We start from the raw sequence: 72089 nt of genomic DNA on the forward strand, positions 1-72089 counted from the left end.
ACTGAATGGATATTTTCAGATTTCTTGTCTATGTTGCTTGAATGATTATAACATCTGAATGAATTCTTAGATAATTACTTCTCAAATACGAGCTTTTATTCAGTTTTTGAGGGAGAGTTTTCTTGTACTCTCAAACTGAAAAACTATTTTTCAATCAGTTTTTAAAATTCAGTTGCTAAGGAGGAGCTCTCTCCACTTCAACTGAAGGTACTCTCTTAACTCTGTTCTATTAAGAAGTTTTCAATTCAGTTTTTGACGGGGAGTTTTTCTTTTACCCTCAATCCTTAAATTGTTTTTCAAAACCGTCTTTAATTCAGTTCTTGAGGGAGAGCTTTTAATGATGCTTAAATGGACTAACCCTTGAACTAAATATATTGTTCTTAACTGCTCAAGTTTTGTGATCATCAAAAAGGGATATATTTTTGGAACTTTTCAAGTCCACAATCTTAATTTTGATGTTAAAAATCGCGCCTCAAGTCGTCCCAGATCGACCCTCGCATTCTCTTCGCTTCGGTATCGTCGTTTCAGAATTTTTAAAGATCAAAGGCATGTATATTCTATTGTTTCTACATTGGTCTTGTTATATTATGTGTTGTGATGTTTATTATGCGTGAAAATCCATGTATGTTGTTAAAAAGTTTGAGCAAAATCGTTTAAATTGATTTTTGGATCAAAATATTTAGATCTAAAAACGTGTCTGCTATCATTTCGATTACTGTGAAAATTCAGTTGATTTTCTGGAACGGTTTTCAACATATAAAACGTAGTAATTTTTGATACCTTCGATTTGACAGTAAATTCGTAATTTTTGTATAAGAAATGAGTGAGTTATGATCGTTTTTGTGGGACTACTCAATCTGTGATTTTAGGAAAATGTGTTCTTGATGTGTTCTTGATGTTTATTTGTTGTAGGCTTCGTTGGGGATCGTTGGGTGATTGCTGCTGCGTTTAGATATCTTGAGTATGAGGTTGGGATGATTTTTTGTGCTTCGTTTCGTGTCGATAGGCACTTGGTTGCATTAGAAGTCCTAGGAAACATTTGGTGTCAATATGTTGTGTTCACGGGTTGGGTTGCATTGTTCGTTGAGCGTTGTTGTTTTGAGGCGTCGTGCGAGTTTGAATCATCATGATAGAGTCCTAGAATGAGCCTTGTTGCATCGGTTCGAGTCGTTTGAGCGTGACTTTTAAAATTGCATCAAAATGTGTTCTTTTGGTTGGTTGTGACTTGTGGCGCCGCAGCGCTAGACCTACGACCTGGCTAGCCCCTAGGCGCTAGGCAGTGCCGCAGCGCAGCGCTGTCCAGCGCCTAGGCGCTTGTCCATGACTTTTAAATCACTATTTTACGCTCATGTCCTCTATGTTTTGGGAAATGTTCACACATCATTTTAGTATTTGTTTCGGGGGTTGATGTCAAGGGTTAGTACGATGATTAAACGAGGTAAAGTCCCAAGTGATTTAGAATGTCATAAGTAAAGTGTCACTTCGGGTGACGAGCATAACTATTACGTTTAAGTTATGAAAATTAAATGCATGAAAATTGTGTTAGTATGTACATCAGTGGCCCTAAGCGAGACCCAATGAATCCCTCAACGCCATGTAAGTATGTTTGATGTGCAAAAGAAAATATTTTATATTTTTGAAGTATGCTAAATGTCTTGTGACCAATTATGAACGGGTTTGGAAGTCGGTGAACGTGGCCGGTAAAGCATGACCGGGTTTAGATCAGGATTGGAAAGCGGTAAAGCATGGCCAGGGACCAATCCACCCAGAGCATGACCGATGATCTCATATATATGGTAGTATATTTTCCCTGTCAGTCCAGTATTGTGGTTTAGTGTGATCAGACGCATTTATATATGGGTCACTTGCTTTGAAACATATCTCTACGCAAAATGATGAAGTTTATGCATGTTCAAGTATGTATGATGCAAGCATGTTTATGAAAAGTGTTATGTTGATGGCTCGTCTATGTTTATGCAAGTACGTTCAAGTTTAAGATGTACGTTCTACTTTAACGATGCATGTGGTTTTATTACGTATTACTTGTTATCTGAGTTTATACATGTTGAGTCTTTAGACTCACTAGACTTAATCGATGCAGGTGAGGACGAGTATGAGGAGACAAGGGGTGGGGACCAATGAGCCGGCTTGGATTACGCAGGAGGCTAAACCCGAGGACAGCCCATGTTTTAAGAATTTATGAATGTTGATTCAAATACTCTGACTTTTACGAGATTGTTTACGATGTCTAAACGTTTACCTTTTTGCGAACTTCGATTGTAATTGTCTTTATTTCAAATACTTTTAGACGAGCAGATTATTTTAACACATTTTGAAAGTTTATTATTTATTTAAGAAAATTTTTATTTTTCCGCAAATTTCAAGCAGTTTAAAAAAATTATGGTACATTACAGATGTAAAGAGAAGACCGTTGGAGTTTGAAATCGGTGAGAAGGCGTTGTTAAAGTCTCTCCTATTAAAGGAGTGGTTCGGTTCAGCAAGTCCTGAAAGCTAAATCCAAGATATGTAGGACCATTCGAGATACTGGAGAAACTGGGAACCCTAGCTTACCTACTGGCTTTGCCACCAGATATGTCCAAAATCCACAACGTTTTCCACATATCACAACTAAGGAAATATATCCCAAACCCGAGTCACATCCTTAAAGTTGCACCGCTGATGATCGAAGGACATTTGAATGAAGAACTGAAATATGAAGAAGTCCCTATTCGATTAGTGGACACCAAAGAACAAGTGATGAGACACCGAACAATAACATATGTCAAAGTACAATGGTCAAATCATACTGAACGAGAAGCAACTTGGGAACTAGAAGAGAGGATGTGCACACAATATCCTCATCTCTTCAAAACATCGAGCTGATCCAAGTTTCGAGGACAAAACTTCCAAGAAGGAGGGTAGGATGTAAGGATCCGGAATTTCGAAGCAAATCATGTAAGAAATAAAACTCAGAACTAATCTCAAAACTTTAATCTTAACTATAAAACTCAAATATAAACTTAAACTTTCAGCTAACATAACTCGAGTAAGTAGCTCCAAATCTCGGGGATTAGCTCAACGGAAAGCTATGCTATCAGAAACCGCATCAATCTAAGAGTCGTTATCGGAGAAGTAAAACCCCAGCTCAAGGACTCAATCTTTTAGCTCAATGAAGCTACCATGCTTGTCCTAAAAGGATCAAAAAGGGAGCTAAAGGAGGAACTAAGAGAATGAACAAATTTATTGAGCAAGAATTGTCCATGAGCTAAAGGTTTGGACACACTTATTGTGCAAGAGATGACCATTGAGTTAACCAAGGAAGGAGCTAAAGGAGTTAAAGGTTTGGACAAACTTATTATGCAAGAGATGACCATTGAGTTAACCAAGAAAGGGAGCTAAAGGTTGAGCTAGGAGGCTTGGACAAATTTATTGTGCAGTAATGAACCCTTTAGTAAACTAAGGTGACCTTTGATGCTTGGAATAGATTTGACTACATTTATTTCCTTACTTGTACACCAAGGTGGACGTCCAAATGGGCAAGGGAAAAGCCTTTTTTTCCCTATAAATAGCACCCTAACCTCACAAAAAATTACACTTCAAAAATCCCTCAAAAGCCTCCCAAGTTTCGGTTCTCTCCCCTCCAAAAAGAAATTCTCGGCGTCGAAAGCAAGGAAGAAGAAGGAAAGCTCGTGCTGGCGATTTCGTAATGGAATCGTTAATAATATTGTTGTAAAGTTATGTCCGAGTTCGTCCATCGTCTGTTCAAGTTTCAGCGAAGTTTCGTACGTCCGAGGTTGAGCAACTCTTGAAGTATACCTTCGAATTCGGTAAGTGGGTTTTGTTACGTATCTTCTTGTAATTTTAAACTTTGCATAAAATAACATGACATGCTTGAATGTGTGTCCATATTTTCGAATATCGGTATGTTATAATTTAAAAATCTCGATCGATGTATGAAATGTTCTTATGATTTCGATATTCCTTGACTCTACTAAATTCCTTTTGAATTCTGATAAGTTCTGTTTGATAAGTTGAATTTTGTGACACACTATACAAATTGAATTGAATTGGAACGATAATTGTAATTCTGTCTGGCCCCCATCGGTGAGTATAAAACCGTGTTCTGGCCCCCATCAGTTGGTATAAAACTGTGTTCTGTCTGGCCCCATCAATGGATATAAAATTGTGTTCTGGCCTAACCCCTTAGAGTACTAACATATTGGGGACAATTTGACCATATAAATGAGATGTGTAACAGTGTTGTATTTGTTCTGATTTATTTCTGATTTTCTTCTGAATTGCTCTGAATCTTCTGATAATCTTTGTCTCGTATTTGATTCGGTTATGTTATGATAAGTCAAAGGTAATAAGTTTTGAAAGTTTGTTAAAGAAATGCTTTAAAGATTAAGTTCTATATGTATCTTTGGAAATCGATCGACCCCCAATCGCTGAGTGTTTCCCAAAACACTCACCCCTTACAAATTTTAGATAAGAACGAAGAACGACTGAATGAGGATGAACTAGAAGCTTTCTGGGGATGGTGATCGATTGACAAGATCAAGAATCAAGATTTTTACCTTCCTTTTGTTTAAATTTACGCAAACTCTGATGTAAATTTTTTTGTTCTATTGTCATTGTAAAGACAATATTTTATTTATGAAAAAGACTGATTTATTTGTCTTATCGATACGAGGCTTATTGTTTTCAATTAATTGTTAAACAATGCCAGATATCACCGATGCCTCGATTTCGGGGCATGACATGGATCGAGTCAACATATCTCATTGATATAAATCAGTGAGACCATTGCAGCAAAAGACCTACTCTAATTTAAATGGGATAGAGATTTTTAAAATTAAGTGATCATGCAGTATAGTTGATACTGTTAATAAGAAATCAAATTACAAGTATTAAATAAATCTATAATTATGTATTTTATAATAAATAAAACTTGATTAAAATCAATATAGGTAGCATTTGAATTAAATATTTCAATATTTATATTTGTCACTCGATATTTATTATTTGAACAATAGATCTATTTTTATCTTTATTAAAATGCTTTGGCTTCAACATAATTTTATTAAAAAAAAAAGCCCAATAGATATATTATATTTTAAAATTATATTTTATATAAAAATTATTATTTCAATGATTACTAGTATTATTTATCAATATATTGTTATAGAGGCATGCCGTTTTTCTTTTTTCTCACAACACATGCTTTTTTTTTTGTGCATTAGAGAAAAATAGCCCTATTTGCGAAAATATTTAAATTGTCAAGTTAAGGATTGCGAGGGTACCGCGGTACCTACTCCATACTCCTAATAGGAAAAGAAACAAAACGCAAAAGGCAAAAAAAAGGAAGAAAAATTTAAAGACCTTGAAAAAAAAAAGTTGGTACACAAATTAAATTTTATGCATTCAGTTTTCTGTAGGTCCCAAACAATCCCTCCAATTCAACACCAAACCAAACCAAACCAAACCACGGCCCTCTGATTACTGTATAAAAAGACCAACATTTTTCATGCACACAACCAATCCATTTCTCTCTACTTAACCATAACTCCAACTCTCTAGCTCTTTTAAACAAAAGAGTGACTCCTACAACCATTTCAAAACCAAATTAAGTCCTTACTTCTATATCTATATTTTCCATTTAGATACATATCCCTAGTTCTTCAATATATCGAGTGGTTTATTGATCTAGCTGATTGTTTCAAGTTCATTAATTCCCTAGGCCAAGTGATTGGAAACAAGATCGAGTATGCATTTGATATGTTTGTTTTTACTCACTTACGTACCCTGATCGTTATGATTGTGCGTCTGGTTTTAAATTTTATTTATAACTTGCCCAAATCTTGGCTCTTTGAATCCACAAAAAATGAACTACTTCATTTTCTACCATCTATTAGAAAACTTCTTAACTGATAATCTAAGACACAGGTGAGAAAGAGCAAAGCAAACATGGACGTGGACTCAACGAGTGTGAGTAGGACCATCGGGAGGAGCCTGAGCAGGGCTGCAAACTGGACCTTGGAGGAGGTTTTCGCCTCCGGCTCAACTCCGAGGCAAGCCAGTAGAGCCGAGGAAGACGAAGAAGCCTTAAGATGGGCTGCTTTGGAGAAGCTACCGACCTACGACAGGCTGAGGCGAACTGTCCTAAAATCTCTAGTGGAAACACCCAATCATGGGAACGTTAAGGTTGTGCACAGGGAAGTCGATGTGAGGAAACTTGGTCTGAATGAGAGGGTAGAATTCATCGACAGATTCTTCAAGTTTGCGGAGGAAGATAACGAGAAATTCTTGGTGAAACTCAGGAATCGTATCGATAAGTAAGCTTTATCTTTTGCTGAATTAATAACGCTCATTACAAATGTTGGTAATCACTTGCTTTCCTACTCCTCAAGTTCTAAACTAACGTGTGTGTTACATTTCTAGTTTTTTTACGATTTAATTATGACACTGATATTTTATGAAACGAATTTTCATTTTTTAAAAAAGTATTTTTATGTTTAGAAGGGCTCATTCGGTTTTCCCAGTCTGGAGCAATTGAAAAAATATTTTTTTTTGTTTTGGCTTAAAAAGCTAAAATTTATAGTTTACGATTTTTGGATTCTCAATGTTTTAAGTTTTTAATTTTAAAAATCCCAGCCAAAAAAGGTATCAGATATTAGTAATAATTTAGGAAGCAATTCAGCGTAGTTTTGAATAATTGAAATTTATATTAATTTCTATGGTTTAAGTTTCGAGACTGTCTCACAGACCTATATCCATGAGACTATACCCGTGAGACGAGTTGATCAGTCAATATTTAGATCTACAAATAATATTTTTAACATAAAAATAATATTTTTTTAAACATGGAGGTGTGTGTAAAATTCTCTCATGAACTTTTTTTTTTGTAATTTATAATATCTAAAAAATTAGAATATTTTTTTTAAAAAAAAGTATTTATTTCGTAGGACAGTGGTGTTTAGAACTTGGTGGGCCATTGTGAATCGTGTCAAAATTCAATCATGGTTGAGTTGGTTTAGCTTTAGGTATAGGTCCGCTGAATACAAGAAATATTCTACTTTACGTCATCAAATCAACTTTATCTGTGTTATATTATTAACCATAAAAATCCGTATATTAATGATATTTAATAATCTATAAAATATATCAAAGTTTGTACTTCAAAATACTTCTTGCTCATTTTTTTTTTTTTTGAAAACAACTCAAACAAAAAATGAATTTTATCAAAATTTATTTCTAAAAGTTGATAATCGATTTAGTGATATGACCAAATCAAAAAAAAAAAATTCAAATCCCTCGTAGCATGCATATCATGTAATTTAAGTCAGAATAATTTGGGAGCTAAACAAGAAAAGGAAAGTTGCAAACCAATTCAGTGACGTAAGCCAAAAAACAAATTGAGAATTTCTTGTCTAATCTAACTACTATTCATATAAATGAGATTTAAACTCAAGGCTTGTATGATTTTGGGTTTTACCTTTCCTACTAAACCAAGAAGTTACTATCCTTTTTCGTTTAACTAGTTATTCGATGAAGTGTGTGTTGAGCGTGAAACGCGGACAAACGGATTAATGTTATTTCAAATTAATTTTGTTTGTAACAGTTTATTCTTAAAATTCTTGTGTTTGGTAATTTTACTATGTTATTTAAGTTGTAATTCATGGCAGAGTTGGGATCACACTACCTACCGTAGAACTTAGGTTCGAACACTTAACAGTGGAGGCCAACTGTTTCGTGGGAGACCGGGCGCTTCCAAGCTTGCCGAATGTCGTGCGTAACATGGCCGAGACAGGGCTGAGTTGCTTTGGCATTAGGTCGGCCAAGAAGACAAAACTTACAATACTAAAAGATGCATCGGGCATCATTAAACCGTCGAGGTATATACTGAAAATGGGTCATCTAAAGATTGATTAATACCATATAAAGTAACAAGTATTTTTTGTGTGCACAGAATGACCCTTTTATTGGGACCTCCATCTTCTGGGAAAACAACTCTTTTGTTGGCTCTGGCCGGAAAATTAGATCCGACTTTAAAGGTTTGAAGACTTATAATTTACGATAAATTGAGTTATTAATAAAATAAATAATTGTGCACGCCCCTATTTTCTTAACCCTCCTATTTTCCGCCACTTTATTGTGTATATTTCTACCTGAACAACACCCTTAAATGCTAATTTTGCATGGTTTGAGCTTATGATCAAACGAATAAAAACAACCAGACCATTTAAAACTTTTTGGTGGAAAAACTCAAATAATTTATATCTTGATATGAAATTAGATTTCTGGGCATGTATTATTGCATTCTCTCAGAAGACAATTCCTGTCATTCCTAAATCACTTACACATCGATGTCCATTATTTATAACTCATCTAGCACTCTCTCGGGCTCATAACCTAACAAGTGATTCAATATTGGATTAATTTTAGTGACCACATAATCCACTCCGATTCACATATTCGTTCACCTTAATATTCACATTTTTGTTTTACTAGTACTTCGAATTTGGTATCTCAGTGCGGCATGAGCTTGCTTACCTTGGAAAATATTCTTGTTTATTGAAAATGTTGAACAGACAAGGGGTGAGATCACATACAACGGACACATGCTCCATGAATTTGTGCCGCAGAAAACATCAGCCTACATTAGCCAGAACGATGTTCATGTCGGAGAAATGACTGTCAAAGAAACACTGGATTTCTCTGCCAGATGCCAAGGGGTCGGATCACGATATGGTACTAACACAATCGCTTTGACCCTTTCTTAAAATAACATCAGCTATCTCACAATAGTTTCCAGTTACTCCGTCGTAGCACACACCTCTTCCCACATCTCAGCATTTTTTGTTTTACACAACTGTCACAATTAATACAAAACGTTTTCATATCAAACATATATAATTTCAAGCTACAAACGAATTTCGGACAAGATATATATATCAGTATAACAGTGCAACGGGGTTTATTTTTAATGATAATAAAAATTGAACAGACCTTTTGAGTGAGCTTGCCAGAAGAGAAAAGGAAGCTGGCATATTTCCTGAGGCAGAAGTTGATCTTTTCATGAAGGTAATCTAATATTCTAATTAGATTAAACAGTGTGGTTAAGCAATATATCAAATATCATTAAGTTCTGCGTTTTCTTTCTTTTTCATCAGGCAACTGCAATGCGAGGAGTCGAAAGTAGCCTCGTCACAGATTACACGCTAAAGGTAAGAAAAACCAAATATTAGGAAAACACATTATTTCCGAGATTTTTCTTCAACAATTAAAGCACATTGCGGACAGTTAACCCTGCCGTACTAAGAATTTGTTGTCAATAACTAGCATAAAAACTAATATCTAATTCGGACAATCGGACGGAGTTAGGACTCCAATGTGAGGAAGAGCAGAACTTTTATGTACTTCAAAAAAAACTCCTACTATTGTGTAATTTTTGAAAACAGATTTGTTTTATCTCTTAAACCACGTCCTACTTACGTCCAAATTCAGTAAATCCCATTTTGTTTTGCTCTGCTATGTTCATCCAACTTAACCAACGAATAAAGAAGTCTATATATTTGATAAATGATTAGTATAAGGTAAGGTTTAGGAAGACAAAACGATCAGTTTCAACGACTACATTGGGCCTTTCGTTTTCAAGTCGCAGCTTCATCATGTGTTGGGGTAAAAAGTCTCACCTCACCTACTCAGCTACTCTATGTTACGACTTTTGTTGGACTATGTTAGAGGCATAAATTGACCCTTTTAGGTGAAGTGGGCCATTGATTAAGTACAAGGGTTTTGATCGGTAAACAAACCTTAAATTAAAAAAAAAATACAAAGAAAGATGTGAAATTTTATGTATGAATTTCTGCTAATATTACCTCGGCAAATTTTGAATATAAATGCAGATATTGGGGCTAGATGTGTGCCGGGACACCATTGTGGGAGATGAATTGATAAGAGGAATTTCGGGTGGACAAAAGAAGCGTGTTACAACAGGTGATTTGCGTGTTTAATGCACATTTTTAAACCATTAAATCTAATTTAATATGGAGTATCCTAAGTTTAAATACAAAATGCATACGTATATACTAAAAGTTTACACTTCGAAAAATTAAATAAATTTTATTTAAAAAATACAACTGATTTCAAATAGATAGTACAATTGGTCAAAAAAAAGATCATTATGACCTAAATTGTAATGTTATTCTTCTTAATTCATTAAGGTGTAAAGATATGGATAATGTAGCTGCTAACTAAATCCTCTAGTGGATATTGTTAAACAATATCTACCAAAAGCATCACTGATGCGAATACTCGTACGAATGAAAAACAAACACGATTATTGAAATTGAGCCCTCAATTCAATAACGAACAAGAATCGATTATGTTTTCCCGATTTTTGAAACAAGTAACGATTTGTGATATTCACCTCTAAGCGATTAACACTTAGCAACAAACATCACCGATAAGAACAATTGAATTTCAAACGAACCTTCAAAGATCTTGTTTTGACAATCCGTACGAAAAACAATCGACAAACGCCACAAAGATGAAAATCTTTGATAAGTTTGATTTGGTTTTCTTCTTGTGAAGAACAAAGTTATAAGCTTTGAAAATTGAGAGAACCTAAAGTTTTTCTTATATCATTCAATAATTTCGTTCATGGTCCTTACAATGCAATATATAAACAATAAAATACAAGAAAAGTTGTGTGAAAAGGCTTAATAAAAGTAGATAACAATTTTGACACGGAAGGACGCGCGGCTGCGCATTATCTCGCGCGGTGGCGCGCAAGATTCGGCCATTCAAAAGCATCCGACGCGCGGCAGCGCCGGAACTCGCGCGATGGCGCGCGCCATGGCCGCGCCAAATGTGGCGCTGGTGCGCGTCACCTGCTGCCCCTTTGCGCGCGCGGTTGCGCGAGATCTTGTGCTGGGCCGCGCATGCTGCTGTCCTCATGGTCATTTAACACTTGAATAACATTCCAAACACTTCCATTGTTGTGTCCATATTCCCCAAACTCATCTAATTTAGACACCCCATTTGTTGAACTTCCTTGGTAGTTCACCATGAATCCTTGAAGTGCTTCTTTAAACTTCTTGATGCGTCCCCTCGTTATAGGTCCTTCGGTATATTCTTTGTTGAACTCCACCACTTGCTTGAATATGCTTGATTCATCATCTTTAATCACAATCAAGCTTGAAAGTCCGCGGCAACAATGCATCTTAAATCTCCTTTCAACCATTAGCACGTAACACCCGGTCAGATTCGTATCATACTCCCCTTCTTCAAAAAGATTTGTCCTCAAATCTTGTCTACCTACACAAAAACGAAGCAAGTTAGTAATAACAAGAAGTATATTATCAACATTCTTACTTTTAAGCTCAAGATTGTAGGTGCTATTGCCCACGTGCTTCTTCAATGCTTTGAGCCCTAACTCCATGGTTGCCTGCACTGTCAATATAACAACCTCAACATACACCAATTGACGAATGACACCAAATGATAAGATATCATTAACTATCACAAAGATCAGATTTCTCCCCTTCTTAGACCTAGTTAACACACAATTGAAATTCATACACGTGTACGACCATAGTCCACTAGGAATAAGATATAATTGATACAACACATAAGAATCAAACTTAAATGCCCTTTTCCCATATCCAATGCACCCTTGACTACACCACTTAACATACTTCTTCATATGCAACCAACACATATAATCATGCATTTTATCAAAGATAAATACACCACTATATGCATCACCAGCACGTAACTCATGCAATGAATTTAGAATAAACAATTTATCCTCCTTAAAATTGTAATTATTATGATCATAAAAATTCTTACGTGCAATGCATGTTTCACAATTCCACTCAATATACCTCCTCATATGCAACCATAGTAAAAATTCATGCATCATATCTATGGCTCTAGTTACTTCATGGCTACCAATTAAACACGTGTCATGTGCCTCAATATCAAGCAACAACTCATGCAATATATGTATGATGAAAATTTTATTCTCCTTAAACATGTTTTCATCATGAACAAAGAAACAGTCATGTTCATCCTTGCCCCCCTCAAAACCATCATCAAACCAACATAAATCATGCAAATAGAACACATTAAATGTACTATCCATGTAATCTTTACAATCATCACTAATCAAGTATAAATCATGGAAATAAGATACGTCACGTGTACTATCAATGCAATATCTTATCTCATCACAAAAATTTAAGTCTAATGCATATAAACCCTTGTAGCAAACAAATCCTACTAACTTAGTAACTCGTGGAAAATCAAAGTTCATAAAAAGTACATGCATTTCATCAATAGTCTCACATCCATAACAACCAAGGAATAAAGACAAACTGACACCCGGTCCTCTAACCACCAAACTTACAACCCATTCTACAAATTCTTGAAAACAAAGCAATACAACTTTAAAGTAAGGAAGAAAGTCATACCTCATAGTTGTTGTGTTGGCAATTAAACTTACCTCATCGCGATGGTACTTGTATTCTCGAGGCTCGGACCCTTGGGTTCTCCCTTTAGTAAAACTCACTTGTCTCCTTGGTATGACAACCCCAAGAACCTGCAAATAAGAAATAGCATTGCTCGGAATTGAACCGGCTATATCATCACCATAACAATAAACCACTTTGTACAAAGGTACATGAAATGTTTATGCAAGAATAAGCATCTCTCCATCTCACTCTTTTGGGCCATAAAGTTCTTTTTCTTTTTATTTTCTTTGGCCTCTTTTCTTGTTCTTTTTCTTTTATCTCATTCTTTTCTTCTCTTTTTATTTATATGGTCATCTCACTCTTTTGTTCACTCATTCTTTCGACCATATCACATTTTTTTCGACTCTTTTAAATACATTTCAATTGATCATCAATAATTTCTTTTCGTTTCAATTGAGCAAAAGAAATATATTTTTCTTCAAATGTTTTGAGCAACAAAGTTTCTTCTTGCCTATTCTCCTCCTCCTTACAAATCACACATTTCTTTACCACTCAATGATTCACTTTCCACTATACACAATTTAACATCATTAGACTCATCAACTTGTGCAATACAATCATCAACATCTTTCTCAACCACAACCTCAAATTCAGATTCTTCTACAACCTCAACTTCATGTTCAAATTCTCCAACAATCTCAACCTCCACTTGAGATTTAAGTTCAACCAACGACTCTACTACTGTCAGCTCCTTACGTTGACATTGGCTAGTATCATGCCCAAATTTTAAACATCAACAACATATAATATCAAAAGTACTAGAATTTGAGTTTTTACTTGTACCTTGATATTCATATTTGCTAGCTTCACATCTCGACTGCTCCATTGGACTAGCAATGATCTTCTCTCCTCGGTTGCCACACCCACTACTCTCCTCACATCCCCTATCATCATCACGATGTAAATACAATGATCTATTCCCTCCAAATCTTCTATGTCGCCTATCCTCATCATATTGCCTATCATGTATTTCCTCTTCTTCACTCCACCTATACCTCTCACGTAGAGGCTTAAACTCCTTCTCCCATATTATATCCAACCCTCTCAACATTGTTTGAAATTGACATTCGTCAACCATTATACCTGCAAGAAAATGTTAGTAAAATAATAAAGAATAAGTTTTCTCACCACGAATCCTCACTGGTCACTCCAATGAAAAATTCACTCGACTCTTTTTTTTCTCACTACAAAATACTCACCGGTCACTCCAAAGAAATAACGCTCGCACTCAAGTGTTTTCACTAAAATTTGATAGTTCTTTCTAAGATGTGCTCAAGCTTTGTACTTGTATATCAAACCAATCAGACTCAACTCGTGGACACTCATAACTGTCTCACTTAGACTGTGCAAAGGCAAGAAATTTGATATTTTTTTTTATTGTACTCGAAAATATATGGTGCACTCGAAAATTCCAAGGAACAAACACAGAATTTTCGAAAATTCACAGATCCACAAAAACTAAGAACGATAGGATAACGCAGATCTGAAAACAGAAACGAAAGGATAACACAGATCTGAAAACAGAACAAATGATAACACAGATCTGAAAACAGAAACGAAAAGATAACACTGATCTGAAAACACAACGAAATTTTATAAAGATCTGAAAATAGAAACGAAAGGATAACACAGATCTGATAACAGAACGGATTTTTTTTATTTTTATTCTTTTAGACAGATCTGAAATTGAAGAACAAGATACTTGCTTGAATTCAATTAGCCAAAGCTCTGATACCAAATGATAAGAATACTCGTACGAATGAAAAGCAAATACAGTTATTAAAATCGAGCCCTCAATTCAATAACGAACAAGAATCGATTATGTTTTCCCGATCTTTTGAAACAAGTAATGATTTGTGATATTCACCTCTAAGCGATAACACTTAGCAACAAACATCAACGATAAGAACAATTGAATTTCAAACGAACCTTCAAAGATCTTGTTTTGACAATCCGTACGAAAAACAATCGACAAACGCCACAAAGATGAAAATCTTTGATAAGTTTGATTTGGTTTTCTTCTTGTGAAGAACAAAGCTATAAGCTTTGAAAATTGAGAGAACCTAAAGTTTTTCTTATATCATTCAATAATTTCGTTCATGGTCCTTACAATGCATTATATAAACAATAAAATACAAGAAAAGTTGTGTGAAAAGGCTTAATAAAAGTAGATAACAATTTTGACACGGAAGGACGCGCGGTGGCGCGCGAGATTCGGCCATTCAAAAGCATCCGACGCGCGGCAGCGCCGGAACTCGCGCGATGGCGCGCGCCATGGCCGCGCCAAATGTGGCGCTGGTGCGCGTCACCTGCTGCCCCTTTGCGCGCCCGGTTGCGCGAGATCTTGTGCTGGGGCGCGCATGCTGCTGTCCTCATGGTCATTTAACACTTGAATAACATTCCAAACACTTCCATTGTTGTGTCCATATTCCCCAAACTCCTCTAATTTAGACACCCCATTTGTTGAACTTCCTTGGTAGTTCACCATGAATCCTTGAAGTGCTTCTTTAAACTTCTTGATGCGTCCCCTCGTTATAGGTCCTTCGGTATATTCTTTGTTGAACTCCACCACTTGCTTGAATATGCTTGATTCATCATCTTTAATCACAATCAAACTTGAAAGTCCGCGGCAACAACGCATCTTAAATCTCCTTTCAACCATTAGCACGTAACACCCGGTCAGATTCGTATCAATCACCATGAGAAATTAATCCAATTTAATATAATAAAATCAATATAAGAAACTAGACCTAACCCAATAGGTCCACTCACTAAAAGAACAAATCATATCATATTGCTCAAACATAGAGTTCGCATTTCCAATAATTAAACCTCACAAAACAACTCTTCTAAATCAATTTCACCTGATGTGTCGTATGAGCTACAAAATATGTCGTCGTCAACCTTTCTGATGCAATATGACGTGTTTGTGATGGGGAGAGGGTGGGAGACAGGAGCTTGATTAGAGTTCAAATAAAGCTTCAGCTTGACAGAGTTCAACTCGAGTCCCGACTCATGCTCCCCGTGTATTTATGATATTATTTAATATTTATTATTATTAGATTGAAGACTACAATTCTAAGCCAAAAATTGTAAATGCACTTAAACCTTTTATAGTTAATTTTACTGAGTAGAACGAAAATTTTAATATTTTCTAACTTCTGGAAACATTGAGCCTGTTCAGCTAAATTTGAAAAGCTAAATTCAGATGCAAACGAAGTTTTGAGCGTAAGTTGAGATCTAACAGTCAGATTCCAAACCAATCGGGACTCGGGCTGCTCATCTATAGTATTAGAACCATACTAAAACTCTAATGGGGTCACAAGCAGCCTAGACAAAACACAATTTAAAGGGATTTTTATTGGAGGGTAAACTTGCCTAAGCCACCTATAATCAAGGTTCCTTTCGAGGACTTCCTAAATCATGAAGAGACATTCATGCTCAATAAACTTTTGTACTTGAGCACAAGACACTAATGAATTATGTATTTTTTAGATTATAAGACATGACAGAGGGGGCATATGACAATTTAGTAAGTCCAACTGTCGCCAAAACTAGACATCATAGCAGAAATGAGTCTCTTTAAGCTTTCTTTGATGTTCGATGTGACAAATTTAAAAATGGACAATTTGTATAAACTAAAAATACCTGGTGTAACGGAACTGAATCTTTGAGTAAAGAAGTCAATGCTTTTGCTTTGATTCTGATGCAGGAGAGATGATCGTTGGGCCAACAAAGACGCTGTTCATGGATGAGATATCGACCGGCCTAGACAGCTCCACGACTTATCAAATTGTCAAGTGTTTGCAACAAATTGTACATCTCACAGAAGCGACAATCTTTATGTCCCTTCTTCAGCCAGCACCTGAAACATTTGACCTTTTTGATGATATCATTCTGTTATCAGAAGGCCAGATAGTTTATCAGGGACCCAGAGAACATGTAGTTGAGTTCTTTGAGAGTTGTGGTTTCAGATGTCCAGAGAGGAAAGGAACTGCCGATTTCTTGCAAGAGGTAAAGCACGACAGTAGAGATGGGTATAGGATTTTTTATAAGCAGGCGTGCTCCCCTCCTTCTGGGTCCTTCATTCACCTGCATTACCTTAATTTCGAAACTTTAAAAGTTTAATGAGCTAAATGCATGAAACTTAAAATTATTCAGTTAGATGATATGCATGATTCTGATATATAATGGCAAGACTTACAAATGTATTATCCAAACTGGTAACAGGTGACATCGAAAAAAGATCAAGAGCAATATTGGGCAGATAGAAGCCAACCATATCACCACATTTCAGTAGGTGAATTTGCAAAAAGATTCAAGCGGTTTCATGCAGGCTTACGTCTTGAAAACGAACTATCTGTCCTTTATGACAGAAATCGAAGTCACAAAGCAGCTCTTGTGTTTAAAAAGTACTCAGTCCCCAAAAGAGAGCTTCTCAAAGCCAACTTTGATAAAGAATGGCTTTTGATCAAGAGAAATTCTTTTGTTTATGTTTTCAAGACAATCCAAATATTCATTGTGGCCATTATCACATCAACTCTGTTTCTACGAACTCAGCTACAAACAAGGAATGAACAAGACGGTGCTATCTACATTGGTGCACTATTATTTAGCATGATATGCAATACGTTTAACGGTTTCTCAGAACTCGCTCTGACGATCCAAAGACTTCCAGTCTTTTACAAACACAGGGACCTTCTTTTCCACCCTCCTTGGACTTTCACTTTGCCAACGTTTTTGCTAAGGATTCCAATATCCGTGTTTGAGGCTATTGTGTGGATGGTCACAACATACTACACTATTGGATTTGCTCCTGAACCTAACAGGTAATTTATGCCAGTTTTCAATAGCTTATTTCGACTTCACTTGTTTAAGGTCACACTGAAGTAGATGTAAATCAATAATCGTGAAATCAAGTAAATTAGTAACCAGGCATCAAATATGCACCCCAAAAAAAGAAAAACTCGATAGATTTAAATGCTGAGGAGCAAGACCAGAAGGTGTTCGTACTTGGAACATTGCAAGAAATTATCTGTGGAGTGCGTATCAATTATAAAGATACACATTTTGAAAAATAAGGCCATCTGATTCAGAAGATATTTGTTCCATTATCAGGTTCTTCAAGCAATTTCTACTGATATTTGTTATCCAACAAATGGCCGCGGGGTTGTTCAGGCTGATAGCAGGAATATGCAGAACAATGATTATGGCAAACACCGGGGGTGCTCTAACTCTTCTACTCGTGTTCCTGTTGGGTGGTTTCATCCTTCCTGAAAGTTAGTGACCAGCCCTAATCTGAAGAAATATAATGGTTACATGCAACATAAATAAAAGTAAAACCGATTCCTTAGACTTATCTTACACTGCTATTTGTTTCCAACTGCAGACAAAATTCCAGACTGGTGGGGGTGGGGTTATTGGGTGTCACCCCTAACCTATGGTTACAATGCCATTGCAGTGAATGAGATGTTTTCTCCACGATGGATGAACAAAGTGGTATTGTAAAACTATATATTGCTTGCAAACTTTTTTTCAGTTGCTCAGACATAACATAATGATATTCAACGCCACATGCAGGCCTCGGACAATACCACAAGACTGGGTGTGGCCATATTGAGAAATTTCAATATTTTCCAAGAAAAGAACTGGTATTGGATAGGTGTTGCTGCCCTAGCGGGGTTCACAATACTTTTTAATGTTCTTTTTACATTTTCTCTCATGTATCTTAACCGTAAGTTCTAATGCTCTACTTAATATGTGAGATAAATAAATAAATTGTCCGTGACAATTATTCACCAATTTTGTAATCGAAAAAATAGCTCTAGGGAAGCCACAAGCTATCATACCCAAAGAGCAGGCGACGGAGATGGAAATGGGCCATGAAAAAACAGAAGATGAACCAAGACTTAGAACAACAAAGTCAAAGAAAGATTCTTTTCCCCAGTCTTTATCTGCAACTGATGGAAACAACACGAGTACTGTTTGCCAACCATACATCATCATAAAAATTCATTTGATTAGACATATATAATACAGATTTTTTTTCTCTTTGTTTCATCAGTGGAAATGGCGATCCGACGCATGAGTGGTCGTTCCACCACATATGGACTAACAAGAAACGAAGATTCAAGCCTTGAGACAGTAAGAGGTGTTGCCCCAAAGCGAGGAATGGTTCTACCGTTCACACCTCTTGCTATGTCCTTTGACAGTGTAAACTACTTTGTTGACATGCCGCCAGTAAGAACTTGTCACATTATTCTCGTCAGATGATTAACAGTCTCTATATCTCCAAAAAACTGGCCAAAAAACCATCTGACATATTAACTGATTTCTTTCTAACAAACATGTTCTTTTACCTCAGGAAATGAAGGCCCAAGGAGTCACAGAGGACAAACTCCAATTGCTTCGTGAAGTAACTGGTGCATTTAGGCCAGGAGTTTTGACTGCATTGATGGGTGTTAGTGGAGCAGGAAAAACTACACTAATGGATGTTTTAGCGGGACGAAAAACAGGTGGTTATATTGAAGGTGATATCAGAATATCTGGATTCCCAAAGAATCAAGAGACCTTTGCTAGAATTTCTGGATATTGTGAACAAACCGATATCCACTCACCTCAAGTAACTATCCGCGAATCTTTGATTTACTCTGCTTTTCTCCGGCTTCCTAAAGAAGTTAGCAGTCAACAAAAGACAGTAAGTGTTTCTGAAATCCTTAACATAGTGTATATATTTTTGGGGAAAAGCCAATTAAGTATATAACAAATTCAATCATGCATTTAATTATTTTCAGGCTTTTGTGGATGAAGTGATGGACCTAGTTGAGCTAGACAACCTCAAGAACGCCATCGTTGGGATCCCAGGTGTTACAGGATTGTCAACAGAACAGAGAAAACGATTGACAATAGCTGTTGAACTTGTGGCGAATCCCTCCATTATATTCATGGATGAACCAACATCGGGTTTAGATGCACGAGCAGCAGCTATTGTGATGAGGACAGTGAGAAACACAGTGGACACAGGGAGAACTGTGGTTTGCACAATTCATCAACCTAGTATTGATATCTTTGAAGCTTTTGATGAGGTAAATACAAGTGTTCCGTTTATTCCTTACCCCTACATTGTTTGTCCACCAATTCTCCACTACCAATCCTTTTCTCTATGTATCAATCTAAATTTTCATCCATTTTGATATCTTCTATGTTAATATGCATTAGTTACTTCTTATGAAACGAGGAGGCCAAGTAATCTATGCTGGACCATTGGGCCGACATTCACAAAAAGTCATTGAATACTTTGAGGTACATCATACATCACATCTTGAAAGCATTATCCATCAGAAAAGAATTTTTTTATAACAAAAAAATCTGCCCCGCGCACCCCATAATATTGTAGGGAATTTCTGGAATCCCGAAAATCAAAGAGAAGTATAACCCAGCAACTTGGATGCTTGAAGTAAGCTCAGTCACAACAGAAGCCCGACTTGGATTGGATTTCGCAGAACACTACAAATCAACAACCTTATATCAGTATGTGAAGAGAACTTCAGCTCTAAATATTTAATGACCCACAAGTTTTTTAACTAATCCCACACACTTTTATATCTCTCCTAGGAGAAACAATACTCTAGTAAAAGATTTGAACACACCAGATCCTGGGGCAAAAGATCTGTACTTCCAAACCCAGTATTCACAGCCTGCATGGGGTCAATTTAAGTCCTGCCTCTGGAAGCAATGGTGGACTTACTGGAGAAGTCCAGATTATAATCTTGTCAGATATTTCTTCACTTTGGCTTGTGCTCTCATGGTTGGGACAATCTTTTGGAGGGTCGGCACAAAAAAGTTTGTCTCTAATAAATGGTTATCCACAGTTATTAATAATAAAGATTAAAGGCAATTTTCTGATTCTGCCTTTCTTATCTTATACCTTCAGGAACAGCGACACTGATCTTTTGACAATCATTGGAGCCATGTATGCTTCAGTATTATTTGTTGGAATAAATAATTGCTCGACAGTACAGCCTGTAGTAGCCATAGAAAGAACAGTTTTTTACAGGGAAAGGGCTGCAGGAATGTACTCAGCATTACCTTACGCCATGTCACAGGCAAAGATTCTGTTAAACAAAATCTTACACTTTGCTTGATTTTGTTTTAGCATCCTTGAGGGGATAATTTCGGGAAAATGATCTTGTTGAAATATTTCGGGTAAATAATTTGAGGTAACGTATCATGTTTTGGGATAGAAGATAAGGTAGTAACATGAAAATTTGTGGGAAGTGATAAAGTTGAATTTAAATTAATTATTATGTTTTGAGAAGTGAATAAGAAGGGTAGGTATGTTTTCTCAAGAGAGAAATGAATGATGCATTAGATTTTATTTTGGGGATGGTTTTAGTCATTGTGGAATATTCAAAACTATGAAACGTTCTATTTTCAATACACATTATTAATATTACTAAAATCGTTCCAATTTCAATCTAATGATCGAAATAAAAGTTGCAAAGATGGAATTTCTAGTTCCCAAGACATAGTGACACATAAAAAACTAAGAGTTCTTTGTTCCCTTGTATGCAGGTCATAGTTGAAGTACCTTATGTACTTGTTCAGACGACATACTACACTCTTATAGTGTATGGCATGCTCAACTTTGAGTGGACAGCAGCAAAATTCTTCTGGTTCTACTTTGTCACCTTCTTTTCCTTTCTCTACTTCACATATTATGGAATGATGACTGTTTCCATCACACCAAACCACCAAGTAGCAGCTATTTTTGCAGCAGCATTCTACGCACTGTTCAATCTATTCTCTGGCTTCTTCGTCCCAAGACCTGTAAGTTATTGCATTAAACTTAAATCATTTAAACCAAACAAAGATCTTGTCATGAAATCTTTTTCCTATATTATTCAGAAAATTCCAAAGTGGTGGATATGGTACTACTGGATTTGCCCTGTTGCATGGACAGTATATGGACTAATCATAGGCCAATATGGAGATGTGCAGAATACCATTACAGTTGCGGGGTCGTCGGCACAACCAATGATTAAAAATTATATTCAAGACCATTTTGGATATGACCCTGACTTCAGGGCGCCAGTAGCAGTGGTTTTGGTTGGTTTTACAGTTTTCTTTGCGTTCATGTATGCTTACTGCATCAAGACACTGAACTTCCAAATGAGGTAAGAGTATATATGATATACTTGAAATAGCTTGTAAATATATTTTTGGAGTTACCTTGAGCGTGAAAAAACAACGGCGGCATTAGTTTATGCTGAGACGATATAATAGGAACATTTGATATCTTCCCCCTCGCCCAAAATTGGCAAGGTTGTCTTCATACTCTACTACAGGAAAACTACTATTATAGTACCAAATTTTGTCAAATATGTGCTACCACATATTTTAATAATCAACACCAAATCCCAAGTCTACGTGAACAAACAGTGCTAAAATCTCAACAGTTTATATGATACACCTTCTAACGACCTATCTAACTAGAATCACCCCGACGCTAAATTTAAGGCAACTATATCAGAATCATTCACGCAAACTTGAAGATTCACAAAAAAATAAAAATAAAAAAATACACCACTTCATAGCTAATGCATTGAATCGGTGCAGTAAATTCGCAATCTTACATTACTACAATCACCACTGAGCTCGCATCATCAATCCATAAAAAATGAACGAATCCGAGGTATTAAATAATAAAGATTAGTACGAGAATCTAAAGAAAATAGCTTCCAAGAATTTGATACTCACATTGAATATTCGTCTCAATTCGAGGTCATCGATCGATTTTTAAAAAAAAATTGGTGAAGCTCGTTTTCGTTTGGATTGGAAAATTAACCAAAACTCGTCGCAGTGTTTGGTACTGTCTACTTGAATTAAACTTCAGGGGTTGAAAATAAGAGATTGAAGTTTGAAAACAAGGATAGTAAATATTGAAAAATTATTGTGTGATATATGTAATGATGTATTTATTTTCAAAGAAATTAGGTCTATCAATTTGTGAAGAAAAGCACAATTGAGTAAACAAAATTTTATTAAATGTGTAATTTAATATATTTTGTAAGCTTGAAATTTTTACTTTTTATAGTAAATTTTATTTTTAACACGTTATCAATATGAAACTGGAAGGTTCGTTTCTCAATATTTTTCCAAACTCCAAAATATAAGAAAAATATAATAATATTCAAAAGTAATAATATTTATTTTACTGTTTGTTAATTCTTATTGTGTATATATTTAATATATAATATCATGTTATTATATAAAAGAAGTCTATGACACCCCATTAAAATAACGTGATGTGATTATATTATTACACTGCTTATATAACTTTATTGTGTTACTGTTTATTTATTATATATATATATTTTAATAATATCATGTTATTATATAAAAGGAGTTTATGACACTTCATTATAATAATGTGACGTGATTTTTCACTATTTATATATTTTTATTGTGTTATATAATAATTATATATATATATATATTTGTATAATGTCATAATATTATATAAAATGAGTCCCTAACACCTCATTATAATATTGTGATGTGATAAACATGATTATTTAAACATGATTAACATTACATAAATCATATTATTACGATAAAATTTATATATACATACATTTATTTTTTTAAGATTTTGTAACGGTCATAAATGACAAGTTATTACCCGATATATATGATTTTACAAACACATTCAAGTACTCCAAACTTACTATTTCTCCCTAAAAATTTTCTTCATCAAAATTTTCGAAGAAGAAGATGGTTCTTTCAAGTTTACTTTGTATAATTATTTTTGTTATTATATTCACTAGTCTTGTATTTATCAGAGAATATATGCCTCGCGTTTTTTTTTAATTTTAAGAATGCTTGTACTTATAATTTATCCGTTACTTTTTATTGTCATATTAATATATTTAGAACTTAACTAATAAAATGCATTGTTATTTTTTAGTACCACAATTTCAAGTTTGACAAAGCTCGAATTTGTTGATGAAACGTCAACTACTCGTTTTTCTTTAAAATATACTAGAAATTTTTTTCTCCATTCTATACTACTTTCGGCCGAATATATACATATATAACATTTTTTATATTTAATTTTAAAATTAAATCAACTAACTATTATTTAAAATCCTAAAGAAATTAATTCAAACGTAAAGTCATAAAACGTCGACCAATGTAACCTAACATTGTTTCAAAAATAACTTAACTCTGACTAACATTCTCTCAAAAATCTCTCAAAAGCATCATAAGTCATAATTTTTTTAAATAATCATAAATGTTAGGATCGGTAGGATAATTGAAAGAGTTTAGAAGGGGGGTGGAACAAACACTTTGCGATTTTCGAAGTTTTCGAAAGGGGTGAATCGGTTTAGCGATAAACTGAATTCGAGAATCTTGTTTTCAATGTCGACCAGTTAACTTTAAAGTGCAGAAACAAACTAAAGGACATATTGAATACTTGAAAGATAAACAACACAAAATATTTATGGATGTTCGGAGTCTTCAAATGCTCATACGTCACCCCTTCTATCTCAAGGATAGGAAATTCACTAAAAGAATTTGATTAATTACAGAATCTTTAATAACCCACTTTAGTTTGGTCTTAGACACTGCCAAACTGAAACTCTTAGTATCTTTACAGCTTTTATCAGTACTTAACTGATGTGTTTGCTAAGCACAACTGATCTAAAAATATCGAATAAGATAACAATGAGTGCTTGTGTTGGTACTCAAAATACAGCCTTAAAGCTATGAATAAATCTGATAAGCGTGAGCTTCTTGTAACTAATATTTAAAAGATTTTAACTCAAGAATGAATATACGTGCAAAAGTCTCTTTCTCAGCTGATCTTCTTGGCTATTTATAGACTTTGCTTCCCAACCGTAATATTGAATGCGTTCAAATAATTATATCCATTTATTTGTCCTTAGTAAACACGTCATCATTATTCTGACAATCATACACTGTGGCATTCTGATATACGGCGTTCCCACTACAAGTTGTGGTCTGCTCTTGTACAAATTGTCGCTTGAATGACACGCTCCTTAATTGATGACGTGTCAAGCTGATTTATCAGTTGATTTTCATTGCCAATTGATGAACTGAGTGTGTAACTGATAGTTCAATTTGCTATGTAGCTTTTCGATGAACTGACTGTGTAACTGACCAGTCTTAACTGATCGTCCAGTTAACTACACAGTTTCAATTAGCTTTTATCAGTTCAGTTGTCTTTGATAGTTTAGCGCATTAATTAATAGTTGGGCAACTTCAGTTCAATAATTTTCAGTTCAGTTACGTTGCGTTCAGTTGAGTTGATCAGTTCGGTAATCTTCAAACGCTCAATTTGTCAAATTTCGAAATTCTGATTCCAACAATAAACTTAATTTTATTTGCGGAATACTAGCGACGGTCCTCGGGTTATGTGCACCTTCAGTACACCAAGATCAACCATCAAGATCTCCATTATTATCAAGCTCATGCTCACCTGCATCGATCACACCTAGTGAGTCTATTGGCTCAGCAAACCTTAACCATAATATCAAATAATACATGTACATCTACATGCAACAGTAAAAATACTTTTACGTAAAAATAAATCTTCATGAACATGAATATAAACATTTTTCCTTTCAACATATCATATCATATTTCATTTCATCATACACGTATATCTTTCCCTTTTTATTGAATTCATATCCTTAATTGTGACTTTCGTATTAGCTAAAGGTCGATAGATCCATCTACGTATTACTACGGTGCCGGTTGACGGGGACATCAGCGACACTCTAACCCGTCAACTGAGCCATGGCCTTACATATCATCGTATCATCATATCATTGTATTAGTCACAATCAATTCACCTCCTTCAACTTTTCGTATTTCCATCACTTATAAAAATTCATGCATATACATATCATTTTTTTCCTTTTGAAACCAATCATACAACACGTATTTTAGCGTTAACATTTTATCATAAAGTTTCATAAACATATTAATATTATTTATAGCATTCAGGGCGCTGCCAGGACGTCTAAGATTTTTCAGTGTAAAATGACCGTTTTACCCTTGGACTTAGAATTTCTCGATTTTGACTTTTTCCTCACTTTTATTAATTCGAAACTATCCCAAATTATTATTTAAGCTTAATTTTGACTTTTAATATTTTTATTTAACGTAATCTCAAAGATTTCGATTTAATTCTTAATTACTAATTCATGAAGAGTTTTAAATCCCGAATTAATTTAAACTTAAATATTTTCTTCCCAAACTTTAAACATAAACTTTTTATACCTAAATGCCCCTCGTGAACCATGAATCGAACCCCATCGTCCATTGTTCGACCCCTTTTTTTTAACCTATCCATAGTTCGAACCATCTAAGCTACCCCGAGCCATCCCTCATTTTTCTCAAACCAAACCCGAGCACCTCAAGCCATCCCCTGACTAGAACATCTAGGGACCCTACTGACCACACCTAACCATGTTCCAACCCCTGCCCACTAGCCTAAGCCACCGCCGAACCCCTACACAGGCATGGGAAGAGTCCTAGCCCTATGGTACTCTTCCCCAGTCGCTGTCCAAGAGTCCTAGCCATGATAGGACTCTTTCTAAGTCCAAGCCGTGACCAACACGAGCCCTTGGCAAGCCATGGTCGAGCCCTATCAGCAGCAAAGAGCCACAAGCCCCTAAGTTCCCTAGCCAAAACCCTAGTGCACAAAACATGCAATTTTCGTTCAACCCTTACCTAGCCATTTTCCAGCCCTTACTCGTGACTCATGTGACCCCTAACACGCTAGAAAATCTTCCTTCCAAGTTACCCTACCATGACAGCCCCTTTGTGCAATAATATCATAGGTTTTGGACCACAAAAACTTGAGTTATCGACATGTCATGGCACAAAAACGAAAATAAATACAAGGCAAAGATATTTTTCATGCAAACATGCTTCAAACATATAATATGGTGTGATGGATGAGAAAAAAGAGATTATGGCGTGCCTTTGTGTATTTTACGCACGAAAAACAAGTTGAGATGCGAAGAATGTCGACGTAGAAAACCCTAGGCTGAATCCCCCTCAAAACCGAGGCCTTCCCTTACTATAATTCTCATGTGTGCGTGTGTTGTTGATGCTAGGAGAGTTCTTGTGTGTTGTGTGTGGTGTGTGTGAGTTTAAGGGTTTTATTTTGATTAAAATCTAAGTGCAAGTCTAGACCCATAACCATGGTAAAGTAGGCCCACTAAGCCCATTATTAAATATTTAAAATATTTTGTTTTGGAAAATTTGTGAAATTAATCGCCGAATTCTCGAAAAGTCCCTATTTTTATTGAAAACCGATTACTGATTTAAAATACGACTCGGCGTATAAAAATACATCAAAACACCCCAAAATTCGAAATTTCCATTTAAATACACCACACATTAAACAATTAAAAATAATTATTTAATAAATATTTTCCCTTATAAGATCCCCGATTTCCGTTCCTCGATCGTATCTTGAATAGCTTTTAAAACAAAGTTTTATGTATTCTAACATAAAACCCTATTTTTTTTACAAGTAATCATGCATATCATAATTAATTCATGCCATTAAAATTATTTAATTAGTCATTTTACAGTTTCCCTAGATTTGCATGCATTTGGATTACGTTATCATATTTCGGACCTTACAGTTGCGCTCGACAATATGGGAAAAAATTATATGCAATGGACTCGATGTAGAAATGCATCTTGAGTTATTGGGTCTAATTGAGAAAATTAAGAAAATGGTATCTCATCATCATAAGAAAAAATAAAAACTATAATATTTTTTGCGTCGACATCTTGATGAAGGATTAAAATGTGAATATATCATTGAAAAAGATCTCATGGCTTTATGGAAAGTATTAAAAGAAAGATTTGAACATATAAGAGAAATTATACTTTCGACCGCCCGTGATGAATGAAATACGTTAATATTCCAAAATTTTAAGAAAGTCAGTGATTACAACTCTGTGATATATCGAATAATTTCGTAATTAAAATTTTGTGGAAATGAGATTACGAAATCGAAAATGCCTGATTTTTTTTTCCACTTTTCACGCATCAAATATAACTCTACAACAACAATATAGAGTGTGTGGATCTGCAAGGTATTCTGAACTTATCGCATGTCTTCTTGTGGTGGAAGAGAACAATGAGCTGCTAATGAAAAATCATCAGTCCCGACCCACTGGATCAATAGCATTTCCAGAAGTAAATTTTGTAAGTAAAAATGAATTTAAACCTGAAAACTAAATCAAAGTCAAAAACAAGGTTTTGGTCAAGGTCGAAATCGAGGTCGTGGACGTGGAAGTGGTCGCGGCCGTAGTTTTGAAAACAATCGAGATAGTTACTTCTATAACTCAACTCAAAAGGGCGTCACGAGCCACCCACTGAAAAAGGCATAATGAGAACATGAGTGTTAATGAAAATCACTCAAAATGATTTGAAAGTTCTTGTTTTAGATGCTGTACTCTAGGTGTGAAGACCTAAAATTTTGCATTACAAAGAGACAAAGTACCAAGTTTATTTTAGTTTTGCATTGAATATGAATTATGTCATAGACGAGAATAAATTATATGCAACCTTTGGTATGGAACGGGGAGGCCTAAAGTTACATTGGCGATTAATGTCATAAACCAAGCAACCTTTGGTATGGAGGGGGAAGAACTAAAGTCATATTGGTGATTAATGCCATAAACCATGAAACTTTTGGTATGGAGGAGGAAGACTTAAAGTCACATTGGTGCCTATAAATAGTGGCAAATGAATGAGTGAAATCACACAAAAACAACATCAAAAGTTCTCTGCAAAAATTGTAATTTTCGAGTACCAAATATTCTGCCCAATTTCAGAAAGTTTTGCTCATTATTTTACTCCTCCAAATCCAATCTGCACTATTCAGAATATACTTACACGTGTTTGGAGCAACATATCCAAAATTCAAATCGATCCAACGGTTCAATTAGGCGTAAACATTTTTGCAAAGTGACTGGTTTTTCAGTGTCAAACTCCAACTTATTCATTCCAAGATTTTTAGAACAATCTTTCATGTAAGTGGGTTTATATGTTTTAAAGTTATGTATGTTTTAAAATTCGATCGTCTACTGCATGTTGTGTATAAGTGATGAATTCTAAATTTTAAGTTACTTCAAAATCGTTTGTTCCGTCCGTTGTTCGTTCATGCCCTCCGCTTCGTTCTGTCTTCGTGTCACTCTGTTCGAACAAAACCGTCTCTGAATGATAAGTTATAAGTATGGATCTGATAATGATGCATCGGGAAAGCCTGTAAAAAAAAAGCCCCAAAGGGAGCCTGTCTATGGGAGAAGGACCCAGAAGGAGCCCGAATGCGGGAAAAGGCCCCAGAGGGAGCCCAAGATCAATGATAGCCCATGATCATTATATTATGTTTGTCTGATAAGTTCTGTTCTGAAATGTTTTGATTCGAAGTTCTGATTCTCTTTAAGTCTAATTTCTGTTCATCCAACTCTGAAGCTCTGATTTGTTCAATGATTAACTTATGTTCATCCAACTCGGATATACTATGCTATGTAAAAGAAGAAGGTTTTTGTAATGTTCAAAATTAAGACGATGTAATACAACTGCATGCAAATCTAGGAAATATGAAAAATGACCAATTAATTTATTTTAATTGCTTAATTGATTATGTGACATGTTTACATCACGTTTTAGTAGTTTTCTACTAACATGCATTAGAAATGTATTTTTAAGGGTTAGTCGAGTTGCGATCGAAGAATGGAGACCTAGGGCTGAAAAATAGAAAATGTTTTTGTAATTGTTTTTAATTATTTAAAATATGAATGATGCTTTTTCATTTTCTTGAAAATAATAGGTTTTTAAGTGATTTTATACGCCGAGAAGTAAATTTTATCGGTGTTGGTTTTTCAACAAAAATGCAAAAGTTTTGGCAATCCGGCTAATAAATTCACAAACTTATTTAAACAAAATATTTTTATATTTTAATTAAGCACTAATGGGCCTAATTAACTTCTTAATGGGCCTAAGCGTAATTAATGATTACTTAACTATAAAATACTCAAAACCCTCCCCATTAACCCTAAACCTCATGCCCCACACTCTCACAAACTCTCTCAAGTTACACGGCACACACACACCACAATTTAAAAGGGAAGTTTGAAAATTTAAAGGGAAAAATCAAGCCAAGGTTGTCGTCGCCGTTCTTCGCAATCGTCCACGAGAATTCATGCGTTAAATATGCAAAGGCACGCTATATTATCTTTTTTACGCATCATTCACACCATAGTAATTATTTAAAATCAGTTTGCATAGAAAACAAGTGGGAACTTGAAATATTTTCGGTTTTATGGCATATGTCAACTTTTTTTGGCTTGTATTTGACACAAAAATCATGTTTAATATGTGTTAAGGGGCTGCCATGATTTAGGTTATAATCAAGCATTGTTTTACACGCATTAGGGTTCTAAGAACACCACCTAGAGGCTGCACAACACGAAAAATCAAAGCTGGAACCACCCTTGCTGTCTAGGGGTCGAAGTCTCGGGTTCCTTGTCATGTTGCTTGGTCTGGGTCTCGGTTGGACCAGGGCTGGGCTAGAGACTCGTGAGGGGTCAGAGATGGAGTCCTAGCCACGCTAGGACTCGAGTCAAGAGGGCTGGGAGGAGTCCTCCCACCCGAGAGCTCGAAGGAGAGACGCGCAGGGCTGCGGGGCTTGTGCAGGGTAGATGGCTCGGCCTGGGGGCTTAGGGCTGGGCTAGGGTGAGTCCTTAGTGTCTTAGGAAGGTTCTTGAAGGGTTGGTTTAAGGGCTGGCTCGGTGGGTTAGGTCCTAGGCGCGCATGAGGGGTCCTATATAGGGAGTTCCCGGCCACTTTTGCAGCTGGTTGTGTGCCTTCGGTTTCGAGCTAGGGGTCTAGTCCGTGGGTTCCAAGGGTCCATGAGGGTGTCCAGAGGGGTTGGTCAGGGTTTGTTCCAGTATGGTTTGAGGGTGGCTCGGGGCTAAATTTTATGGGTCAAGTTAAGGTTTTCTTTGAGCAAAAATAAATCAAAACACGGCTCACGGGTGTCAATTCGTGGTTCACGAGGGCTAAATTAATATAAAAAGTCTAAGTTCTGAATTTAGAAATTTTATATTAAAGTTTGGAATTTTTCGGGATTAAAACGCATTAAAAACGAATAATTAAAGATAATTAAAAAAGTGTAGTATTTAATCTAAATAAAATTATGAGAATTTTAATTTAGGCTTAAATAATTATTTGAGACATTTTAGAGTCAATGAAATTAAGAAAAAGTAAAAAAATGTGAAATTTTACATCTAGGGGTAAAACGGTAATTTTACACCCGAAAATTAGTAAACATCATGGCAGTGTCCTGAATGCTGTTTTATATGCTAATATGATTATTTTAAATGTATGAATTTTTTTATGTTAAATTATGATTTTTAAATGTTCATGGATTTTATTGTTTAATTATTGACATTTAAAAGATATGTTGCATGCTTGGTTTAAAAGAAAAACGATATTATATGCATGTTTTTATTAAGTGATAGAAATACGAAATGTTGAAGGACGTGAAGGGATTGTGACTAATACGATGATATGTTGGAGATATCGTGAGGGTTATGGTCCCAGTGGGAGCCCGACGATCGTGTTTCATTAGATACAGATACGAATACCTTAATATGTTAATACGTTGGCCAAAGCCCAATTGACCGGTGAGAGTGTTGCTGGTGTCCCTGTTGCCCAGTACTGTGGTTTTATAGATGGATCCATCGTCCAATACGAATACGAATACGAGTCACAATCACGATCTGAATTCAACAAACACGAATATAAATATGTTAATATGAATATGTTTATGTTGAATATGAAAATGTTTATGTTGATATGAAAATTTTATGAAAATGTTATTGTTTAAAGTTTATGCATTATTATGAAAATATTATTTTAAGTACAAGTATTTTTCACTATTGTATGTGATATGAAAATGTTATTTTAAGTACAAGTATTTTTCACTGTTGTATGTGATCTGTATACGTATTATGTTGTTATCAAGAATATGATGTATTGATTCTTTAGACTCACTAGGTGTGATTGATGCATGTGATTACGATAATAATGTTATGGGTGGTCTTGATGATTGACCTGACTGAACTGAAGGTGCACATAACTCGAGGAACAGCGCTTCTACTTTTCCGCACTTATTATTTACGTTAAAGATTTTCAAGACTATTTATTTATGATTTTCAGTGGTTTTTGAGAGGATGATACTTTTCAAGTTTATTGCTTTTTAGGTTTTGTAAAATGTTAGACGATTTGACTATTCCATTTGATTTTCAAATATTAGTTGGTTGATTTATTTTAAAATGGTGCAAAAATATTTTGTGTATATATGTATATGCATCGGCCAAATAGTATAGGTTTTTTTTAAAAAAATTCTAGTACTTTTTAAGCAAAACGAATAACAGACGTCTCAGTTGGTATCAGAGCAATGGTTCTGTAAAGGGTTGTGCCACCATCAGCACCAGGAAGATTAGTTGTCAAGCCTCAATTTGTAAGTTTTACATGCTTTATGTGATTTAATATGATGTTACCTGCATGATTACATGAATAATATGTTTACGTTACATGTTTATTAGCTTTTTGAATATATATGCTTTGCATGCTTAAATTGCTAAAATGAATTAGGATATGTTACATGATTAGAAAATTTAGACTTAAATGTATGTTGGTTACATTAGAATTTGGAAAAAAACATTCATATATAATGCCTCCTAGACGCGCACCTCTTGATAGACAGACAGAGACCACCGAGGATCAGAATGTTAATGTATCCCTGCCTCCTAATGGGAATGCTGCTACTCGTGCCTTAGAGGGGATGGATCGTTTCTTTGAGCAGCAGTTAAAGCAACAGCAGTTACAGAAGCAGCAGTTGCAGCAGTTACAGCAAGCACCTAGGCCACAACATGACATATATGATCAGTTCCGGAGGCTAGGGCCGAAGGAATTTTCTGGCACGACTGATCCCTTTGCTGCTGAGAGTTGGATTCGTTCACTCCAGGTACACTTTATTTATCTGTATATGAGGGATGTGGACCGTGTGAGGTGTTCCATTTATCTGTTTAGAGATGATGCTTCTTTATGGTGGGAAGGATTCGAGCATGGTGTTAATCTTGCTACACTTACATGGGGTCAATTCAAAGAGATATTCTGCGAGAAGTATTTTACTGCTGATATTAGAGGGAGATTGAAGAGGGAATTTATGACTCTCCGTCAGGGAGACGCTTCTATTGCTGAATTTGTGAAGAAATTTGATAGGGGTTGTCACTTTGTACCTCTTATTGCGAGGGATGCCGCAGAGAAGCTTCGACACTTCATGGATGGTCTACGACCTACCATACAGAATAATGTTATGATGATGTGTTCTGTGTATTATGCTACTGCTACGACTTATGTATTTCAATATGAGCAATCCTTAAAAGACATTGAGTTTGAGATGCAGCGCAAGAGACAGAAACACCAAAATACTACTCAGCCAAACAAGAAGCCATATATGGGTCATCCTAGACCTCAAGGGCCTCAAAAGCCCCAAGGTCAAGTCAAGAAGCAAGGACAACAAAAGCCTCCACCACCTGCAGCACCAAAACCTGCAGAGGGACAACCATGCAAAAAGTGCAATCGACTACACTATGGACCGTGCGTGTGGGGTACTACTAACTGCTTCATATGGAAGGAACAAGGGCACAAAGCTGCTGATTGCCCGAAGAAGAATGCACCTACTATGGGACGAGCATATGTTATGAATGTAGATGAAGCTGGAGAGGAGGCAGACCCTACTCTTATCATGGGTAACCTAGTCATTTAACATTTTTATACTGCTTATTATTGCATGAAATGTTAAATTGATTATTAGAATTGAATTGGGAACAATATTTAACCTAGTGAAAATTAGGTTGCATGCTCTACCTTAGTTGGAAATTAAGATATGATTTTAGAAACCCTAGAAATTGGTATTGATTTTGAGCCTTATTTTATGCAAAGGATGAAATAATTCCAAATAAAATATTTAGGGCCAAAAATTAAAGAAATTCATAATTAATGGTTGGTTAAGAGTTTCGAATTTATGAAGGGGTCTAACTGCAATTTTCGAAATTATGAGGTCTAAAATGTATTTCGATAAATCAAGGGACCAAAATGTAATTAACCGAAAGATAAGGGACTTAATGCAATTTCCGAATTCTTAAGGGCCAAAAATGTAATTTCAAAAACTTAAGGGTCTAAATGAGAATTTTCGAAAAATTTAGGGATCAAATTGCAAATATTCAAAAATTTGGGGACTAAAATGCAAATTTCGAAAAATCGAAGGGCTAAAATTAATTTTTCAAGAAAATCTTAAGTTCGACGCGTAATCTTCACATAACTTTGGGAATAATAATAGAAATTCCTTAAGCTTCAACACGAAAAGAACTAAAAGACATTTTCGCCGCAGGGAGGATTATCATTCAAGGTGTAGCTACCTATGCACTGCTAAATTCCGGAGCTACACATTCTTTCATATCTGAAACCTTCATCAAGCGACTGAATATTACTCCTTAAGATATGAGTTTGGGTTTCAAAGTTTCTATTCCTTCCGGTGATCAAATGCTCACATATAAAATTGTCAAGAATCTGGAGCTTCGTTTATTCAAAGATATAGTTCGGGCAGATCTTATTGTGCTTCCTATGCCTGAATTTGATATCATACTTTGGGATGGATTGGTTATCAGCTAATGGAGCTTCGATTGATTTTCGTCAGCGATCGGTGTCTATTCGACTGCCTAGTGGTAAATCCTTTGTCTTTGGGCGAGGAACAAGAAAATACCGCACATTATCTCTTGTCTATGTGCGAGGAAGCTTATTAGACGTGGATGCCAAGCTTTTCTAGCATGTGTCACTACCACACATGCTCCTATTAGTCAGAAATTGGAAGATGTTGATATTGTCAGAGATTTTCCTAGTGTCTTTCCCGAAGACGTTTCTGGCATTCCACCCGATCGTGAAGTGGAATTCTCTATTGAAATAATGCCAGGCACAATAACTATATCTAAGGCACCTTATCGTCTAGCACCTGCTGAAATAAAAGAATTAAAAGATCAAATTCAAGAATTGCTAGACAAGGGTCTTATTCGCCCTAGTTATTCTCCATGGGGCGCACCAGTATTATTTGTGAAGAAGAAAGATGGTAGTATGCATCTCAGCATTGATTATCGACAGCCTGAATAGGGTCACTATCAAGAATAAGTATCCACCGCCAAGAATTGAAGATTTATTTGATCAGTTACAAGGAGAATCAATATTTTCTAAAATTGATCTTCATTCTGGATACCATCAGTTGAAAGTGAAAGAGTCGGATGTCCACAAGACAGCGTTTTGTACTAGATATGGGCACTACAAGTTTTTGGTCATGCCATTTGGGTTGACCAATGCGCCAGCGATCTTCATGGATCTCGTGAATCGCGTTTTTCAGCCGTATCTGGATCAGTTTGTTATAGTCTTCATTGATGATATTTTGATCTATTCGAAGAATAAAGAGGAGCATAGTCGTCATTTGAGGAAGCACTACAAGTACTGCAAGATATAAAGTTATATGCAAAATTCAGCAAGTGTGAGTTTTGGCTTGAACGAGTGGATTTCTTAGGCCACATCATTTCTAGTGATGGCGTTGAAGTTGATCCAAGTAAAGTTGGGGTAGTGAAAGAATGGCCAGTACTAAAGAATGTAACCGAGATTCGCAGTTTCTTGGGACTAGCTGACTACTATCGCCAGTTTATTAAGGGATTCTCACCTATAGTGATACCCATGACCGCCTTGACAAAGAAGAATGCAAAGTTTGTATGGGGATCCATGTGTCAAGACAGTTTTGATAAGTTGAAGCAAGCCTTGATATCAGCGCCAGTTTTATCTATGCCATCGGGGCAAGGGAAGTATGTTTTATATACCGAAGCTTCTAAACTTGGTTAGGGCGCAGTTCTGATGCAAAATGACCGAGTTATAGCCTATGCATCGAGACAATTAAAAATTCATGAGAAAAACTACCCTACTCATGATCTTGAGCTTGCAACAATAGTTTTTGCATTGAAGATTTGGAGACATTACTTACATGGGGAAAATTGCAAAATATTCACCGATCATAAAAGTTTGAAATACTTCTTCACCCAAAAAGAGTTGAATATGAGGCAGCGAAGATGACTAGAGTTAGTGAAGGACTACGACTATGAGATTAGCTATCATCCAGGGAAGCTAATGTTGTGACAGATGCATTGAGTCGAAAAGCAGCAGTTATCAGTCAATTATCACTCCAAAGACCATTGTAGTCCGAGATACAACAGTTTGAGTTTACAGTTTATGCTAGGGGCGAGGCCCCTATTCTTGCCACTTTATCAATACAGTCGACTTTGAGAGATAGAATTCGTGATGGGCAGTCCACCGACGAGCAATTGCAAAAGTGGAGAGCTAGGATGAAGCCAAGGGCCGAAAGTTATATTCTGAGGTGGATGGTATAGTTCGTTCTCAAGATCGGTTATGGGTTCCTAGTGACGATTCTTTGAGAGATCTCATTATGAAGGAAGCTCGTGACATACCTTATTCCATTCATCCGAGAAGCACGAAAATGTACAAAGATTTGAAGTTGTTATAATGGTGGCCAGGCATGAAGAGAGATATCCTGCGATTTGTGACCGAATGTTTGACATGTCAGCAAGTCAAAGCAGAGCATTAGAGGCCACCGGGAAAACTTAAGCCACTTCCTATTCCCGAGTGGAAATGAGAAAATATTACTATGGACTTCGTTGTGGGATTGCTGAAGACTATTAAGGGATTCAATGCTATATGGGTGATAGTGGACCGTCTGATGAAATCAGCGCATTTTCTACCTATTAAGACAACCTTCACCATGTTTCAGTATGCAAAGTTGTATATTCGAGAGATAGTTTGTCTGCATGGGATTCCCGTATCTATTGTTTCTGATAGAGATCCGAGAATTACATCATCTTTTTGGAAGAGTCTGCATGCAGCGATGGGGACCAAGTTATTATTCAGTACAATATTCCATCATCAAACCGATGGTCAGTCCGAAAGAGTTATACAAATTTTAGAAGATCTACTGTGAGCTTGTGTAATTGATTTCCAAGGCAGTTGGGAACCAAAATTACCTCTAGTGGAGTTCGCCTACAATAATAGCTATCAATCATCAATCGGGATGGCTCCTTTTTAGTCACTTTATGGAAGAAAATGTAGATCTTCTATTAATCGGGACGAGGTTGGTGAAAGAAGAGAGATTGGTCTGGCTGTGATTGAAGAGACTGCCGAGCTTGTAGTCAAAATTCGTGAGAGAATGAAGACTGCACTAAGCCGACAAAAGAGTTATGCTGACAAGAGACGAAGAGACTTAGAGTTTGCCATGGGAGATTATGTGTTTGTGAAAATAGCACCTATGAAAGGTGTTATGCGTTTTGGCAAGAAAGACAAGCTTAGTCCGAGATTTATTGGTCCGTTCGAGATTCTAGAGAGGGTTGGTACACTAACTTATAAAGTGGCATTGCCACCGATGCTTTCTGGAGTCAACAACGTGTTCCATCTTTCGATGCTGCGAAAGTACATGTCGAATCCATCACATGTGCTAAATTATAAACCTTTACAATTGACTCCAAATATGACATATGAAGAAAGAGCTGTCCAAATCTTGGGAAGGCAAGAAAGAAGACTGCGTAACAAAGTCATTCCAATGGTCAAGGTCAAGTGGCTGAATCACTCGGAAGAGGAAGCTACTTCGGAAATCGAGAGAGACTTGAGGAGTCGCTATCAAGAGCTATTCGGTAAGTTCTAATTTCGAGTACGAAATTTTATTTAAGGGGGAGAGGAATTGTAAGTTCCAAAATTAAGACGACGTAATCCAACTGCATGCAAATGTAGGAAATATGAAAAATGGCTAATTAATTTATTTTAATTGCTTAATTGATTATGTGACATGTTTACATGACGTTTTAGTAGTTTTCTACTTACATGCATTAGAAATGTATTTTTAAGGGTTATTCGAGTTGCGATCGAGGAACGGAGACCGAGGGCTGACAAAATATAGAAAATGTTTTTATAATTGTTTTTAATTATTTATAATATGATTGATGCATTTTCATATTTTTGAAAATAAGGAGTTTTTAGGTGATTTTATACGCCGGGACGGAAATTTTATCAGTGTTGGTTTTCAACAAAAATGCAAACTTTTTGGCAATCCGGCTAATAAATTCACAAACTTATTTAAACAAAATAATTTTTATATTTTAATTAAGCACTAATAGGCCTAATTAATTTCCTAATGGGCCTAAGCTTAATTAATGATTAATTAATTATAAAATACTCAAAACCCTCCCCATTAACCCTAAACCCCACGCCCCACACTCTCACAAACTCTCTCAAGTTACACGGCACACACACACCACAATTTGGAAGGGAAATTCGAAAATTTCAAGGGGAAAATCAAGCCAAGGTTGTCATCGCCATTCTTCGCAATCGTAAACAAGAATTCGTGCGTTATATACGCAAAGGCACGCAATATTCTGCTTTTTACGCATCAGTCACACCATAGTAATTATTTAAAATCAGTTTGCATGGAAAACAAGTGGGAAATTGAAATATTTTCGATTTTATGGCATATGTCAAATTTTTTTGGCTTTTATTTGACACAAAAATCATGTTTAATATGTGTTAAGGGGCTGCCATGATTTAGGTTATAATCAAGCATTTTTTTACACGCATTAGGGTCCTAAGAACACCACCTAGAGGCTGCACAACACGAAAATCAAAGCTGGAACCACCCTTGATGTCTAGGGGTCGAAGGCTCGGGTTCCTTGTCATGTTGCTTGGCTTGGGTCTCAGTTGGACCAGGTCTGGGCTAGAGACACATGAGGGGTCAAAGAGGGAGTCCTAGCCATGCTAGGACTCGAATCAAGAGGGCTGGGAGGAGTCCTAGCAAGCTAGGACTTCCACCCGACAGCTCCAAGGAGAGACGCGCAGGGCTGCGGGGCTTGTGCAGGGTAGATGGCTCGGCCTTGAGGCTTAGGGCTGGGCTAGGGTGAGTCCTTAGTGTCCTAGGAAGGTGCTTGAAAGGCTGGCTCGGTGGGTTAGGTCCTAGGCGCGCATGAAGGGTCCTATGTCTATAGGGAGTTCTCGACCACTTTTGCAGCTGGTTGTGTGCCTTCGGTTTCGAGCTAGGGGTCTAGTATGTGGGTTCCAAGGGTCAGGAGGGTGTCCAGAGGTGTTGGTCAGGGTTTGTTCCAGCATGGTTCGAGGGTGGCTCGTGAAAATCGGACCATGGCTCGGGGCTAACTTTTATGGGTCAAGTTAGGGTTTTCTTTGAGCAAACATAAATCGGAACAAGGCTCACGGGGGTCGATTCGTGGTTCACGAGGGCTAAATTAATATAAAAATTCTAAGTTTTGAATTTTGGAATTTTATATTAAAGTTTGGAATTTTTCGGGATTAAAATGCATTAAAAACGAATAATTAAAGATAAATTAAAAAGTCTAGTATTTAAGCTAAATAAAATTATGAAAATTTTAATTTAGGCTCAAATAATTATTTGGGACATGTTAGAGTCAATGAAACTAAGAAAAAGTAAAAAACGTGAAATTTTACGTCTAGGGAAAAAACGGTAATTTTACACCCAAAAATTAGTAAACGTCATGACAATGTTCTGAATGCTGTTTTATATGCTAATATGATTATTTTAAATGTTTATGAATTTTTTACGTTAAATTATGATTTTTAAATGTTCATGGATTTTATGGTTTAATTATGGACATTTAAAAGATATGTTGCATGCTTGGTTTAAAAAAAAACATTATTATATGCATGTTTTTATTAAGTGATGGAAATACAAAATGTTGAAGGACGTGAATGGATTGTGACTAATACGAAGATATGTTGGAGATATCGTGAGGGTTATGGTCCCAATAGGATCCCGACGATCGTATTTCTTTGGATACATATACGAATACGTTAATATGTTAATACGTTGGCCAATGCCCAGTTGACCAGTGAGAGTGTTGCTAGTGTCCCTGCCGCCCAGTACTGTGATTTTATAGATGGATCCATTGCCCAATACGAATACAAATACGAATACGAGTCACAATCACGATCTGAATTCAACAAACACGAATATGAATATGAATATGAATATATTAATATGAATATGTTTATGATGAATATAAAAATGTTTATGTTGATATGAAAATTTTATGAAATTGTTATTGTTTAAAGTTTATTCATTATTATGAAAATATTATTTTAAGTACAAGTATTTTTCACTATTGTATGTGATATGTATACGTATTATGTTGTTATCAAGAATATGATGTGTTGAGTCTTTAGACTCACTAGGTATGATTGATGCAAGTGATTACGATAATAATATTATGGGAGGTCTTGATGGTTGACCTGACTTGACTGAAGGTGCACATAACCCGAGAACCAGCACTTCTACTTTTCTGCACTTATGATTTAAGTTTATGATTTACGTTAAAGATTTTCAAGACTATTTATTTATGCTTTTGAGTGATTTTTGAGAGGATGATAATTTTCAAGTTTATTGCTTTTTAGGTTTGGTAAAATGTTGGACGATTTGATGATTTGACTATTCCCTTTGATTTTCAAATATTAGTTGGTTGATTTAATTTAAAAATGATGCAAAAATATTTTATGTATATATGTATATGAATCGGCCGAGTAGTATAGGTTTAAAAAAAAAATAAAAAAATTTCTAGTACTTTTAAAGCAAAACGAATAGCAGACGTCTCAGTTTTAAAACTAATATATCAAATATTTTCTGGTATTTGATCGGCCCCACTTGCTGAATGTTTTTCAAAACGCTCTTCCTCCTTACGTCCTTCTCCAGATGAGATTGAAGAACAGGTAGAAAAAAGGAGCAGGAGCAGTTCTGGGACTGGTAAAGAATTAGAAGGAAGGAATTCAAGTTCTGGATGTTGAAGCCCATTAGTATTCCTTTGTCTTTCTTAGTAATATTTGTACTTTTCGCTTCCGAAACGTCTGTATTTTTCCTTTCATGTAAAGACAATGGAATTTTATGAAATAGACTGGTATTTGGCTATTTGCTACTAGGCTTATTGTTATTTGATTAACAATGCCGGATGTCACCGACGTTTCGGTCTCGGGGCGTGACACTAGGACATTGGTCTCGTGTTTGTCGAGCCCCCGGACACCTTTGTAAGCTCTATAAAGAATCAATAAAGGGCAAAAAAAAAGAGATCAACTTCACTGAACACAGTAGTTGTTTGAGTGATTCAACTCATTTTGATGCTGCAGATTTTCTGAATGATTTCTCTGAAAATGATCAATATTGAAGGATTGTTTGCTGAGCATCTTTGGGATGCTTCAAACAAAATATTCTCCAATGAGCTGCAATAGATCGTGTTCTAAGAATATTAACACCGATGAATTAAATCGAGTTTGGTTAAAAACCAAGCAGAAGAAACTCGAAGTAATCCTTCGTGAAGAAGACTGTTATATTAGAAAGCATTTTATCTTATGTAAACTGAATAACCGAAAAGGGACAGATTAGGTTTTGCATTCATCAGTTCAGTTATGGTGACAACTGAACTGTTGGATACTTTAACTGATCAAAACAGTTTGAAAACAATTGTTAAATAGTTAAATACACAAGATATGTTTATGGATATTCGGAGACTTCAAATGCTCCTACATCACCCCTTCTACCGCCTCGGGTAGGATCCACTAGAAGACATTGATTTATACAACTCTTTGTACAAACCCACTCAGCTAGGACTTAGCCACTGCCTAAACTGAACTCCTAGACTAGACTGAAGGCAGCACCTTCCAGTCAACACTTCTTTAATGTCTATGTGAGAAAGACTACATACACAAGTTTAACGTCTTTGTGCAAGACTGTATATGAGTGATTAAGAGTGTTTGTGTGTGTGAGAATTGAAAAAGGAAGTTCTCACACACTGAGGGAAATACGCTTATAATCTAAGCTGGTAACACGTTGAAGAGTTCCCTCGACTGGGCTGAATGCTTCTCTCTTAAGCTGATATGACTTTAAAGTGTGCCATTTTCTTTTCTCTCTTGAGTTGTATATATTTGAGTCTTCACTGATCTTCTCTTTATATAGGCGGGAAAACTGATCGTACAGTGAGACTCATTTATTGTATCTGTTGCATCTTGAGTTCGTTTCTTGGACTTTGTGTCTCGACTTTTCGACTGTCCTTCTGAAACATTTTTGCCTTTAATGCTCTGATGCAACGTCCATTATTGTCCTTTGACTGGATAATGGCTTTGTTCCTTCACGTATAGCTGGATTCCACTTGAAAGAGTTTGTCTTCATTCATAACTGAAAGATTCTGACTGATGCTTCGAACTGGTCAGTTGAACTGATTTTTCAGTTGGGCTGGTGAAATCAGTTGACTCGTCAGTTGAACTGATTTCACACTCGATCAGTTGGACTGATCAACTAGGTTTCTTCATCAGTTGAACACTCCTTTGGCTGGCCAGGCTTCTGAGGTTCTCTTGCTGAATTACCTATCAACTGGACAATCAGCTGGACTGCTCAAATGACGTAACCAGTTAGACTGATTCATTTTGTGAGATTTGCCTTCAGTTTGCGATGTAAACAACTCGTGAGTGATCCTAGATGCTGCACACTGCGGTAGATCATTAGTAACACAATTAACAAGTTTTGTTATCATCAAAATCAAGATTGCGAACTTGAAAAGTTTCAACAATCTCCCCCCCTTTTTGATGATTACAAAACCTGAGCAGTTAAGCGCAATATATTCAGTTCAAGGGTTAGTAAATTCAAAAATCATTAAAGACTCCCCCTCTATAACTGAATTTAAAGAGATTTTAAAAAATAACAAAAGCTCCATCTCCAAAACTGAGTTAAAAACCTTTTAAGAGAGATGGACAGAATTAAGAAAATCCTTTTAAGTTGAAAAAAATATTTTATCAACAACTGAATTTTAAAACTGACTGACAATACTTTTAGATTGAGAGAAAAATAAAAATCTCCCCCTCAGAAGATGAATAAAGCCCGTATCTGAAAGATATTTTTATGGTCATTCATTTAGAGATTATAATCATTCAAGCAATGTAGACAAGAAATTTGGAAATATCCATTCAGTCATAATGAAACACAGCTGAACAAATATGATGTTTATTTAAATAAATTTCCTTGTATTTACATCTTAGTACATACATCAGTTGAACAAGAAAGATTAATACAACGGTAGCATATGTTAAACAACATCATATATTAGTTGGTTTGTGCGACAGAACTGGATATACCATCAACTAGTTGCTTGACTGCTTGAACTGCTGCATCGGTTGTGAGTTCATTTTTCTAGAGAAGCGAGTTAAACTGCTTGAACTTGACTTCTTCGAAGACTAACTGGTCAAGCAGACTCTGACTAGGCTCAACTGGAATGCAGCTGTTGATTTAATCAACCAACGTCCCAGCATGGATGAGTTTCGTCTGAAGAACACCTGACTTGGTAGGCTAGCAACTGAAGACTTGTTCAAGGAGCAATTTAGCTGTGCATCTTTGCAGATGATTCTCAGTCCCCTGCATGCTAATTAAAACCCCTAAGTAAAGAGTCTAAAGAAGTGGCTACAATATTAGTTGCAGAGCCAATCCTCTCAACTCTTTACCAAAGAGCGACATATAAATATTTTCAAATAGTTTTGGAAATTGTATGAGATACTTTTAAATAGCTTTTAACACTATTTTTAAAGTAAGATTTTAAAACACAGTTTTCTTCAAATGTTCTTCTTAGAACAACCTGCTCTGATACCAATTGAAGGATCGTTTGCTGAGCATCTTTGGGATGCTTCAAACAAAATATTCTCCAATGAGCTGCAATAGCTCGTGTTCTAAGTATATTAAAACCGATTAATTAAATAGAGTTTGGTTAAAAACAAAGAAGAAGAAACTCGAAGTAATCTGATAGGTGTGGTTTTTACGTGTTTTACTGCATTAGTTTTGTGTGTGTTTGCATTGCGCAGGCGTACATTTCATTTACATTCTGTTCATTTTAGAGTAAGCTCATGCATGTAATCATGTCTCACTTGGGTGTGGTAAATTTGCAGGAAAAATGACCGGAAAAATAAATCGGAGCAAAATGTGCAAAAAAGGCAGAAAGACTGGCGCCCGAGCGGCAAGAATTTACCGCTCGGGCGTGAGAAGTGATTCGCGCATCCAATTTCCAGATAGTGTGGCGCTCGGGCGGTAATATTATACCGCTCGGGCGCAAGATTTGCCTTCTGAAGAATAAACATACAGAGAACTCGGCGCTCGGGCGGTGAAATATTACCGCCCGAGCGTGACTGCCGCACTTACCAAGCATATTACAGAGGATGTTGCCGCTTTTGCAAGATTTTTTTGGCCGATTCCTTACCTTATTTTCTGGATGTGCATGATATGGAAGGGATATTGGATGTTTTTGGGGGGATTTGATCATTATTCATCAGCCAAAAAGTCTAAGGAGGGGAGAAAAGCTTGGAGAAAGTGCTTGGAATTGAAGATTCGAAGATTTCTGAGCACAGTTCTTCGCAGATCTCGTCTAGTCTAGTATTTCTAATTTAGTTTTTATCCCTTAAACATTGTTGTGTTTATTTTTACTATGAATTCTAGTAGCTAACTTTAAAATATTTGTTGGGATTTAAGGGGATCCTACCCCGAACTCTGATTTAGTTAATTCATATTTCAGTTGTTGGTTTATTCTTGATTGTGTTACTGTTTTTCATTATGTTGTTAGAGCATAGCTAACCTTAACAACGTTTCATATTGTGAGTGAGTTCGAGAGAATAGCTTGTGATAGGAACGAGTAACATAATCCGTGGATCTACAATTTACATAGATATATGAAATTGGATATGCGCCGATAGTTATAGTCCTAAGGGTCGAAAACTAGGGGATTTCATAGATCGACATGCAATTCGCTCTTGATAAATAATTAAAGATATTTAATTATTTTACTGAGTAGAATTAGTTTGGCATAGCTCGAGAGAGTGTGTTCAATTGAATAGAAAATCCTGTCGGAAGCATACAATCACTATCGAAGGAATTAATAAATTAACGAGGGGTAGGTCAACTAAGATTTCCAACAAATTCATTTCTCATTAAATTTTAACCAACCATTTTAGATTTTATATTCCATTATTAAAGTCTTGAATCTTTCTTATTTGCATGTTTATTTGAGCATAGTAGTAATAAATAATCAATTAAATTTTCGTTGTTAAAGATTTAATAACTGAAAATAATAATTTTTAGATACAGTCTTCAGTGGAACGACACTCGTACTCACGTACATTATACTATTACTTGACATCGTGCACTTGCGATTAATTTTTAGCATACAAAACCATATTTTTATTAAGGATTCCACAGTGCAAGTTTTGCTCGATCAAGTTTTTGACGCTGTTGCCGGGGACTGTTAATACACAATTTTATTTTTAGTTATTTTGTTTAGCATTGTTTCATTTTTATTAAATTAACGCTCCATATTCCATTACAGATATCTCGTCCAGTGCATGCCAAAGTCACTTGACGTGGAGCTTGAGTAGTTTGACCGTGAAATTGAAAGAAATTTCCGCAGGAGAAGACAGCAGCAGAGACTGAAGGAACTGACGGGGAGACACGAGCACGAGCATGAGGAGGAACATCGTGAAGATAGACATGTTGAGATGCCGCGCCACATACCAATGCTAGAGTATGCCCAGCCTTCTTTGGATGGTGCACGCCCCGGCATTGTGAGGCCTATTATGCGAGCAAATCACTTCGAAATCAAGCCAGCTATAATTCATATGATTCAGAATACAGTCCACTTTGGAGGATATGCAGTAGATGACCCAAACACGCACATAGCAGATTTTCTTGAAATTTGCGATACTTTTAAATTTAATGGAGTTTCTGATGATACTGTTAGACTGCGTTTATTTCCTTTCTCCTTAATTGATAAAGCTAAAGCATGGTTAAATTGTTTGCCTGTAGGTTCGATCACTAGATGGGAGGATATGGCGAAGGCGTTTCTCATCAAATACTTTCCTCCATCTAAGACCATGAAGCTACGGGCAAACATCACCACCTTTGCTCAATTCGAGCAGGAGTCTTTATATGAGGCATGGGAGCGCTTCAAAGATCTACTACAAAGATTTCCTCATCACGAACTGCCACTTGGGTTAGTCGTTCAAACCTTTTATTATGGCTTGCTTACTCCTAATCGTACTATGATAGATGCTGCTGCTTGTGGGAACCTGTTGCAAAAAACTGCTGAGGATGGAAATGAGTTGTTGGAGGATATGTCTGCTAGCAGCTATCATCCTCAATCTGAAAGAATAACCAGCGGAGAAGTGCAGGAGTCCACCAGGTAACTGACCTTTCGGCTATCACTGCACAACTTGATGTCTTGAACAGGAAGTTGGACGGGTTGAATATGGGTGGCATGGCTATGCGTCTTCAAGAGATATTTTGTGAAAAATGCGGAGGAGAACACTATGTTAAGGACTGTCAAGACAGTGATCCTTTTTATGTGCTAGAAGGGGCACCTGTGAATCAAGTGGGAGTCCAAAACCATCCAAGGAATGATCCGTACTCAAACACATATAATCCTGGATGAAGGCAACATCCCAACTTCTCATGGGGTGGTCAAAGCAGTCAGAGTTGACCACAAGGAGGAAAACCATATGGGAAACAACAGATGTACAGATCTGATCCTCCTAGCGAAGAGAAGTCCAATTTGGAGTAGATGATGTCTAAGTTCATCTCATCTATCGAAACCAGACTCCAAAACCAAGATGCATCAATAAAGGGGCTAGAGAATCAGATTGGGCAGTTAGCGAAGATGATAGCAAGTAGAGAGCCGCGCACCTTGCCAAGTAACATAGAGACCAATCCAAAGGAGCAAGTGAAGGCCATCGAGTTGAAAAGTGGGAAAATTTTAGAGTCTAGAGCAAAAGAAAATAGTCCAGTACCGGATGAACAGACTGAGACCTCCAAAAATAAGTCTTCTCACTCTACACCAGCACCCACTGCACAATCTAAAATCGTTATACCTCCTCCTTTTCCTGCAGCATTGAAAAAAGCAAAACTTGATGCACAATTCGGTAAGTTTCTTGAGGTATTTAAAAAATTGCATATCAATATTCCTTTTGCTGATGCTTTGATGCAAATGCCTAGTTATGATAAATTTTTGAAAGACATATTAGCTAATAAGTGGAAGTTGGAGGATCATATGACGGTGAACTTAACTGAAAATTGCTCTGCCTTGGTGCAAAAAAAAATCCCACCGAAACTAAAAGACCCATGGAGTTTTTCTATTCCTTGCATGATTGGTGATGTTGTTTTCCATAAAGCTTTGTGTGATCTTGGAGCAAGTATTAATCTTATGCCTTTATCTGTATTTAGGAAACTCGGATTAGGAGAGCCTAAGCCAACCAGGATGTCCTTAAAGATAACTGACAGATCTGTCAAGTATCCACAACGAGTGATTGAGGATGTGCTAGTGAAAGTGGGCAAATTTAGTTTTCCGGCAGATTTCGTGGTGCTCGACATGGAGGAAGATATGGAGATGCCTTTGATTTTGGGGAAACCATTCCTTGCGACTAGCAAGGCCCTGATTGATGTTCAAGAAGGGAAGTTGAGATTGAGAGTGGGGGAGGAAGAGATTACTTTTGATGTTTTTAATGCACTTAAGCACACACTTCAGTCTGATAGTTGTTATAGAATTGATTCTTTTGATGCTCTTGTGTCTAACTATGTGCAGGGTGCTATTAGAGATCCTCTGGAAGCTACTCTCACTACTGAACTGAGAGAAGATGAATTGGACGGAGAGAAAGCCGAAATAGTGGCATACCTCAATGCCAACCAGCCATGGAAGAGGCCAATAAGGATGAGATTAGAGGACTTGGGAGATCGATGAGACTTGATCCCTCAGAAGTCAAGCCTGGAGGAGCCACCGACGCTTGAGCTCAAACCATTGCCTCCACACCTAAAGTACGTATACCTAGGTGAGAATAACATTTTACCTGTCATTATTTCTACTGCTTTGATAGATATGATGGAGGACAAACTGTTGGAAGTTTTGAAAGCACACAAGAGTGCTTTTGCGTGGAAGGTGGCGGACATTAAAGGGATCAACCCATCAGTCTGCATGCACAAAATCTTGATGGAAGACGAGTACTCACCTCTTGTGCAACCCCAGAGAAGATTAAATCCAAAGATGAAAGAGGTAGTAAAAGCAGAGACTATCAAACTCCTTGATGCAGGTATTATCTATCCTATATCTGATAGTGCATGGGTAAGTCCTGTTCAATGTGTGCCAAAAAAAGGTGGGATTACTGTGATCACAAATGAAAAAAATGAATTGATACCTACTAGGACAGTTACGGGATGGCGTGTGTGCATCAATTATAGGAAATTAAATGATGCTATCCGTAAAGATCATTTTCCACTGCCCTTCATTGATCAAATGCTTGAGAGGTTAGCGGGTCATGAATTTTATTGTTTTTTAGATGGGTATTCAGGGTATAACCAAATCATGATTGCGCCCGAGGACCAAGAGAAAACCACTTTCACTTGTCCTTATGGCACATTTGCTTTTTGACGAATGCCTTTGCTTTGTGTAATGCCCCTGCCACTTTTGAACGATGCATGACTGCTATATTTCATGACACGATAGAAACTTTCCTTGAAATTTTTATGGATGACTTCTCTATTTTGGCTCTTCTTTTAATGACTGTTTGCAGAATTTGAAGGTGGTATTGATGAGATGTGAGGAGACGAATTTGGTGCTGAATTGGGAAAAGTGCCATTTTATGGTACAAGAAGGAATAGTATTGGAGCACAAGATATCCGGGCATGGAATAGAGGTGGATAAGGCAAAAGTTGAAGTTATCAAGACTTTGCCACCTCGGGCATCCATAAAGGGAGTTAGAAGTTTTCTAGGCCACGCCGGTTTTTATCGGCGTTTTATCAAAGATTTTTCTAAAATTGCCAAACCTCTATCTTCCTTACTTATGAAAGATGTGCCTTTTTGATTTTAATTCGAACTGTTTACAGGCATACAAGGATTTGAAGGAGCGCTTGGTGACGGCTCCTGTCTTGGTGGCACCAGATTGGGATCTACCCTTCGAGGTCATGTGCGATGCCAGTGATACTGCGGTGGGGGCTGTGCTTGTCCAGGGGCAAAACAAGGTATTTCATACAATTTACTACGTAAGTAAGACCATAGATGTGGCTCAATTGAATTATGCAACAACAAAAAAGAAATTACTTGCAGTAGCGTTTGCGCTTGACAAATTTCATGCATATCTTGTTTTGTCCAAAGTCATTATTTACATAGATCACTCTGCACTGAAATATTTACTTGCTAAGAAAGATGCAAAGCCACGCCTATTTCGGTGGATTTTATTGTTGCAAGGATTTGATTTTGAAATAAAAGATAAGAAGGGTGTCGAGAATGTGGTAGCGAATCACTTGTCTAGGTTGGAGTTGATTAGTAATGATTGTGTAGATCATGCTATAAATGATTGGTTTCCTGATGAGCAACTATTTGAGGTGAGACACTGTCCTCTGTATGCAAATTTTGCTAATTTTCTTGTCACAGGCACACCACCACCCAATCTATCGTTTCATCAACGTAAGAAATTCTTTTCTGACGTGAAACATTATTTTTGGGAGGAACCATTTTTGTTTAAGATATGTGCAGATTTTATGATCAGAAGGTGTGTTGCAGAGGAAGAGTTTGGTCAAATCCTTAACCATTGCCATGACCGTGAGGTAGGTGGTCATTTTGGACCAACCAAGACGGCATCCAAGGTACTTGAATGTGGCTTCTATTGGCCAACCCTCTTTAAGGATGCTCGTTCTTATGTGCTTACCTGTGATAAATGCCAGCGGACAGGTAACATCTCTAACCGTCATGAAATGCCTTTAAATAATATTATTGAGTGTGAGGTTTTTGATGTGTGGGGAATAGACTTCATGGGATCGTTTCCCAGCTCGTTCACGAAAAAATATATTTTGGTGGCGGTCGACTATGTGTCTAAGTGGGTAGAGGCAGAAGCATATGCCACTAATGATGCTCAAGTGGTCCTGAAATTTTTAAAGAAAAATATTTTTAACAGGTTTGGGACACCACGAGCAATCATTAGTGCTGGTGGCACCCATTTTTGCAACAAACGTTTTGAAAAACTTTTGAGCAAATATGGTGTCACACATAAGATATCTACTCCCTATCACCCCCAAACGAGTGGTCAAGTGGAAGTGTCTAACCGAGAAATCAAGCGAATTTTAGAAAAAGTCGTAGGTGTCAGTCGGAAAGACTGGTCAGTGAGGTTAGATGATGCTCTTTGGGCATATAGGACTGCGTTCAAAACACCTATAGGCACTACACCATATAGGTTATTGTTTGGTAAAGCATGTCATCTACCTGTAGAGTTAGAGCATCGGGCATATTGGGCAACAAAAGCACTGAACTTTAACTTTACTGATGCAGGTGAACGACGTCTGCTTCAATTGGATCAGTTGGAGGAATTTCGGAATCTGGCATATGATCTCGCACTATCATACAAGGAAAAGACAAAGAGGGCTCATGACAGGCGAATCGTTGAAAGAGAATTCAAGGAAGGTGAAATTGTCCTTTTCTACATCTCTCGGTTGCGACTGTTTCCCGGAAAATTGAAGTCGCGATGGTCTGGTCCATTCGTGATTTCCAAAGTTTACCCATCGGGAGCTGTAGAATTGCAAGATGGAAAGGATGGGACATTTACGGTCAATGCCCAGCGACTGAAGCACTACATGGGTGGCGCAGTTGAGCCACAACTTGGAATCTCCCAGTTCCAAGACAATCCGAACTTAAACTGACCGACAGTCAAGCTCTCGACTATTAATTGAGAATTACCTCTCTTTACCTTATCTTGCATTTAATTCGATTTTTTTTGTTATGTTAGTTATGTTTTATTTTTTTATTGTTTTGTTTTCAAAAAATATATATATATTTAAATATAAAAATTTTTGGGCAGAGAACTCGGCGCTCGAGCGGTAATTTTCTACCGCTCGAGCGCGAACGCTTAAGTCGGGATGCAAATTCCAGAGAGCTAGGCCCTCGAGCGGTAATTTTCTAGTGCTTGAGCGCGCCTGCAGTTAAAAACGCGAACCCTTTTTCCCCTTTGTCATTCTGAAATTTCCCAAATCCCTAACCTCCCCTCTCGCCCCTTTTCGGTTTTCTTGTGCAGAAATTCGATTCCCAATTCCAATTTCCGGCAACGTGGCACACTCTTCATTAGGAATCAAGATCTCTCCCCGGTCATCCACCGTCTCCATCGTCTACCACCATGGAACCCAAGAAACAAATAGGTACTCCCGGCTCTTCATCCTCATCTTCGTCATTTGATAGACATCATTTTGTAAGTGAGGCGGCTAGGGCTAGATATGAACACGCTAAGATTCATCAAAACCCAATTGTCGAGAGGGGATTCCATTGGCAACTGGAAGATAGATATTTAGTTCCACTTGTGGAGTTGGGGAGACTGGGATGGGAACAATTTGGAAATCAACCTTCGACTGCAGTGGTCTCAGTGATATGGGAATTCTATGCAAATGCCGCGGAAGGGAAGGATGGTAAGGTTTTTGTAAGAATTAGACTTGTTCCATGTGACTCGGTTGCAATTAACGCACTATTAGAGACACCTGAAGTTGATGACTCTCGATTTGAAGCATTGGTAGCTGACCCCAATTATGATACGATACTCGCAGCGCTATGCCTTCCGGGCACGATGTGGAAATCGTGTTAGAGTAGGTGCCCGTCGAGCCAAGTGTTGGCCGAGGGTTCATGTTTAAATTCTATGTATGAACAGTCTTTATTTTAATAATATTTGAAATTATTATTTTGGCACTTCTTTATCTGTATACCCATGCTAGTTGCATAGATAAAGCCCTTGAATATACAAATAGTAGAAAGAATATGAGATGCTCATATGATGAGTATCATGAAACTCATATTTGTAATACCGTATATTCTAAACGGTTCCTAGTCGATTCAGCCGCCACTAAGTAGGATATAGGCCGCTCGAGTTCGAGACTAGTATCTGCGATGTGAGTACCATGTTTCATTGATAGGGTACGTTGCTATGTCTGAACATGTAGATAGGTGCTCCTTGTAGAGTGCACTGAACAACCCTCCATAAAGGACTTTCCAAGTGGTTCTCACTTATCGAGTGGAAAAGTCCTAGTTTATGGTTGTACACCATTAGTCCTTATGACCCGGGACAACATTGAGACTCTATGTGCTAGAATTACACTTTGACTTGTTTACCGACTCTCATGGGGTCATCAGGTGGCAAGGTTGGGTGTTCTGTCGAAACATATAGGAGTCGATGCATTGTAGTCGGGGATTTACCGCTTACCTTCGGGTATGGATATCCTATGTGTTCTCATGTATATGTAGTTTGAAATCTCTGATCAGAGTATGGTGGTAATTAAGAAAGGAGTTTCTTAGATTACACCATCGATGCAACTACGACATGACACATAGTATCGATTCATTGACAACTCTCGACATACCAATGTTTGTCGAATCGGTCGGGATATATGAGTTGAAGGGACCGTACTGTATGATAACCATAATAGAATGGTTCTTGCAGGCACTATCATTTGATAACTAGGGAATCATGTAAGCGATGCTGCTAGGCGTTTAACATGATTGGTTGGGTACTATCAGACTTGAGTTCTGACGTTCTTGTTATCAAGGAGTTGATAAGTAAGAATGAAGAAATTGGGGTATGCTCAAATAAGGACACGTTTAGTTCCAAATCACATGGAGATGTGAACCCACGGCTAGTTGTATCAGTGAACCATTGAGGGCCACACAAGTAGTAGCTTTCTAGATCCCGTTGAGAAGTAAAATAGTTCAATGTGTTGAACGGCTTATAAATGAGTTTATAAGTGTAAAGAAAAATAGAAATATGACTTCTATGAGAGAAATGTAAATTTTAATTTATGAATGTGTTCCTAAATTAAAAGTAGGCCAAGTGAATAATGTATTTGAAAATTGTGATTTTCATAAACATTATTATGGACTAAATTAAATTAATTCAAGTGTTGAATTAATTAATCACTAGTGGGCCCAGTAGAGTCCAAATAATTAAATTAATTCAAGTGTTGAATTAATTAAATAACATTGGACCTTGTAGAGCTCAATTGGAAATAATTATTTAACTAGTGGGCTTGAGTAAAATCAAGTAAACTATAAATGAGTTCAAATATGTTTGGGACATTTAAATAAAAGTCCATGGGCCTTGTAATTGTTACAAGCCCACTTGATATGCATGCTTGGGAGGTGAAAGGTTGTGGAATACTTTTAATTAAAATATTGCATGGCATGCAACTTTTTGGATCAACTTTTCCTACAACCAAGGCAACTCATCCTCCCTCATTTTTCTAACCACCTTGGCCGAAACTTCACATCTTTCTCTCCAAGTTTTTCTCTCAATTTCTTCTTCAAGTGTTGAGGAAGAAATATTCTTCTCCTTGAAAAATCCTCTTAATTTTCTAGTGCAAATTAAGAGGGGATTTACCTAGCAAGTGGTGGGCCTAATTTTTGAAGGAAGGAGAGCTTGTAGACTTGTCATCCTTGAAGAGCCAAGTTGTTTACAACTTGGTTGGTGCCATTCATCAATCTCTTGAGATTGATAGGTAAATTCTAAAACACCCTATGTATGATATTTGGTGTTTGTCGTATTTGCTACACAAAATATGAGGTGGCCGAAATTTCTTGATGAAAAATCAAAATTTTTAACTTCCGTTGCACTTCCGGTCACCGTAACCGATCCCATTTCAAGTGGTATCCGAGCTATGATTACGATTTTGTGTAGCATTTACAAGATATTATATTGAGATTGATTTCTAACTGCATGAGATTGAAATTTGCAACAAAAATCAAGGCATGACAAAGGGGTATTTCGGGCAGCTCGGGCTGCCCGAGGGGCTGCCCGTTTCGGGCAGCAAGGGCAGCCCGAGAGGCTGCCTGAACCCCTCTATCGAAAAAAAAAAAATATTTTTGTTGCCGGAATCCGGCGACGGCGATGACGACAAGGGTTTCCAAAAGTGTTTTGCAGTATCAAAGTGTCATGGGCCTTGAGTTGTTGGGCCATTGGATGACTAACATATATGTGAATTTTAAATGGGCCAAAATGTTTTTGGTGAAAAATAAGTTTTTGGGCCCTTAAGTTTAAAATTACAAAAGTTGCAAATTTTTCTCATAAAATAAATAATTGAAGTTGGACTTTAATTATTTATAGTAAATTGTGATTTATAAGAAATTCGGTTATAAATAAATTAATTGGAAAGTAGACAAAGGTGTTTGTATACTTTGTTAATTTAGTTTATAATCGTGGCGGTTAGTGATTGGATCAAGATATATAATATTGGATCAATTAATTATTGTGATAATTAATTGATGGTGTATGATATGTGATATTATGCATGAAGGATGATCAAAAGCCCAAGCCCAATTTGCTAGGTGTATGCTAGGATATTTTGTGTTGAATGATTGTAATAATTATCAATTTATAAAGTGGGATTGGTTTATGGCCCGTTCCCACCCCCATGAGATGTTTCCCTATTTGTTATGGATATTTATTTGTAAATATTAGTATAGTGGATGATCAAGATTGGAAGATGGTGGCCATGATGATTATGAAGATCGAAGACATGTAAATATTGGAAGCTAATGTAATAGTTGCATTTGCATCCCATGCATTTCCCTAGGATTGGACCTAGGCCCGTGTTTAGCTCACACGGGCCATTAGTTTTGGGGCGATTGATCATCTTTTTTTTGTTTACTGTTTATAATATATGCATGATATGTTATAAATAATGAGTATGTGCGTTATTATTATGATAATAACAAAGTTGCATGAATCACGGCTAACATACGATCAAACATGGCGATCTTTTAAATAAAATTAATGATGAGACCTTTCAAAATTAAAAACCATCATTTTGAATAAGATTCAAAATTAATATCAAGCCCGAAAAGGGGAATTATAAATTTGTTTATAATTTCCATGTCTTCCATCGACAATGGGTGCATGATGAACGCTACCCGTACTCGGGGCTCGGCTCATATTATTGGGGGGGCCCTGGGTGCCGGAAAGCTGTGACATCCATTGACATGGTGATGTGAACTACGTGGAACTCCCATGATTTCGGCTCATATTATTGAGGGAACTCATGACGACCGTCCATTAAGGTTCAATATCGATGGGTTAGGCTTGACACGTAAAGATGAACGACGTCATATTATTGGGTCCTAATCAAAAGTGAGACAAAAGTTTATGTAAGGGTTGCATTGTGATGCAATTGGAAACTACCTTTTAGGAATTATGAGATTGGCTGATATTATTCGGGATCATAATTCGCTAATTGGACCTTACGTACCTACTGAAGAAAGGAGTTTCCCGTTTTCACTAGAGGGTAGTGAAAATGTCAAAACAGTGGGAGCGAAAATTTATAAAGTTAAAGTCCAAACTTTATATCTTATTAAATATTTTAAAATAGTCATTAACATTTATCTGTTTTACTTTTCAGTACAAAACTTTGACAATGTCTTCGATTCGCAACCCGCTATACGCTATACTCGAAAAACATGTGTTAACCGGACCTAACTATCTCACTTGGCTAAGAAATCTGAAAATCGTCCTAAACTCGGAAAAGATTGCATATACACTGACTGAGTCGCCCCCTGCTGAGGCTCCGACTAGCTGCACTCCTGAGGAATTGCAGACCTACAAGGATTGGTGTGACCATGACTTGAAGGCTAGGTGTTACATGCAGGCTTCTATGAATGATGAGCTGCAGAGGCGTTTTGAGGAGCTCGTTGGTGAGCAGACTCGGCCTCTTAGGCATGCTACCGTCAAGGAGCTGATCACTATGCGCATGCGAGATAGGGCCTCGGTCCATGAGCATGGCCTGAAGATGATTGGGCTCGTGGACAAGCTCGTTGGCATGGATCTGATCTTGCTTTCGGAGTTGACCACCGATGTGTTGCTCTTATCGCTGCCTAGCTCATTTGATCCTTTTGTGGTGAACTTCAATATGAACAAGATGGAGCCGACCCTTGAGGAGTTGGTGAACATGCTTGTGACCTTTGAGTCCACCATCAAGAAAGAGAAGCCGGTTCTTTTTGTGGGCTCTTCATCTGGTATGAAGACCGGTCCACCTGGGAAGGGAAAGAAGCGTTCTTTCCAACGTCCCAAGAAGAACGCGCCCTTGAAGAGGCAGACTCCGATTCCCGCTGTGGCAGCCACACCAGTTAAGGCTGACAAGACTGTTGACATCTGTCATCACTGCAAGAAGCCTGGAAATTGGAGGCGTAATTGCAGGGAATATCTGGCTCAGAAGAGTTCTGGAAACGGTATGTTCTATATCGAAGTAAACATTTCAATTAACTCTACTTCTTGGGTATTGGATACCGGCTGTGGCTCACATCTCTGTAATGATTTGCAGGTGATGGGAAGAAATAGGAGGCTCAGGGAAGGTGAGACCTTCTTGAGGATGGGCAATGAGGCAAGAGTTGCTGCCAAAGCTGTTGGAGATGTTTCTTTAATTTTGAACAATGATTTTAAGTTGTTGTTAAGAGACATTTTGTTTGTACCTGAGTTGGTGAAAAACATTATTTCCATTTCTATGTTAGATAAAGATGGATTTTCTTGTTTATTTAGCAAAGGTGTTTGCAATATTTACAAGAATGAATGTTTAATTGGTACTGGAGAACTTGAAAACGATCTCTACACCTTAAAATTGAAAGATATTTCACTTAACAATGTTCAAGCTATAACAACAACAAACAAGCACAAACAAGATACTCTAAATTCGGCAAAATTATGGCATGCTTGATTAGGACATATATCCCTAAGAAGGATGAACAAGTTAGTGGGAGTAGGCATGTTTGATATGTCTGATATTAATGCTCTCACGACTTGTGAATCCTGTCTAAAAGGAAAGATGACCAAGATTCCCTTTAAGGGCCGGCCATGTGGAGCGAGCCAAAGGGTTATTGGATTTGATCCATACCGATGTGTGCGGTCCGCTTAGCATCACCACTAAGCATGGACATGCCTACTTCATCACCTTTACCGATGACTTTTCGAGGTATGGGTATGTGTATTTGATGAAATACAAGTCTGAAGCCTTTGAAAGGTTCAAAGAATTCAGAAGTGAAGTAGAGAAGCAATTGGGACGAAGCATCAAGACACTTCGATCGGATCGAGGTGGTGAGTACTTGAGTGCTGAGTTCCAAGAGTATCTTAGGGAGAATGGGATTCTCTCGCAGTGGACTCCGCCCGCTACACCACAGTTGAATGGTGTTTCGGAGCGTCGTAACCGGACTTTGATGGACATGGTTCGGTCTATGATGTGGTTCACGGAGTTGCCGCCATCCTTTTGGGGATATGCGATTGAGACAAGCAGCGCTGTTGTTGAACAATTTTCATTCAAAGGCAGTTGATAAGACACCATATGAGATATGGATGGATAAGCCTCCTAAATATTCTTATCTTTGAATATGGAAATGCCTTGCTTATGTGAAGTAGGTAGTGGGAGATAAATTGGATAGTCGATCCATTTTATGTTACTTTGTGGGATATCCAGGGAATTCAGTTGGATATTAATTCTATCATCCTCAAGAAACAAAGGTGTTTGTTTCTAGGAATGCAATCTTTTTGAAAAATGAATTTCTATTGGATAGAAAAGAGGAGATGATAGAACTCGAAGAGGTTCGAGAGACACCCACAATTGTAGAACCCACACCCGAAGAGCCAACAGAGGAGATACAAGCTCCTAGAAGATCCGAGAGAGTCTCGAGACCACCTATGAGGTATGGTCTGCTTCTTGAAGAGGGCCATGATGAGCCTAACCATGGATGTGATCCAAGGACCTTCAAGGAAGCATTATCTGATGCCGATTCATCCAAGTGGCTTGAAGCGATGGAATCTGAGATGAATTCCATGCATTCGAACCAAGTGTGGAATCTCGTGGATCCACCTGAGGGAATTGTTCCCATAGGGTGTAAGTGGATTTACAAGAGGAAACTTGGGGCGGATGGGAAGGTATTGACCTTCAAGGCGCGATTGGTGGCAAAAGGATATACTCAAAGACAAGGAGTTGACTTTGAGGAAACATTTTCTTCAGTTGCAATGTACAAGTCCATAAGGATTTTGCTAGCCATAGCTGCATGGTATGACTACGAGATATGGCAGATGGATGTTAAGACAGCCTTTCTTAATGGGGATATTAAGGAAGAGATTTACATGTCTCAACCCGAAGGGTTTACATCTATCGGAAGTGAGCATATGGTATGCAAACTTCAAAGATCTATTTATGGTCTAAAGCAGGCATCTAGGAGTTGGAACCTCAGATTCGATAGTACAATCAAAGAGTTTGGTTTTGCTAAGAATCCTGAGGAACCCTGTGTGTATAAGAAGGTCAGTGGGAGTGCTGTGACATTCCTGGTGTTGTATGTTGATGACATTCTACTCATTGGGAATGATGTAGGAATGTTGCAATCAACGAAGATATGGTTAGCGAGTAAGTTCTCGATACAAGACTTGGGTGAAGCATCTTTTGTATTGGGAATACAGATCTATAGAAATAGATCAAAAAGATTGCTTGGTCTCACCCAGTCCACATACATTGATACCATCGTGAAACGGTTCTCGATGGATGAATCCAAGAGAGGACATCTACCAATGTGTCATGGCGTGTCCCTATTCAAGTCTATGTCTCCCAAGACTGATGCAGAGATAGCGGCGATGACAAGCATTCCTTATGCATCTGCAATTGGTAGCATCATGTATGGGATGATATCTACGCATCCTGACGTGGCTTTCGCACTAAGTGTATTGAGTAGATATCAATCGAACCCCGGTCTTCCACATTGGAAAGCTGTGAAAGACATCCTCAAGTATTTGAGAAGGACTAATAAATTGTTCTTGGTCTATTGGGGTGGAGAACTGAAATTGGAAGGCTATACCGACTCTAGCTTCCAAAGCGATATCGATGACTCGAAGTCAACCTCTGGATTCATATTCATGCTCAATGGTGCTGCTGTCTCTTGGAAGAGTTCCAAGCAAGACAGTACTGCGGATTCCACCACTGAGGCAGAATATATTACTGCATCAGCTGCAGCAAAGGAGGCAGTTTGGATAAGAAATTTCGTCCAAGAGTTGGGCGTCATTCCTAATGGAGTTGCTCCTGTCCCGGTGTTTTGTGACAACACAGGAGCCATTGCTCAAGCAAAGGAGCCGAGGTCTCATCAGAAGTCCAAACACGTATTGAGAAAGTACCACATCCTCAGAGAGATCGTGGAAAGAGGAGATGTCACGATTGACAAAGTCGGCTCCGCAGATAATGTTGCTGATCTGCTAACTAAGCCTTTACCTGGACCATTATTCGAGAAGCATCGCGAATCAATGGGTTTGAAGCATATGGGTAGTTGGCTCTAGTGCAAGTGGGAGATTGTTAGAGTAGGTGCCCGTCGAGCCAATTGTTGGCCGAGGGTTCATGTTTAAACTCTATGTATGAACAGTCTTTATTTTAATAATATTTGAAATTATTATTTTGGCACTTCTTTATCTCTATACCCATGCTAGTTGCATAGATAAAGCCCTTGAATATACAAATAGTAGAAATAATATGAGATGCTCATATGATGAGTATCATGAAACTCATATTTGTAATACTGTATATTCTAATTGGTTCCTAGTCGATTCAGCCGCCACTAAGTAGGATATAGGCCGCTCGAGTTCGAGACTAGTATCTGCGATGTGAGTACCATGTTTCATTGGTAGGGGACATTGTGATGTCTGAACATGCAGATAGGTCCTCCTTTAGAGTGCACTGAACAACCCTCCATAAAGGACTTTCCAAGTGGTTCTCACTTATCGAGTGGAAAAGTCCTAGTTTATGGTTGTACACCATTAGTCCTTATGACCCGGGACAACATTGAGACTCTATGTGTTAGAATTACACTTTGACTTGTTTACCGACTCTCATGGGGTCATCAGGTGGCAAGGTTGGGTGTTCTGTTGAAACATATAGGAGTCGATGCATTGTAGTCGGGAAATCACTGCTTACCTTCGTGTATGGATATCCTATGTGTTCTCATGTATATGTAGTTTGAAATCTCTGATCAGAGTATGGTGTTAATTAAAAAAGGGGTTTCTTAGATTACACCATCGATGCAACTACGACATGACACATAGTATCGATTCATTGACAACTCTCGACATACCAATGGTTGTCGAATCGGTCGGGATATATGAGTTGAAGGGACCGTATTGTACGCTAACCATAATAGAATGGTTCTTGCAGTCACTATCATTTGATACCTAGGGAATCATGTAAGCGATGCTGCTAGGAGTTTAACATGATTGGTTGGGTACTATCAGACTTTAGTTCTGACGTTCTTGTTATCAAGGAGTTGATAAGTAAGAATGGAGCAATTGGGGTATGCTCAAATAAGGACATGTTTAGTCCAAATCACATGGAGATGTGAACCCACGGCTAGTTGTATCAGTGAACCATTGAGGGCCACACAAGTAGTAGCTTTCTAGATCCCGTTGAGAAGTAAAATAGTTCAATGTGTTGAACGGCTTATAAATGAGTTTATAAGTGTAAAGAAAAATAGAAGTATGACTTCTATGAGAGAAATGTAAATTTTAATTTATGAATGTGTTCCTAAATTAAAAGTAGGCCAAGTGAATAATGTATTTGAAAATTGTGATTTTCATAAACATTATTATGGACTAAATTAAATTAATTCAAGTGTTGAATTAATTAAACACTAGTGGGCCCAGTAGAGTCCAAATAATTAATTTAATTCAAGTGTTGAATTAATTAAATAACATTGGACCTTGTAGAGCCCAATTGGAAATAATTATTTAACTAGTGGGCTTGAGTAAAATCAAGTAAACTATAAATGAGCTCAAATATGTTTGGGACGTTTAAATAAAAGTCCATGGGCCTTGTAATTGTTACAAGCCCACTTGATATGCATGCTTGGGAGGTGGTTGTGGAATACTTTTAATTAAAATATTGCATGGCATGCAACTTTTTGGATCAACTTTTCCCACAACCAAGGCAACTCATCCTCCCTCATTTTTCTAACCACCTCGGCCGAAACTTCACATCTTTCTCTCCAAATTTTTCTCTCAATTTCTTCTTCAAGTGTTGAGGAAGAAATATTCTTCTCCTTGAAAAATTCTCTTAATTTTCTAGTGCAAATTAAGAGGGGATTTACCTAGCAAGTGGTGGGCCTAATTTTTTGATAAACATAAAAATTGTACATTAATTAAATGTTTTATAATATAAATATATAGTTTTTGTTTTATTAAATGTTTAAATATTATATGTTTTATAATAAATTGTATAAAATATAAGTTGTTGTGTAATTACAAGTTTTTACTATTTTTTACAGGTTCGATAAAACAAGAATAAACTTGGCGTTGCAAATGAGATTAAGATGATTCTTGGACCTGTAGAAAGTTGATGTTAATATCTACAATATTGGTGTCAAGTATGAGATAAAAATCTTCTCACAATTGGGATCAAATTAAGCAACAAATAAAGTTACCAAAGGAGTGGCAATTTTACCATGCTCTAGTATTTTGACCATATCTCTCAAATTACTTGGTCAAATGATTTGAAAAAAATACCACAACTAGACAACTCAATTATCCACATGTTTCTTTTTATGTGAAGAAGCAAATTCCAAGAAGAAGATTTTCAAAAGTGATGTGTAATATAATATAATATCTTGGAACACCAATGAAAACTTTTGTGTAAAAAATAATATTTTATTTGTGGTTGTCTCCCCAAATTTGGCTATAAATAGGGGTGCATTGTAATGTATTGAGATATCCCTCATTCTATGAACAAACCTTTGAGTTCATAATATTTCTCTCTATATTTTTCTTTTATTTCTTCATTTAAATATAATTAGCATGTTAATTTCATATTCAAAGTTTTACACTTTGAATAATGAATAGCTAACTTCCTAAAGTTGAGATGAAAAGGTGAAACTCTTGGCATGATAATAAGGTTACTAAAAGGTAAGAATCTATGTTTTATATTATTTAATCATTATTTATTGTTTATGTTCTATTTATTTTTTAAGCATTTTTATACCCTACTTATAAGTGGGAGTTTTGATTTATTGTTGTTATATGTTACTCTAAATTCTTGGAACCATTTAAATGTTAGTTTGGTGTTACCAACCATTTAAAGTGGATGCCTTGATTTATTATATATGAATATATTATAATATTAAATTCTTGGAACCATTTAAATGTTTGTTTGGTTTTACCAACCATTTAAAGTGGGAACCTTGATTTACTCTATATAAATATATCATAATATTAATTTCTTAGTACCATTTAAATGTTAGTTTTGTTTTACCAACCATTTAAAGTGGGAACCTTGATTCAGTGTTCACAAATTTATATAGCACAATAAATACTTGACCACATTTATAAGTTTTGGTATATATTATATACTTATAAGATAATAATATATGACATAATATAAATATGATTATTTAATATATTGGAACCATTTTATTAAGTGGATTTCAATAATGTTCGTTAATGTTAACTTTATTAAAATACCAAGAGTGGATCCTTTAATCTCCACTACTTAAATTAAAATTTGAACAATTAAAATTTACCCATTAAAGATTCAAACAATTAAAATTAAAAAGAAACAAAAACAAAACAAAAAGACATTGTAGTGGACTTGTAATTACCTTAGCTTCCCTGTGGATACGATATTCGGACTCACCGAATTATACTACTTGTGGACAACCTGCTCTTGGGAGTGCAACAATCAAAGTCGCAACAAGTTTTTGGCGCCGTTGCCGGGGAAGTATAATTTAATTTCAAGTCTATTTAATTTTGTTTATAGTTTATTTTTCTTTATTTAAATTTTTATTGCTTTTGTGTGTTTTTATTTTTTTTTGCATTTGCATTTGCATGAGCATTTGGTCACGTACACTTAGTGGTCGACTCATTCGAAATAACCCTTTATTTTTACAAAACATGGCGGAAGAACCCATCCAAGAAAATGAAGATGAAATTCAATCTCAACATGATCATGATAGACGAAGAACACTTAGAGATCACATGAATCCTATACGTACTAGTGCACCTTCATGTCTAGTTTTTCCCTCTGATGCATCTCATTTCAATTTTAAGCCTGGTATTATCCAACTTTTACCCAATTTTCATGGCTTAGATTCTGAAAATCCATACATGCATTTACGAGAGTTTGAAGAAGTGTGCAACACATATAATGATCTAAATTGTAGCATGAACACCATTCGACTTAAGCTTTTTCCTTTTTCTTTAAAAGATAAAGCTAAAACTTGGCTACAAAATCTTAGATCGGGATCCATTCGAACTTGGGATGAATTGCAACAACAATTTTTGAAAAAGTTTTTTCCATCTCATAGAAATCATTACTTTCACTCAAAAACAAGGAGAAACTTTTTATCGGTGTTGGGATAGATACAAAGAATTGCTTAATCTTTGTCCACACACCATGGTTTTGAAATTTGGAGAGTTGTTTCTCAATTTTATGAAGGCTTAACATCTAAAGATAGGCAAATGGTTGAATTTATGTGTAATGGAACATTTGAAGATAAAGATCCAAACGAGGCAATTGAGTATCTCGATTCATTAGCTGAAAATGCTCAAAATTGGGACACTATAGGTACAATCGAACCATCAAACAAGATTCAATCTCCTACATCTGGTGGAGGTATGTACACTCTCAAAGATGAACATGATCTTCAAGCTAGATTTACCTCTTTGGCAAGAAAAGTTGAGGCACTTGAATTGAAAAAGAATGGTCAATTAAAATCTGTTCAAGAAATTGTGTGTCACATCTGTGATACAAGTGATCATTTTACAAAAGATTGTCCCACTTTGCCCTCTTTTAAAGAATGTCTCCATGAACAAGCCAATATTTTGAACAATTTCAAAAGGCCAAATTTTGAACCATTTTCTCAAAATTACAATCCAGGTTGGCGAAATCATCCAAATTTTAGTTGGAGGAATGATAATGCTGCACAATTTTCACAACCACATTTCCAAAATCAACAAAATTTTCAAAATTATGCACCTTATGTTCCTCCACCTAAAAGAAATTTGGAAGATACATTGAATTCTCTCATTGCAAAGCAAGAGTATTTCAATACTCAAACTGCTCAAACCATGACAGATTTGAAATATACTCTTGCTAAATTTGCATCTGCACTTAATGTTCATGAAAAAGGTAAATTTCCTTCACAACCTCTGCCTAATCCCAAGGATCATCATTCACAAACTGGAACTTCTGGAACTCGATCGATGGATCAGGTAAAATCTGTTATTACCCTTCGAAGTGGTAAGGTTGTGGAAAAATCCATTCTTGAACCTTGTGAAGATGATGATAAATCAAATCCAAAGAGTAAGGAAGTGGAACCCATAACTTGCGAAGAGGAGGTTCAACAGACAGTGTCACCACCATTCCCTCATGCATTGAAAAATACAAAAAAATCAAATTTGAATTCTGATATATATGATATTTTTAAACAAGTAAAAGTTAATATTCCTTTATTAGATGCAATAAAACAGGTACCATCATATGCCAAATTTTTGAAAGACTTGTGCACTGTGAAAAGAAAATTGAATGTGTGAAAGAAAGCATTTTTAGCCGAACAAGTAAGTGCAATCATTCAAAATAATAATACTTTGAAATAAAAAGACCTTGGTTGTCCTACTATTTCATGTATTATTGGAGAACGAAAGATTAAAAAAGCCTTGCTTGATCTTGAAGCTAGTGTGAATTTACTTCCATATTCAGTTTATCAAGAACTCAATCTAGGCGAGTTAAAATCTACTTCGGTAACACTTTTACTTGCCGATAGATCTGTTAAAGTGCCAAGAGGTATGGTAGAAGACGTATTGGTCCAAGTTGATAACTTTGTATATCCTGTCGATTTCATAGTTTTAGATACACAACCTATCGAAGCTTGTAATGCAATTCCTGTAATTCTGGGTCGTCCATTTTTAGCAACTTCTAATGCCCTTATAAATTGCAGGAATGGAATAATGAAGTTGTCATTTGGTAACATGACCTTGGAGCTCAATGTTTTTAATCTTTGTAAGCAACCACATGACAAAGGAGATGAAAGTGAAGATGAAAATCTTATTGAAACTCTTGTGGAAGAAAACATTCAAGAAGTGAGTATTCATGATCAATTAGATATTTGTTCAATTGAAATTGTTAAAGAAAATATTGAAATTGATCTTGATGATTTTATCAGATATCACTCGTTACCAGGATCAGAGAAAGAATTTGATGCAAAATATGAGAACAAAGACGAACCACCCATATTGGAGTTAAAACCCTTGCCAAAAGAATTGAAGTATGCATTTCTTGGAGAATATGAAACATATCCGGTGGTAATTTCTTCCAAACTAGAAAGTGATCAAGAAGGTAAATTAGTTGATATGCTTAAAAGACATAAAAATGCAATTGGTTGGACACTAAAAGATCTCAAGGGCATTAATCCACTAATTTGCATACACAAAATTCATTTAGAAGAAAATACTAAAACATCTCAACAACCACAAAGGAGATTAAATCCACACATGAAAGATGTTGTGAAAACTGAAGTTCTCAAACTACTTGATGTTGGGATTATCTACCCTATTTCTGATAGTAAGTGGGTAAGCCCAACACAAGTAGTTCCAAAAAAATCTGGCATCACAGTGATAAAAAATGAAAAAGGTGAATTGTTAACAAGTCGAGTCCCATCTAGTTGGCGGATGTGTATTGATTATAGAAAATTAAATGACGCCACTAGAAAAGATCATTTTCCATTACCATTTTTGGATCAAATTTTAGAAAGAGTAGCAGGTCATCCATACTACTGTTTTCTTGATGGATATTCAGGTTATTATCAAATTCCCATTGCACTCGAAGATCAAGAAAAAACTACATTCACATGTCCTTTTGGAACATTTGCATTCAGAAGGATGCCATTTGGTTTATGCAATGCCCCAGCAACATTTCAAAGATGTATGCTAAGCATTTTTTGCGACATGGTTGAAAATTGTTTGGAAATTTTCATGGATGATTTAACTGTCTTTGGGAATACATTTGATAATTGTCTTGAAAATTTGGAAAAAGTTTTAAAAAGATGCGAGGAAAAAGGTCTTATTTTAAATTGGAAAAAATGTCATTACATGATTACTTCTGGAATTGTTTTGGGACATGTCGTGTCATCTCATGGAATTGAAGTTGATAAAGCAAAAGTTGATGTCATTGCCAATTTACCCCCCTCCAAAAACCATTAAAGAAATTCGCTCATATTTGGGACATGCTGGATTTTATCGGAGGTTTATAAAGGACTTTAGTTTAATCTCTAAACCCATTTGTAACCTCTTAACAAAAGACACTGCATTTGAGTGGACTCAAGAATGTCAAAATACTTTTGATAAAATTATTCGACATTTAACATCAGCTCCTATCATGCAACCTCCTGACTGGTCTTTACCATTTGAAATCATGTGCGATGCGAGTGATTATGCAGTCGGTGCAGTACTGGGTCAAAGAAGAAACGGTAAGCCTTATGTGATATATTATGCAAGTAGAACTTTAAACAATGCTCAAATGAATTACTCCACAACTGAAAAAGAACTACTTGCTGTAATATTTGCATTAGATAAATTTCGTTCTTATTTGATTGGATCAACGACTATTGTGTTTACTGATCATTCTGCTATTAGATATTTGTTGACCAAACAGGATGCAAAGCCACGACTGATACGATGGATTTTGTTACTCCAAGAATTTGACATTGTGATCAAAGATTAAAAAAGGAACCGAGAATGTCGTAACCGATCATTTATCGAGACTAGTAACAGGATCATCTTGTGAAATGACACCAATTAACGATAATTTTCCTGATAAACATCTATTTTCAGTTACTACTACACCTTGGTTTGCTAACATAGTAAATTTTCTTGTGACAGGAAAAATGCCACCGCAATGGAGTTCCCAAGATAAAAGAAAATTTTTGAATGAGGTAAAAAACTTTTATTGGGATGATCCGTATCTGTTCAAGTATTGTCCAGATCAAATTTTTCGACGTTGCATACCCGACAATGAGGTAAGTAGTGTCATTAAATTTTGTCATTCAGAAGCATGCGGAGGACATTTTTCTTCAAAGAAAACGGCTGCAAAAATCTTGCAGTGTGGATTTTATTGGCCCACTTTGTTTAAAAACACCCACGAAATCTGCAAGATCTGTAAAAATTGTCAAAAATTGAGTGCGATTTCAAAAAAAAACATGACGCCTTTGAATCCTATCATTGAAATTGAAATCTTTGACTGTTGGAGAATTGATTTTATGGGACCTTTTCCATCGTCGTTTGGATACTTGTATATTTTAGTTGCAGTTGATTATGTTTCCAAATGGATAGAGGCAATTCCATGTCGAAAAAATGATCATAAAATCGTCATCAAATTTTTAAAAGAAAATATTTTTACTAGATTTGGAATTCCTCGAGCCATGATAAGTGATGGGGGAACTCACTTTGTTAATAAACCATTTGCTTCATTAATGAAAAAATATGGTATTACTCATAAAGTAACCTTATCATCCTCAAACAAATGGACAAGTTGAATTAGCTGATAGGGAGATAAAGCAAATTTTGGAAAAAACTGTTAACTCAAATAGAAAAGATTGGTCTCTGCGACTTAATGATGCACTTTGGGCATATCGAACAGCTTTTAAAACATCATTGAATATGTCTCCTTATCGGTTGGTTTATGGAAAACAATGTCATTTGCCTGTGGAATTGGAACATAAAGCTTATTGGGCTATCAAAACTTTAAATTCAAGCATGGATGATGCCAACAAATTGCGTAAATTGCAACTTAATGAACTTGATGAACTCAGAAATGACGCGTATGAGAATTCAAGGATTTATAAAGCAAAAATCAAATCATTTCATGATAAAACAATTCTTAGAAAATCTTTTGAGATTGGTAAAAAAGTTTTGCTTTATAATTCTCGACTTCACATATTCCCAGGAAAATTACGATCAAGATGGACAGGCCCATATGTTGTAAAGCATGTATATACTTATGGAGCTGTGGATATTGAAAATCCTAAAAATGATGATATTTTTAAAGTAAATGGACAAAGGCTTAAACCATTTTTAGAAAATGAAATCTTTCAAGAAGAGTTTATTTCCCTTTCTGATCCTTGATTTTTTTTTTGTTGCATTTAAGTTTGTTTGTTTTTATTTCAAGTTTTCTTAATGTTTTTATTTTCCCGGTTAATTGGCAAATAACGGTACTCCGTGACTCTCATAGTCGGTTAAATCAGTTTCCCACAATTGCTGATACAAAAATAAAAAAAAAAAATTCTTTTCTTTTCAAAATGGATGAAATTCTCTCAAAAATTTGTAAATATTTTCCCTCTGTTTCTGAAAATGTTCTAAGAAAAATTTATGCAGGAAGGTGTGAAAGATTGAGATTGCTAATGCAAAAAGGAATTCCAGAAGATATTCGTCTTGTAATAGAAGCTAAGGTCCGATTAGGAGGAGAAGTTCCACAATCATTGCTCATTCGGTATTTGCCTGGATTAGGAAAAAGCACTTATGCGAAAAAACGAAGGGCCAAAAGTTTAGGGGTTTGTCATAAGTGTGCAAGATGGACTTGTGACAAACGATTCAGATCTTTGGGATGTGTTTCCAATAACAGAGAAGATAAAATTGGTTTCATTAAGAATGGGCTGAGTAAGGAGTCTTTAGATAACATCTTATTGACTCTTGAGACGCATTCTAGTGGACATGTGCATATTGAACTTCTCCGTTTATGGAAACAATTCCAAGATGAGCGTCATAGTCTTGGGAATCCGACTAAAAAAGACCCTGTTTGCCAATTTATAAGAAAATTGGATGGGAAGCATATCCTCGACTCATAAAAGGCGTTGAAGTCGTTTCTGGACGTAAAACCAGAGGAAAATTGTGAGCCACAATCACACTACTGTTTATATGCATGTGTGTCATTATTGTTTTTACTATTTATTCTGTTTACAGCTGTGACCCATAGTTTTGTCATGATAACATATTACTCCTATAAAATCTCTCATCTTTCTCTCTATTTTCGCAGAAAAAAAAAAAAAAGAAAGTAAAAACATGGCTGGATCCTCTGCACAAACATTGAAAAATATTTGTGTATTTTGTGGGTCGAGTCCTGGAAAAAATGAAGTGTTTGTAGAAGCAGCGAATAATCTTGGAAAGATATTGGTTGAGAGAAAAATTCACTTGGTATATGGGGGAGGTAATATTGGGTTAATGGGATCTGTTTCAACATCTGCTCATCTTGGAGGTAGTCAGGTTTTGGGTATTATTCCTACAGCTTTAGCTGAAGGAAATATTACAGGTGTTACGATTGGGGAGGAATTAAAAGTTTCTTCTATGTATGAAAGAATCACTCAAATGATTGAAAATTCTGATTGCACTACCAGGTGGTTTTGGTACATTAGAAGAAATTTTTCACACTGTTTCTTGGGCACAACTTAATATCCATAATAAACCTGTGGGCTTGTTGAATATCAATAATTATTTTGACAGTTTGTTGACATTTCTTGATAAAGCTGTGGAACAGAATTTCATTTCAGAAAATTCACGACGGATGCTCATCTGTGCTTCGACTGCCGACCAATTAATTGATGATTTGGAAGCTTTTGTTCATAAGCCTGATCCGATGATAACAAAGATCAATTGGTCGCAATCAAGCAGTAAGAAAAGGAAGTTGGATCATTGATTCAAAAGTCGTGGATTGGTTTGCGTTTGTTTCAGTTTGTTATCTTCAATAAAATTCCAGGTGATATCTCTTTCATTACGTACTTTTTATTAATAGTTATTTTGACATTAGGGACAATGTCATATTCTGATTGGGGGGAGAACAAACTTATAAAAAAAAAATTAAAAAAAATTAAATAAAAAAAATAATATATATTATTTTAAAATAAAATCATGTTTATTGTTTGTATCTTAGTAATTTTTGCAAAAATTGTCATACATTACATGTTTGAAAGATTTAAATTAGAACATGCATTAATCTATTTAAGAATGTTTAAATTTTTATTTGAAAAAAAAAAGTCAATTTTAATATTCTGATCAATATAAAAATATGATTTATGAAATCTTTTTGAGTGATTAACCATTGTGATAATATCAGGTATTAAAGTATATGGCCCAAGATATACCTTATAAGAGTGCCTATAATTTTAAACTCACACAAATTTTGTGAGTGAGTGGAGAGGACTGAGAAAACAGCTTTCGAGCCTTTATTGATCATGAGAGAGACTATATATTGTTTAGATCTTGAGTTCTTATTTTGAAGAAAAAAAATGATATTTCCTGAAAAAAAAGGAAGAAAAATACAAAAAGAAATATATTGAATATCTATGTAATTTTTAAGTTATATGCTACGACCCATATATCTCTCATAAAAAAAAAAAAGAGAGAGAGAAATTTATTTAAAAATTAAATAAATATGTGGTCAAGAAGCATAAACTTAGTCTGATTCCATGATGTTATGCAAAAAAAAAAAATAAATAAAAAAATATCATGAAAAAATATATAATAAGAACAACTAGATTTTGAATCAATGGATTTTCTATCTTTTGATTAGTTTGGCTCGTTTAGTCTGTCTGCATTCTGTAAACCATTTTTCTGAGCATTTATCTGTATTCCAACTCCATGAGAGAAATCGTTGCCATAAATTGAAACATTTATTAACCTGTGAGGATATGGAGTTGAGACTCTTACTAGGAATTTCTGAAGGCCATGTACATTTAACTACCGGAAATAAGCTTTGAATTGATCATCTCAAATTATTTCATAAATTATAATTATGATGATCTTGATATAACTTTGACAGTTTTCAAATTTAATTTAAACACTTAGATAGTTTTGATTACATTTCTATTTAAATTAATCAATATGTTTTGTATTTCTATTAACGCTTAAATTGCTAGGGACTAGCAATAAACTTGTTGGGAGGTGTGATAAACATAAAAATTGTACATTAATTAAATGTTTTATAATATAAATATATAGTTTTTGTTTTATTAAATGTTTAAATATTATATGTTTTATAATAAATTGTATAAAATATAAGTTGTTGTGTAATTACAAGTTTTTACTATTTTTTACAGGTTCGATAAAACAAGAATAAACTTGGCGTTGCAAATGGGATTAAGATGATTCTTGGAGCTGTAGAAAGTTGATGTTAATATCTACAATATTGGTGTCAAGCATGAGATAAAAATCCTCACAATTAGGATCAAATTAAGCAACAAATAAAGTTACCAAAGGAGTGGCAGTTTTACCATGCTCTAGTATTTTGACCATATCTCTCAAATTACTTGGTCAAATGATTTGAAAAAAATACCACAACTAGACAACTCAATTATCCACATGTTTCTTTTTATGTGAAGAAGCAAATTCCAAGAAGAAGATTTTCAAAAGTGATGTGTAATATAATATAATATCTTGGAACACCAATGAAGACTTTTGTGTAAAAAAATAATATTTTATTTGTGGTTGTCTCCCCAAATTTGGCTATAAATAGGGGTTCATTGTAATGTATTGAGATATCCCTCATTCTATGAACAAACCTTTGAGTTCATAATATTTCTCTCTATATTTTTCCTTTATTTCTTCATTTAAATATAATTAGCATGTTAAATTCATATTCAAAGTTTTACACTTTGAATAATGAATAGCTAACTTCCTAAAGTTGAGATGAAAAGGTGAAACTCTTGGCATGATAATAAGGTTACTAAAAGGTGAGAATCTATGTTTTATATTATTTAATCATTATTTATTGTTTATGTTCTATTTATTTCTTTAAGCATTTTTATACCCTACTTATAAGTGGGAGTTTTGATTTATTGTTGCTATATGTTACACTAAATTCTTGGAACCATTTAAATGTTAGTTTGGTGTTACCAACCATTTAAAGTGGATGCCTTGATTTATTATATATGAATATATTATAATATTAAATTCTTGGAACCATTTAAATGTTTGTTTGGTTTTACCAACCATTTAAAGTGGAAACCTTGATTTACTATATATAAATATATCATAATATTAATTTCTTGATACCATCTAAATGTTAGTTTGATTTTACCAACCATTTAAAGTGGGAACCTTGATTCAGTGTTTACAAATTTATATGGCACAATAAATACTTGACCACATTTATAAGTTTTGGTATATATTATATACTTATAAGATAATAATATATAACATAATATAAATATGATTATTTAATATATTGGAACCATTTTATTAAGTGGATTTCAATAATGTTCGTTA

The 72089-nt window shown here is 36.1% G+C and overlaps 2 protein-coding genes, 2 long non-coding RNA genes, 1 other non-coding gene and 1 pseudogene across 7 annotated transcripts; 3 read left to right on the forward strand and 3 right to left on the reverse strand.

Annotated features, from left to right (window-relative positions):
* Positions 1–5546: 5546 nt before the first annotated feature.
* Positions 5547–21836, forward strand: LOC142541046 (ABC transporter G family member 29-like). The gene is made up of 23 exons (XM_075647588.1): positions 5547–5765; positions 5947–6335; positions 7686–7895; positions 7970–8054; positions 8592–8751; positions 9008–9084; positions 9174–9227; positions 9909–9999; positions 16252–16553; positions 16770–17368; positions 17658–17818; positions 17929–18038; positions 18120–18273; positions 18362–18517; positions 18604–18779; positions 18904–19236; positions 19334–19624; positions 19758–19841; positions 19936–20069; positions 20154–20381; positions 20473–20644; positions 21114–21368; positions 21447–21836. The coding sequence occupies exons 2-23, from the start codon at positions 5968–5970 to the stop codon at positions 21717–21719; spliced, it is 4473 nt and encodes a 1490-aa protein (XP_075503703.1). The 5' UTR covers positions 5547–5765; positions 5947–5967; the 3' UTR covers positions 21720–21836.
* On the reverse strand, positions 16511–18523 carry LOC142541049 (uncharacterized). The gene is made up of 4 exons (XR_012819220.1): positions 18389–18523; positions 17553–17837; positions 17171–17361; positions 16511–16631 (listed from the first exon to the last, which is right to left on the reverse strand). It is a non-coding gene; the product is annotated as an uncharacterized LOC142541049 (long non-coding RNA).
* On the reverse strand, positions 21139–22427 carry LOC142541047 (uncharacterized). Of its 3 annotated transcripts, none has more exons than XR_012819217.1 (4): positions 22299–22427; positions 21771–21877; positions 21545–21685; positions 21139–21366 (listed from the first exon to the last, which is right to left on the reverse strand). It is a non-coding gene; the product is annotated as an uncharacterized LOC142541047 (long non-coding RNA). The 3 variants fall into 3 exon arrangements; XR_012819218.1 differs by having other exon boundaries at positions 21545–21698; XR_012819219.1 differs by having other exon boundaries at positions 21771–21880.
* A 23275-nt stretch (positions 22428–45702) lies between these two features.
* Positions 45703–45808, reverse strand: LOC142541220 (small nucleolar RNA R71). Its single transcript, XR_012819286.1, has one exon. It is a non-coding gene; the product is annotated as a small nucleolar RNA R71 (small nucleolar RNA).
* Positions 45809–47695: 1887 nt separating this feature from the next.
* LOC142538646 (uncharacterized) lies at positions 47696–50502 on the forward strand. The gene is made up of 6 exons (XM_075643958.1): positions 47696–47866; positions 48384–48566; positions 48697–48831; positions 49087–49276; positions 49346–49540; positions 50135–50502. The coding sequence occupies exons 1-6, from the start codon at positions 47696–47698 to the stop codon at positions 50500–50502; spliced, it is 1242 nt and encodes a 413-aa protein (XP_075500073.1).
* A 12797-nt stretch (positions 50503–63299) lies between these two features.
* The window catches only part of LOC142538648 (uncharacterized), a 9928-nt pseudogene continuing 1138 nt past the window's right edge, over positions 63300–72089 (forward strand).

This window comes from Primulina tabacum, chromosome 3 (genome assembly GCF_025594145.1).
Source record: "Primulina tabacum isolate GXHZ01 chromosome 3, ASM2559414v2, whole genome shotgun sequence".
In the NCBI taxonomy this organism is placed as follows: Eukaryota; Viridiplantae; Streptophyta; class Magnoliopsida; order Lamiales; family Gesneriaceae; genus Primulina; species Primulina tabacum.

Excerpts from the sequence above, each read along its gene's own strand:
- LOC142538646 (XM_075643958.1), top strand. The coding sequence starts at position 47,696 with ATGGAGGACAAACTGTTGGAAGTTTTGAAAGCACACAAGAGTGCTTTT. Across the intron at positions 49,277-49,345 it reads CAATCTATCGTTTCATCAAC|ATTTTATGATCAGAAGGTGT; the intron begins GTAAGAAATTCT and ends AGATATGTGCAG. Across the intron at positions 49,541-50,134 it reads TGATAAATGCCAGCGGACAG|GTGAACGACGTCTGCTTCAA; the intron begins GTAACATCTCTA and ends TTACTGATGCAG.
- LOC142541046 (XM_075647588.1), top strand. The coding sequence starts at position 5,968 with ATGGACGTGGACTCAACGAGTGTGAGTAGGACCATCGGGAGGAGCCTG. Across the intron at positions 8,752-9,007 it reads AGGGGTCGGATCACGATATG|ACCTTTTGAGTGAGCTTGCC; the intron begins GTACTAACACAA and ends AAAATTGAACAG. Across the intron at positions 9,228-9,908 it reads TCACAGATTACACGCTAAAG|ATATTGGGGCTAGATGTGTG; the intron begins GTAAGAAAAACC and ends ATATAAATGCAG.